Source organism: Anguilla anguilla, chromosome 2 (assembly GCF_013347855.1).
Source record: "Anguilla anguilla isolate fAngAng1 chromosome 2, fAngAng1.pri, whole genome shotgun sequence".
Taxonomy (NCBI): domain Eukaryota; kingdom Metazoa; phylum Chordata; class Actinopteri; order Anguilliformes; family Anguillidae; genus Anguilla; species Anguilla anguilla.
In genome coordinates, this window is record NC_049202.1 from 1,764,666 (window position 1) to 1,836,754 (window position 72,089).

The 72,089-nt window shown below is 41.9% G+C and overlaps 3 protein-coding genes across 3 annotated transcripts; 2 read left to right on the forward strand and 1 right to left on the reverse strand.

Moving 5' to 3' along the window:
• Positions 1–7,158: 7,158 nt before the first annotated feature.
• LOC118217025 (neuronal vesicle trafficking-associated protein 1-like) lies at positions 7,159–20,720 on the reverse strand. Its single transcript, XM_035398762.1, has 6 exons — positions 20,697–20,720; positions 19,962–20,150; positions 15,017–15,154; positions 14,584–14,703; positions 14,358–14,471; positions 7,159–9,593 (listed from the first exon to the last, which is right to left on the reverse strand). The coding sequence occupies exons 1-6, from the start codon at positions 20,703–20,705 to the stop codon at positions 9,390–9,392; spliced, it is 774 nt and encodes a 257-aa protein (XP_035254653.1). The 5' UTR covers positions 20,706–20,720; the 3' UTR covers positions 7,159–9,389.
• Positions 20,721–33,218: 12,498 nt separating this feature from the next.
• On the forward strand, positions 33,219–34,427 carry si:ch73-6k14.2 (protein DEPP). The gene is made up of 2 exons (XM_035406518.1): positions 33,219–33,448; positions 33,765–34,427. Exon 2 carries the CDS (start codon positions 33,810–33,812, stop codon positions 34,242–34,244), a length of 435 nt encoding a protein of 144 aa, XP_035262409.1. The 5' UTR covers positions 33,219–33,448; positions 33,765–33,809; the 3' UTR covers positions 34,245–34,427.
• Positions 34,428–46,111: 11,684 nt separating this feature from the next.
• On the forward strand, positions 46,112–50,871 carry cxcl18b (chemokine (C-X-C motif) ligand 18b). The gene is made up of 4 exons (XM_035398370.1): positions 46,112–46,254; positions 46,359–46,491; positions 47,136–47,216; positions 48,990–50,871. Exons 1-4 carry the CDS (start codon positions 46,191–46,193, stop codon positions 49,102–49,104), a joined length of 393 nt encoding a protein of 130 aa, XP_035254261.1. The 5' UTR covers positions 46,112–46,190; the 3' UTR covers positions 49,105–50,871.
• Positions 50,872–72,089: the final 21,218 nt, after the last annotated feature.

Genomic DNA, 72,089 nt, shown 5'->3' on the forward strand with positions numbered 1-72,089 from the left:
AGCTGTTCCTTAGCTTGGCCCGCGGCTGTACCATCGCCCTCAGGGAATCGTATGTGCAGGTTGGCGTCTTCTTTCCTGGCATTGTAACCGTCACCGGGGAAAAGATACATGCTGTGGCACCTTTACCACAAACTACAATATCAAAACTAGAATGTGAAGATTATGAGTAAACTTCAGTGCGGCTTGGTTCAGTGGTCGTTAGGATTAGGGTTGGGGTTACCAGATGAAAGAGTTAGAGAGCTGTAGCATCTTAAAACTTTACCAGTGTGACCGTATGACCATTACAACCTAATAGGATTTTGTAGACTATCAAATAGTGGCACTGGGTCCCCAAATTGTACAGTTTTTTTTTTTTACCACTTCCAAACATCCTGAAAAAGGAAAACAAATTAAATGTTGAACATCTCAGCCAATGATGGGTGTACTGAAATGGTAGACCATTCAAAAAAGCATCACAAATTACACAGCCAGCCTCTCAAGCAGTTTACATGGGCCCAAAAGGAAAAGTGTGTACACTCTTAGCTAAAATGCTCTTTCAGAGGTGATTTCATACTGAACACTTTGTTGTGCAGTCACACTGGAACGTTACTACCTTCCCTAAGGGGAAATGCCACATCTGCTGATATTTAATTAAGCATGCTTTAGGTTTCTGGCACGAGCGATTAAGAGGTAAGCCATGTCTCAGAAATCAATTAATCCCACCCGCTTTTTAAGAATCAGAACTGAATAAAACACAGTTTCGGAACCCACCAAATGATTACTGTAGTTCATAATTATTACAATATGGATTGAGTAATGTTCTTTCACGTCAGGGAATACGTTGTCTTCAGTGATTCCAACCCTGTTTTACTCAACACGTGTAGCATTTATGAACTATGTGTGATGGGAACATCGGAGGGGAACATCGGATTTGATAACACCAGAGCTCGTTACTGCGATTTGCGTCAACGAATCTGTACGCCCTGAACACATCTACTCCATCATGGAGCTCAGTCAAATATTTGTTTCAGTGGTTTTCCCCCATATAACTTAAATTGCTGCAAGCTGTAACACTTGGAGAAAGAAAAAAACTCCATGATCCCACTCTTCCCTGCATAAATCACAGCTAAATGTTGCATTTAGATAGTTACAGACAAACAATTTATTCTTGGCCCACTTACTCAAAAAATGCTGCCAATTGGCACGCTTCATGGTGTATTGCCAACTGCCATTATTCGCTGTCAGTTGTTAGTCATTTCTTTATTGTTCTTTTTAAAAATTCCCACTCTCTTGTGTTTCAGGCCCCACTATTGAATGAGTTATGGGTTAAATTATGCTTCCAAAAATGATCATGATGATTATCATTATTGTTATACATTTATTAAATGGTAAGATATGTGGCATTCATATTCTAACATACAGCTCTAAGCTACTTCTTAGAGCCTGAAGATCTGTTTCTACCATGTACAACTTCTTTTTTTTTAAAGCCCTCTTCGTATATCACTGATAATTTCGCATGATAAGCGGTTTCTGCTTGTGAGTCACGCTGAGAAGCGGGAATCTACCCCGTGACCCTGAAGTCTTGCGTTTAGGAGCCGGATTTTGGGGAGGCCCCCGTGTGTGCCGCCGGCTCTTCAGAGGGCCTCCGCGCGCCGTCTTCTCGCGGCGATAAGTATCGAACGTCTGGGGCCGTGCTGGAGCCGGCGGTCTCTGTCGTCCTCAGCGGGAACACAGACGCGCGTAATGAAAGCGGGAGCGGGAGCCGGCAGGACGTGGCAGGGGCTCCGCTCTTCAAAGAGGCGGGGGGAAATTCTCAAAGGCTGCTGAAATTATTTCATGAAAGGCTGGGTCAAGACAAAGTTGGAGCCCCCTTGTCCACCCAAACTCCCCTCCCAACCCCATCCTCCTCATCTCGCTTATGGCAAAAAAAATAAAGGGCTATCTTCAGCTTATGGATGTGGACCAACGGAATTGACCTTTGGTATATTTTGCGCATATGTGCGATGTTGCGTTCACAACCTTAAGCCACACTGATTACGCGTGCGCCATTTCCGCCAGGCAAGTCCGATAACAGCCTGATACCTGCATTACTGCGGAGTTTGCTGAGACTTGCGTTCGGCGCATAATCAGCACATTTCCACGCGCGCCGTCTCTCGTCTCCCTGAGCAGATCACTATCCTCGACAGGTTAGATTTCTTTCCATTTCAACCCCGCGAACTGGGAAAAAAAAATTGTGATTTAGTTCGAGGACCGATAATTGCCAAAGGAAAACAGAGATTAAAGTCACTTGCGGCCCTCGTAGCCTGAGATGTTACAGACGCGGCCTTATCCAAACAGGGGCTGGCTTTTATTTTCCTGCCGTCTGAACGTACATTAGAGCCCTCACAACCCAAATCAAAGCCGGTTGCGTCCAGCGTGCACGAGGGTGCCGCGGCTAATGGAACGCCGCGGCTCACTCATTCACAATCCATTTGCTTAATCAGCTTATTAACCTCGCGTTTAATTATCAGATGCCATTAGACGATTTGGGTTATGACTAAGGGCAATATTTATCCTCCGAAAGGTTATAAATTGGGTTTAACCCACCAATTATCTTTTTCTTCAGTGTCAATGTGTTATTTAGCTCAGACAAATTTCTGATCAGATGAACTTGAGCGAATAAAATGTTGGAGAAAGAGCACGATAAAGAACAGATTTACTTTATCTTCTAATCTTCCACAGGGGCTCTCCCTTAACAGCCAGTGATGTACCGGATTACTTTTAATGTCTCCAGTATTTGTCTATAGTTGTTAGGCCTCGTTCTTTGGAGCCGCTAATTGATATGAAGTGTAACCAGCAAACCGCTAAAATTAACGCACCAGAGAAATTAATTAAATGTGAAAACAGGCCTAAGATATGATTGGGGACTCCAAATTAAGTAGACAAGTACAATGATATAGAACTGGATTAAAAACGTAAAAAATTTCAGTGTTTTGTCTTTCAGAAACAGGCGTTACATCCCCTGGATTCAATGGATTATGCTGAAGGAAAGCAGTGGTTATTTATTTACTCATTTATTTGCGTTTAAATCCATGAATATTGGCATCCCCATCCCCAGTAAAGGCCTCACCTGTTATGTGTATTGCTGAGGTCATGATGGCTAACTGCTGTTGATCCCTTGACAAGTGCGTAGCTGACACATAATTTCTGTCTTATCCAAGTGATCACCATCAAAGCTATATCAGCTTCAGAAAAATCCCAGTGTTGGAGCTTAGTCGATATTCTAACAGACCGCAAGGTGATATAAAAAACCCTGCAGGACACAGTTTGATCCCATCGATCCAAGTCAAATCAAATCCAGTCTTGAAACCTCTTCTGTCGATGTCACTATGCACAATTCATTCCCATAATTGACACTCACTCTAAGCGCTCTAGCTCTTAATATTTAAATTTTTTAAATTGCTAAAAATGAATCGGAGGCCTTTTAAAGACCCAAATGAATGGGCCTGTATAATTTTACTAAAAGATAGTGGATGAATTCAAATGAATAGACACCTACTAAGTTGAAGCGTGTAATTTCTATGGTTTTTGAACAATTCATAATTATACTTGGAAATATCCAAGCTGAACACACACACACACACACACACAAGACATACCATGATGTTCCATCAGTGAGAAGCAGAACAAGGACAGTGAAGTAAAATCTTTTCTGCCATTATGTCAGAGTGCCTCTAGGTGGCGGTGTTGTTAACGCAGACGCTGCAGAGTGCTCAGTCACTGCCGGTGAATGCCTGACAGTGCTCACAGCCGAACCCATATGGATTTCATATTTCCGGGCCCAGATAGCTGCAGACGACGTGGAGCCATCCTTTGTAAGGAAGAGGAAGTGAGCGGTATGCCTGTCTGCCACCGTTTCCCTGTGTACGCCAGCGCAGGCCTGGAAGTCCACAGGCACAGCACTCACGCTGGAACTCAATCCCTGCTCATTTCGCAGAGGAATATTCAGAAGAATGTCTGAGGCACCCTCTACTCTATATAATACTTTAAATAATAAGATTCATAACATTCATACAATGATTTGGGAACTTGTTTTTCAACTTCACCTACCTCACCTTTTCTGCCTGAGCACGTTTAAGGAGCAGGCATAATTAAACATGTTGCTTTCTGCACTTTTCAGTACATTCTCATGTAGAGAAAGATCAATTTGCTGCACATGTTCAAATATGCATGAATTAATGACCTATTTATTTACCAAATTAAATATGTGACCCGACAAAATGAAATGCACTGCTACTTGAAAGGATCTAAGCTTTCCTCATGAAGTAATAATATACAGTTACATATGAAATGATTACAGAAAAGTAGAATTAAGACCACAGGCATCCTGGGAGTGGTTCATGTGAAAGCAGTTTCTGAAATTATATCACAGAATCGATCAATTTCTCTTTTTTTAAGATGTGTGTGCTAAATGACACTGTGATCTCTTTTGACAAGAAAGGGTTGCGCAGTTGAAACACGCATACCCCTTACAAATGATCCCAAGAAAAACTCCCCCCCTTGTGTCTCTGAAGTTGAGTGTGACTGAAAACCCACAATGTCACTATGATTTGCGTATGCTATTCGTCAATTAGGCGCTCTTTAATTTGAAACAGAGAGCTACTCAAAGCTAAGCTGTGATTTCCTAATTATTCTCTCCATTTCACAGGAAGGGGAGTGAAGATTTGATTTGGGACTGTGGTAATTTTTGCCCCATTTTTTCTCCCTCGTTAAAATGTCACCGACGAAACGACGGCCTCATTCTTGTTTGTTTATGGAATTCAGTCGGTGCACTTCAACCTGTCTTTTCCTTGCCCATAATTAGTTGACAGAGAAGCATTCATTTGAATGAAATACTGTTCAGACCGTTTTTTTAGTGACAGTTTCCAAATGCGTAAATACCTGTCTCAGTACTTCAAACACACAAAAAGGTTAAAAACCCAGAGCCCAGAAGTGCAAAGAATCCTGCAAATGACCAGTGAAACAAGCAGGAAATTCAAGAAAGAAAAAAAAGACAGTTGGTTTCAGCCTCCTGCTTTTGTGCTGAATTTGAATAATTTACAATGCAGTTAATCTGGAGGGTAAAAAAAAGAAGAAGCGAAATTGCACACATTCCATTCGATCAGTTCCACAGCAGGCGTTGTGAGAAACTTTTTTTTTTTAACGAAGAAAACCGAAAAAAAGTTTTATGTTTCTAAGTTACCCCTCTGCAGGCGTTACTTTTGGCCAGAGAGCAAAACAACACATGAGAGAATTTAGGGACAATTTAATTGCATGTGATGAAAGTTTCCTTACCCCCCCCCCCCGTACGCCCCCCCCCAACCCCTGTCTAGCCATGCTGCTTTCAACCCCCCCTCCCCGAAAGCACATAGCACAGGCCTACAGTAACTGAGGATTTATTAGCATACCAGCCTGGATAGCTGTGATGGAATGTGTAACAAGGCACCAATCACAAGTGATAATATTTTTTGTCTGTTTGATTCTTCGGCAGGGGGGGGGGAAACGTTAATAAAGGCTTTATTGCTTTCGAGTGTTGAATGAAGTCGAGGAGCAGCTCTGCAGCATCGAAGCAAAATGGCTTTGCCCGACATATCTGCGGTAGAACCGTTGGGGAGACAGGGGGTCAGGAGAAACCGTACTGATCAGATTCACTGAGGTTTTAAAAAGTGTTCACCTGCTACGGCACCTGTGTATTCCCGACCCCCGCAGACACCCCCAACCCCTCAACCCCCCCCCCCCGCCCTTACGTTTCACACGTCCGGGGTTCCTCAGTACTGAAAGTGTAATGAGATTCAGGAGCGGTGGAGGAGAATGAACGGTGGTCATGATGGCATGAGGGCAGCCATTCTTCAGAGAGCGGCCTTCAACCGCTGAGTAGTGTCTGTCCAATAAGTGCCCCCCCCCCTTCCCTCTGTTCCCCCCCCTTCCCTCTGTTCCCCCCCCCCCACCCCCCTGTGGATCTGCTTTGTGACACCTCCTCCAGCCTAACAGCTGGCAGAGCTCTCCTCGCATACATCAGTGTCCCTCAGCGTCCCTCCCAGCCGCTCGGCTTTGTGTGACATGCGAAAGCACACTGCCACCAGACAAAAATATAAATAAAAAAATACACCACAAAAGGTGAAAATTCATATCTCTCTCACTTCGCCTCAGATCTCCGTTCTCTGTCCCACAGGGAACGACACTGTGTAGGGTGTGTGTATGTGTATGTGTGTGTAGGGTGTGTGTGTGTGTGTGTGTAGGGGGTGGCAGTTGGGGGGAGGGGCACATTCAACATTCTTCAGCTGGCTGTGCAGACCCCCAGTCCCATTGTAGCTCACATTCTTTTTAAAGGCTGATTTTATGTAATTTTTCCCATACTAACCTATAAGCATTTTTTTGGCACAGTGCGAAGTGTACCGACCTAGCATGGGGTCCATAAAGACGCCCATAAATACTTTTAAGCACTTTTATTTAGTTCCATGCCCCAGGCCAATTGCTTCCAAAGTCTGTCACTCAGCGACTGCGGAGAGAAAAAAAAAAGAAGAAGAAAAAAAAAGGGAAACAAATGGCAATGTTGATTTAATTAACAAGCAGCAGCGAGGCATGGAGAGGCTAACTCGTGGATCTCGAAACCTGGAAGCAGAGCATGCTGGGAGTTAGGAGGCCCGGGAGGGAGACTGAGACGAAGAGCGTTTTGTGGCGGTAGCCGATTGGCTGAATAGGACGAAGAGCGCGGGAGGGGCATTCCTCGTCTTTCTCAGTTGCCCTGAGCGCTCGTCCAGACGCGGAGCGCGATCTGATACACCGTACGCGCCCACGGAATATTCCGGAAAAAAAGCGACTTAACGCATTAACGTGATAATACTGGGCTGAGCACAGCTGCAGTTCTCCAAAGTCATCACAAAAGTCATGAAGCGAAATTGAGACTGCGATCGAATTTCAATGTTATGACAGCATTGCACACCTCCGGTGCTGTGACATTCAGTCCTATTATTTCCATCATTCTGCATTAGCTGGGGAGCATTGCATTATGGGCAGTATTGGACTGAATTGATTGATGGAGAGGGCTTCATTAAAGCTGAATCAGTGCAGTCTCTTCTGGCTCTATTTAAGAAGCTGTGTGATTTGAAAACTCAGAAACGCATCTTACTAGGATTTAAAAAAAAACACGACAAGAGCATGTTCTTAATGTGAAAGGTGAACACCAAATAATTTATTGAATTTTTCGTCATGACCAAAGCAGATGATCACAGCATTCATTTTGGCACTTCCAGTACTTCACACAAGAGAGTGTACAGTATGCTACAGTACGATAAGATCACATTCGCTGAGAGAGAAAGCTACAAGGTGCTGTCGAGAGACTGAGAAATGGACATGGACTAAGAGCTGCAGTACAAATTTCAATGACACCTTTTTTAAAAATTGTTTTACAAATGTTTCCGAGCTACGTCTCATTGAGCATTATTTTCTAGCATCCTATCCGAATGCTCATACCTGTCAGAATATTAAGCTGCTTCCTACAGCAAACGACCAAAGAGATCAATCGATCCACAGAGTCTGGCACCTGTGACTAAATCTGAGATCGTCCGCTGCTCAATATCATATTGCAATTTACCCACGGTGGCACAGAAGATTCTTCACAAAACACCCAAAGTTCCATATCAAAATAAATAAAAACCTTCAGAGCAAACACTGTGACGATGTGAAAATACAGATATAAATACTATTCACAATAAATAAATATTTATGTGCAAAAAAAAAAAGAAAAACTATAACCGCATAAATGTGTGTACAAACCACATACTGCAACTAATAGCAGAAACTGTCGATGTACATGCACTCATACACACACACACACACACACACTCCCACATATAACACCCACAAGCACGCACAATCCTCGGGGTTATGAAGCTATTTTGGCGAACAGTGTCACACGACGCGGTACTCTAGAGCCTCTATCAGTTCAGACAGTTGAACAAAAGGTCAATGTTGTGCGTTCAAATGTTCTCCGTTTTCCCTTCATACCCATCCACGGCGAATCGTAGAAACACATTGTTTTAACTTAAGCTGTCGTACGCCGTCGTGCCCGAATTACGCACTTTCAGATTAACAGTCTCAATAGTGGACTCAAATACTCGCAATACGCTTTAATACTGCAGATGCACGTCATTGTAATTTGTGTTCTTTAACGAGTGCTGGTGAATGTGAGAACATTCATCACAAGTGAACTGATTCAGCCTGTTTAAGGCTGCAGTATGTGTTCGATGTTGAAAATGGTTGCCATACATATATTATTTGAAAGTGATTTTTTTTTTAACATGCTTATATACTCTTGAGAGAAAAAAGTGTTCCCTTTTAAGAATGTGTTCCCTTTAAGTTCTAAGGTATACAAATTTTTAGCAGACATTCACTAAAAACTACTCAAGTGGTATTAGCAGAGTAATCAAGGAACAAAAACTAAACGGCACTCCACGTAGCCAACAGTATACGTTACCTTGGACAAAAATACAATACACCCATTAATCCCTAAGAATATGTATAATCAATTGAAACAGTTTTATAAGGCTTTTGCAGTGTGTTCAGATAAGTTAACCTCTACAAAATAAGTCTTGATAATAGTGCACAGCAAAATTATTAGTGTTAAGTCAACTCTAATTGGGACAATATGCACTGTTATATTCGTTTTAAAGGTACTCTCAGAGCTGAGTTTACACATTTAAACATTTTGCTGCGTGAACTGGTTTCTGAATCCTCAAAGGAAATACTTATTTATCACTGATGTTTTCTTCTGATTTTAGCAAAACTGCAATGACAGCGTTTTTTTTTTGCACAATGAGGACCTCTTAGCGGCTTAAAGCCGATCCTTCTGTAATTTAAGTAGCCTATACCGTTATCTAGTGCTCCTAACGCACTGTACAGAATGAGAAGCACTATACTCAAGTTAACATCAAGCGAATGGGTTTAAGAAGAGCGTGTGTACTACAGGAACATTAAAAATCATCGCATCTTTTTTTTGAGATTTATTTTAACACATAAATACTGATCTGTCTCCAGGTGGAATCCTGATGAAAAGCTAGCTGGTGTTTGAATGTCTCTCTCCAACCTGCTCCTGAACCGAAAACCCAACACCTCTCCTCGCTTTTTACGATCGTTCCCCTACCACGTCACAGGGACGCGAGCCACAGAAGAGCCGTCCTCTCCTACCGGTGCTTCGAACATTCTGGGTAAAAGCATGAATCAGGCACATTCCTAAACTATATTGACGTTTGTGTTTTTACTTGATTTTTTTTGTTTGTTTTTTAAATAGACATTTTCGTAACTGTAACACTTTGATTAGGTTTTAATTAACCACCGACTCAAGCGTTTTTTTGTTTTAATTACGTTGTCTCTCCCGTCGCCTCCCGGACGCCCTACTGCTGGAGGTGGCTGCCCTCCTCTTTCGCTTTCTCCGCCTCGATCAGAGCGTTGGTGACGGGTAACCATAGCGACGGCAGTTCGGGGATGGTCTTCTTGGCCTGCTTCAAGTGGCTGATGGCGGTGTAGAGGCTCCCTCGCGAGCCTGTCTCCTGCTCAGAGTAATACATCTCCAGGGCTGCGGGGGTGCAGTGCTTGTGCTGGGGAGGGAGGGAGGGGGGGGAGACAGAGGGAGGGAGGGAGGGGGAGAGAATTATGATACACAAGCACTCACACAAACCACCAAAACTCTCGCCTGGATTCAGTCTGAATTCGTCCTTAGAGGAGAACTTCCCTCTCATGTAATGTTATTGTATTTGAGTGATCCCTTCACTGTCGGAAGGTAAAAAATTTATTATTATTTTTCTTAAGATGTGGTTGTCCAGATACGTAGTTCATTACCACATCTTTCATCCAAAATATGCCCCTGACTCTTTAAGAGGGTATGGTTTCCCCGGTGATGCAAAATAGATTGGTGCGCTGTAATCGTAAAAAAAACGATGTTGATTGGAAGTAACATTTTTTGCCATTACAGATCAATTTAACATCAAGAACAGGTATTAGGATGAAATCCCCTTTTAAGTCTGACCCTTGTTTAAATCCAAGGGTTTGTTTTCTTTTTCTTCACAAATGCAGTGCGGTAAGATTAGCGATCAACGACCGGAATTAACCTGTCAAACTCCGTTTGCGAAAAAACGAAGAAGAAACGAAGGAATTGAGTTTAAACGCGAGTCAAAGTTTAAGGACGAATGTTGATTGAAACCAGGCTCCCCCATTTCTTTTCCCTGGCTGGGTGCGATTAAAGGACATGGGGGGGGGTGGGGGGGGTGGGTGAAGAGAAATGGATCACACGCAAGAGAGCAAGAACCACAGCAGATTAGGCCCAACAGCCGCTCAAACTACCCATCTATCCACAGCCATTAGCCCAATGCAGTGGTGGCCACTGTTCGGTCCAGGACAGAGCTTCACTGCACTGAGGGCCCAACGGATGCCTTTCAACTCCACCAGCTGATTGGCTTCAGGGACAAGAGTTGATTCCAGTTCACGCACGGTGGAGAACGGCTAATACCGTCAGCTAATAGAGGCTTGAGCTGCCCTGAAGACCAGACACCTGTAGACCACCAGCAACCAGTGTGCTGCTCTGATTCGTACTGATAGAAAAACAAGAAGTCAAAATTGTGCAAAGACAACGCGCAAAACGTGTGGTGATGTCAGTGGGATTTAACAGGCCGGGCCTATGCTAGAGTCAGATATTTTCTCCAGAGATCACAGTGCATTGTGTCTTATTATTTTTCGCCGGTTTCTAAATGAACAAACGAATGTGACAAAGCACAGCCGCTCAAAGGGGCCCCCAAAAAACGCACGTTCCATTCCGAATTAGTCAGGCTGTCAAAAACGAGAGGAGCACTTAAGTGTATGTCACACCCAGTCGGAAAAAAAAAGCAAGGTATTCCCGGAGGGAACTTTTAACAGAGGATCTGTGACCTCCTTTAATTGAAAAGACGGCAGGTTTTTTCCTCTGTTGTTTTGTCGTAAGCCAGTTTAGCGCCGCGGAGATAATGGCCGCCATCTCCTCATTCCACGAGTGGCTCTTTCTTTTCATGTCTCCAGCGATTACGGCGGAATATGCTAACTGCCACCGTACCGCCAGCATCAAAGGCAGAGGCGGGAGCCCTGCAGGGCTTCGACTGCAGTTCAGTCACAGCGAGTCTAATTAAAGGCACCCGGATCTCACCAGCAACACTGTTTTTTTTAAAAAAATTTTGTTGCCAGGTTTGGAAAGTCGACCCTCTTGAGGAAAAATCGCCCACTCTCGTGCTTCAAGGGGCCAGAGAGACTCTCTACGCGGTTCCTCGTTTCTGGTGTCACGTCGAGATAATGAGCTCAGATCAAAAGACCGGGACCAGGAAGTGGGATGGCGGGAAGGCTCCCCCCCCCGAATTAACTCGCCGATACAAAAGTGCGTCTACAACAAAGAGAGAAACAACAGCGGGCGTTTAACGCTGGAACATCAAACTGCAGCGAGCGTACCGCTGCTATAATGTGTGGCTCGGAATTAGGCGGATGCTAAGCTAACACGAGGCTAGCGTGAGTCCGTCAGTTAACGAGGCTAATTAACTCCGGTTGCCCTGAGACGAGTTCCAAACTTGTCGGAGATCGGTTTAGACATCAGTTTGACATCAAGTATGATATCAAGTAGTGCCGGGGGATTTCTTTAGCATGGTGAAAAGGGACTGTGATTGGCTCCCACGATGGTAAACAACTCAACCACTCTCAAACCAAAAAAAAAACATCCTCACTAGGAATATCAAGAAAAGTTAAATCAAGTATTGTGAATCAACCGTGCTTTCGTTGTATTGAGGAGATGGCTTTTGATGTGGTATAAACAAATCGCATTAATATACAGCGTTATATCCCTGACAGGACTTTCACACGATGGCAACTGTTGCTTGGAAACAAAGGATCTCATCTGCCTTCTTGAAACACAGAACCCAGTAGAGGTGCCCTAGATATTCATTTCCCAGCAACGGAAGCCCCAGTTCTGTACTACAGAATAATATGGAGAAATACAACAGAAAAATAGCAAAGCTAATCTTTGTTGTCAGCTGCTCACAATGAAGTGAACAATGAACATGACAGAAATATAATTATGCTACACAGGTGTAAAGTCCACATGCGAGGGATCTATGAGCAACAATTAAAAAAACAAAAGAAATGTCACTGGTGTTTCCTGAAAAGCTTCTTAACAGTGTATGGTCCTGGTGTCTACAAATTCAGTCTAACTCTCAATACACTGGCAATGACATTGGCTGGGGCATGGTAAGGCTGTCATTGTATGACTCAAAGTAAGATCATGTGACAAAAAACGAGATAATGATGTAACACACGAATGATGAGAAACGTAAAATGCTTGCAATCGTCTCGCAAAGTGCGTAGTAAACAACCTGTGGCACAATCTGGATGTGTTGCTGCTATCAACAGCCACATGCTCATCCCTTCTGAACAAACGAGAAATTTAAACAACATCGCTTCTAATTCGATCTTGGCTTTATAAGAAGAACACAGGTTCCCCTGGCTTCTGACTGTAACCGCTGGAGTGGAGTGTTTAGGAAAAAAAAAAGGAGCCCTAAACCATTCTTTGTGTTTTTCACCAAATTTAGTGACTACCTGTGAAAACCCAGCGCTATTCACTCAGAGCGAGGCACTAAACACGACGAGTTAAAACTAGATAGGAAGACACACAGCCTATGCGAGGAATCCTATTAATGAAACCCTGTTGCAGGCATCTCAGCATCATCAGACTACAGTCAAACATCTGTCAAACAAGCCCCGACCAGCAAAGGACAAACAGCTTTGTTTGAAGAGGTCCCACGTCTCAGGTCGAACCTCAGAGAGATGCTCTTTAGCACCCTCCCATTCCGTTTAAAAAAAAAAAAAAAAAAAAGAGAAAACACACAGTAAAAGAAAGTAAACGCAGCCCTTTCACTTCCATAGTCCTCTGTTGTGAGGCAACCAAAGTTAAAAACCAAGTAAGTTGCTCCTTTTATAAAACAGTATTTTGGTGTCAGAAAACAGTTTAAATAAAAAAAAATTATAAAAGCCATCTTTTTTTTCCATGGCACCACGGAGTAGCAAATGATGGTCATAATAGCATGTTTTCTAGTAGTGCTCAATGCTGAAGTCTGCCTCCAAAAGATTTTATACTTAAGACTTTTCGATTAAGTCTTTAATTATATTTAAAAAAATTCTTTTATTTAAGACTTTAATTATATTTTGTAGGAAGCATCTGATGAGAGGCAATTACTGTGGCTGCACTGCAGATCCACTGTGAACGAAGTGTCATTACTGAGAACACCTGGTGTGCAGCTCTGTCCGCCCGCTCTGTGAAATCTTCAGCTCTTAATGCCTCTCAGCTTTCTTCACCCACAAATTTTCCCGCACACAGCCTGAACAAGAAATGTACATGCTGGTTGCAAAAAAAAAAAAAAAAAAAAAAAGCTATAAAGATGAGGTCAAATGTGTTATTGCAACACAGACAACCAGGGAATTCGAAGCCACTCCTCGGAATGCTATTTTGTCACACCGGAACATTTCGCGAAAATATGTTAAGTACAGAGCATCTTGCAACATCTGAGGTCTTCGGTGCCCTTAGAGAGGATTTTAAAGTAAGACGTAAGACATACACAGGTTGCAGTGTGATTTGGACTGCATACCTTCTGACAGGGCGAGTTACCAAAGTCATAATTAGCAATTCATCTCAGTGCGAGAGGGGCTTCAAAAACTCTATTCCACTCGACTGTTTCAAATCACTTAAAACAGGCGCCACTAATTTCAGGGGTTCGGAATGCGTCGCATTAACACCACCGCGTTCAGAAATAAACAGCAGTTATGGTAAGTAGTTGCAAGACACTGCAATAAAGGAGGAAATTACACAAAAAAGGAGGCTATGATCTCAAATTGAAGCTCTTAAATGACTGTAACTCTTCAGCTGAACAGGCTCTACAGATATAATGTCTTAAATATAGCATTCTGATAATTACTTCCTGCAAAGAAATGTGAAGTGCTCCTTAGATCGTGAACGCTAGGTTCGCCGATAAGTGTGAGGAGTTTTCATTGGACAGAACGTTCTCAATGACAGCCACATCCCAATTCGGTCCGGACCTACATCAGTGGTTTAAAAAGCTGAAACAGTATTACTGTGAATTTGTATAAGGAGCATGCTTAAGAGTCTTGCTAGCACAAACGTCTTGTAAAAAGCAAGTCCTCAGTTTGCTAATCGCTTATTTTTTCAAATGAATAAAAAGGTTTTGTAGCTTTTTGAAAAGCTATGAGTCATTGTTTATGTTGAGACATGTCTTGCATTAGTGAGATATCTGGCCAGTGGGCATCATCTGTGTCCACTGAGTCCGTACCACAGACGTTACCTTGAAGATGAAGCCCTCGGGGCAGCTGAGCTGGTCGTACCATAGAGCTTTGTACATGACCAAGAGCAGCAGGCAGGCCAGGAACACCATGGTAATCAGGATCAGTCCAGTGAGCTGAAACACACACACACACACACAGAACAGTATCAGGCTCTGAGTGGCTACTGGATGCATTGATATGACGTCAGAGTGAGGTCAATGCTAGAGTGGTCAGTGTCAACAGTACCTTGACCTTCTCAGACACCTCATCATACAGATTGATGTTCAGCTTCTTGATGCCGGGAACGTATAATTTTTTCTTCTTCTTCTGCTGAAGCTGGTATTCCGTCGTTGTTTTCACAATCACCTGAGGAAGAGCGCAGAGACTTATTCTCAAAACTAAAGTGCACTGGCCAAGAACGTGCCGTATAACCAGTACATACACAGCGAATGAGAAGTGCGTGAAATCTTTGGTCGTGCGAACAACTTGTGATGGCAGCGATGAGGCCAGGTTGGCGAACTCTTGGCCTACAGGTTGTGGGTTTTGGGGTCAGTCATCACCAAAGATACGAAAGCTCTCCATCAACTTACAACTTGTTAATTCGGTTGTGACAGACATAACGAGACTCCGTGCCTGGAGGAACAGGCGGTGGGCTTGTTGCTAACGGACTCCCTGTTACCTTGTCAGGAAACGGCTGCTGGAGCTGACTCACGTCCAGGGGTGAGATCAGCGGGATGTTGTCGAAGCCGTCCTCCGCGGCCTGCTGCTCCTTCTCCGGTTTCTCCGACAGATTGCTGCCCAACTTCACCATGTCGGCCTAGCGTGGGAAACGCCGGGGGAGAAGAAGGGAGGTGACTCGCCGACTCTGCTTCGACTGTGACACGCGGATGGGATGACTGTGACACATTCTAAAAATTACCCAGAGTGCAGTAGGAAGGTGAGAAAACGGGTTGAGGATGTTGTCACGCGGTTGAGGAAGACATGAAAATGACACGATTGGGAACCGGCTTTACACTAGAGATGTTTTTCTAGAGAACAGGGACATTAACGAGGACTGTCTGAAAGTCATCTGTTCGGTACTTGTGTAAAAGCCATAACATCAAATGCAAAACAGATACATCGGCTTTATTCACTTCCCAGTAATTTACGGTGCTGTATATTGTAAATAATAAAGATTATTAAAGTAGTACTCTACTAGTTTGTTTATGTGTCATCACAAGAAGCTGGCTTATTGGTACACAAACCAGTCTGAGCATTCAAATTCAGTCTTATCTCTCAGTGGTGAAAATTATGCACAGACATTTATTCGAAGCAATCTTCAGTACGGCAGCTTGAAATGCACAAATGTTTTTTTGACTGTTGTTGGCTTGGCAACCACAGAGGAGGCTTTTCGTTTTACTCATCTCTATTAACAGTTTAAAAAAAAAAAAACATGCAGTTCAAAGCCAAAGTCCCTCGACTATCGGCAAAGCCACTCCACCTTCATCTAACATGCGAAAACGCGGGTCATCGGAAATAGATATCTATTGTTGTTTATATAATCTCATTGGTATCCATCAATCACATATCAAACCCTGTAGAAATTCTATTTTTGGCGTTACATTTTTGAAAAAAATTATGCATAGAATGTGCATCAAGGTTGGTGTCAATTACATTTCAATTCAATTAGTGAGTTGAAAACATCTGCGAAATTCAAAGATGATTTTTTTTTTTTTTACAATTTATTGTCATTCCATTTCCTCAACTGAAATGAAATCGATCCCAACCCTAAATACACATTTTGTGCATAATTCCAAAAAAGTCAATGGCAAAAAGTCTGGTACCTTTACCTATGCGTGTACACATAAATCATAAAAACGTAAACCCAAAGTTGGGACGTAGATACATGTTAGGTTATATTTCTTGCATCAACCATTTGTGCATTTTTAGAGAATGCAAACTGTCTGCAACAGCAGCAGGTCTGTTCAAGCTGCTCAAGGTCAACCGTGTGTGACACAGCAGATACTGTCTGTCTATTTTTGTAACTGCTGCATATATTCAAATCTTGCAGCGAATTTTCCAACAGGAATACTCATATTTCTTCACTTTGGAAGTCCCCTGAATTAATTTCCATACGATTACATTCCCTTTGATCTTGAGTTACTCTACAAAAAAAAAAAAAACCCAAAAAAACCAAGTGCTCTGAACTCAAATGTATTTTAATATTTTCCAGGAGAGATGGGAGTCAGAATGACTGCATTATTTTACTTGCAGCAGAAACCCCTTTAAAAAAACCTTGATGTTTATAAAGAAAAAACAGCATAGCATCTATATCAGTGAAACGAAAGGTTTTAAATGTATGAATTCTTCACCCTGAGTCAAAGTCTAAGTGAAAGGGATAAAATAGGGAGAAGCAGATTAATTTTGTTACATGGATACATATTCCCTTATTGTACTGTTCACACTCTTTTGTGAAGTATTAAATTATTCAGCCGTCCACAGAGAGGAAGGACAGTCCTGGCTGCAGCCCCAGGCAGAAAAGACAGTTCAGCAAAAGAGGAACGTGACATGAAATACTGTTATATAACAAGAGCAAATCGATAAAATACGCTTTTATATTTCTTTTTAAAAAACGATTTGAAGGGTAGATATGCCAAATGAAAACCTCATTAGAATACCTGAAGTTTATTTTTCCTTGCCTGAATGTTTTGCTTTCATTACAGCTCATGCAGCCTAGCCAACAAGATTAACAAACAACACAACAACAACAACAACAAAAAATCACATCAGTAAATGTAATGTGGAACTAATGAAAACGATATCATCACATCTCCAACTGAAGCTCAGCGACAGATAACTTATCCAGGATTATCTTAATGAAAAATCTTACGCGTGGTAAATGGGGATTACATTCAGCACTACTCCGAAAACAGGCTCAGCAGCCAACTGAGAGCACACCTCTAACAGAAGATTCCTCTGTCCGCAGAACTCAGTCTGTCGATGAGCCGAATCACAGAGGTAGACAAAAGTAATTTTGCTCGTATAGCCACCTCGTTAGATACGACATAATTAATAACGTATCAGCAGCATCGCAGCTGGCTTCAATGCCAGCTCGGGCCCTAGGCCTCATTTACATTTAAATTATTTGTAATAACAGATACTGGCATTAATAATTACGACTGATGTAACGGGCTGCCAGTGCTGACCTTGTACAAGCACACGTTCTTTAATGGGGCACACGCTCTCTGCTCTTCTCCATTCTGTACACTTTGTCCATGAATGTATTTGAGAGCCTTTTTGGAGAAGGTCAACTGGTCAGTTTAAGTTTTGATTTAAATTAGTGTCAGACGGAAGACAGGGAGCCATTTCAATGGAGGTGAAAACATCTAAACTTTGACAAGAAGCATTATAATTGGGTTCCCTGGATTCTGTGCACAATTCCTGAGTACACAAAGCCCTGAATGTCCCTGTTTACATCTGTGAGAAACCGCAGAGTAATGGCTAGTTGTGCACATGCAAAACATTCTGCATCCAGAAAATATCAGCGTGGATACAGTGCTACTAAAACTTTGCTGTCATGCAACATCCGAAAACAACACCAGACAGTTCATTTTCCACTGTGTGGCTGCTGGACAGACTTAACTGCATTGACAGAACATGTGAGCTCCAAATCTTTAAACACGCTGCCCCCGAAATAAAAAAAAGTGCTCTTACGTGTTAAGATACGACAATTCATGCTCAAACGTGAAAAGATTTTTGTCAGATCCATATGAATGCATACATAACACACCTGTTCCACATGTTTTTTTGCTGGAAAAGGTTGACGTCTACTGATCAATCCTTTCACAGTAGACGATATGAGGGACCTGCGACCAGCAGACATCATAGAGCTGATTCATCTCATGGGACTAAAACAAACTGCACTGGGCACTTGCTCAGGGTGACCATACGGTCACGACTCACGCCCTCCGCTAGGTCAGGTCATCCAGCTCATTAGCTCAGCAGTGTCCTGTTATTGGGTCCCGTCTGGCTAATGAGCTGATCTGATTGGCTCAGAGATCAAATCAATCGTCTTGCCTTCAGTCCAGATCCTCCATTTACGCCCTTGTACGGACTGGGTGTGAGTGCAATTAGTCACTCCAAATTGGCAATGCAAAATAAACCCAGGGAGCCAACTGCCTACAACTGTTACACAGGCAGAAAAAAACAGACAATGGATGGATGTACATTTTATTGATGGATGTACATTCTCAGAAACTACAACAGGAAGTGTCCTGCTGTTCACTGAACCACCCCATCGTTTGGCATGGTGACAGACTCAGGCCCTGTCACCACGGTTACACCAATGCCACAATTCCCTCTCAAAATAAAATCACCCGCACCTCAATCATTGAGTGATACTTGGAAATGTCTCGTTTGTGCTTAAATGAGTTGTTACTCACAAATAAAATTGTGGATTAAAACATTTGAGTGTGAGTCACATACTACTCTGGTTATGATCTCATGGTTTCCCTGACTCTGCCATGTTTCATTCACCACGCGCGTCCGAAGTATTCACCCACACAGCAGGCTATCAGAGTGTGTAAGACAAACGGATAGACCATAACCGTTAATATTGAGCTAATCGTTTCACGCTGATGATAAAAAATATGGTTTGTGCTGAAAATGTAATGCGTCATTTCATAAAACGAAATAGCTCACCATACACTAGTTTTTTACACACAAGTCGAATAGGATACTGTATTAAATTTGGTTTGAGGATGTATACGCATAAGTTCTAATTAAACATTCCATATTAAAACCCCACTGCAGTGTTCGTGAACTAAGTAAGCTTGTGGCTTTCTATCGCAAAGATTGTTGCGATATTCCGCGCGATTATAATAGACGTCGGTCGCATTGTACGAGTCATTAATATTCGGAAACCGTGTTGAGCCTCGCTGTCATCGGGTGTCGGTCGCGGACAGTGCGCGCGTTTCGATGCATTCTGCAGATGCAGCTGCGGATCGCCACTGTATTCACGCAAAAGACCCGACAGATTTAGGAAAACAAACATGGCTGGTGCAAAAGCTCACCGGGCTATAGCAGAATTACTCGTGATACCCGAGCTAAAGCGTTCAGTTGTGCACCCAGTAGCCTGCACACAGCCTGTGACACCACATCGCTTTGTCTTACAAAGAAAATCCGCATGGGCGGGGGCTCTCAATAGATTTCTGGTAACCTTTCTCACCCGAAAGGCCAATAAATATAAGTTATTTAACGTTTCGGTGTACGCAGTATCAAATTTTCCACTAGAAGGTGTGTCGATTCATTTTTATGTGCAGATGGTTTTGAAAAATCTTTTATTCGGGGTTCGTTTCTGGTGAATCTTTCACCCCTATCACGGATCATTGTTAAAAACAATGGTTTTTTTTATTTAATAGAGGACAAGGAATACATTCGCTACACACATGCAATAAAAATCATGACAATTCCGTATTTATCCAGCACATGGTTTAACGTTTGCACCGCATACATTTCATTATTATATTTAACTTCAGTGTCGAACCAATGCTAATACACGCCGCAAATATTCACATTTAGCATTAAGAACGGACGTCTAATAATAAACGTTTTCAACGTTATCGAAGACGATAAACTGAACTTACTGTTTTTGCTGGTGGCGATGCTGGCACTGATGTCTCTCCGATGCTCTTCGGAAAAAACACAGAATCAGACTGGCCAAGGATCGTTGCCGTGGTGATGCTTTCTTCAATGGTAGAATTACAGAGAAGCGCGCGGGTACTCTCTGCATCCCAGGAAGTTGTCGCTATGGTGTCTGAATTACGCAGCAGAAACTGCAAACAGAAGGACGTTTATATTCCTACTACTTGTGAGACTTAAAATAATTGTTTTGGTTCAGTTTTAAAACGGGCATTTTATATCATTAATCAGTACTTTTTAAGCGGAGTTCTTAGGAATAAAATATGTTTTGGTACTATATAATATTCGCAATTTGCTCCCACGGTTCTTTCCACGGGTCATACCGTCATACCGAATATCATAAATGTTACTATTCGCGTTACAGAAAATTGCCTCACGGGTGTTCAGTGAAGATCAAATTAAGCCATTAACAGCTTCTGAACACCTTTAAGGAATTAACATATTGAATGTACCTGTGTACTTGCATGCACGCATACATACAGAGATTGACCCACACTCAACACTCACTTATATACTTACTAGTGAGGGGATGGTTTTTGTTCAGATTAAAATATTGGAATACATGCATACATATTACTTATTGAATGCTATTAATTGTAATCTTCATAATATTATTGGAAATACTGTGTCTGAATTACTCAGCAGAAACAGCTATACATAGAGATGGAGATTTTTCCCACCCGGATCATCTGGCCTCTTCAAAAGGTTTAATTTGGAAACTGCTAGAAATAAAAATCTACCCCACTGAATGACAGCTGGATTTATATGAGTAAAGTGCTGGGTTTTGAAAACCGTAGGAATGGTCTGTTCGCGTCTTTCAAGTGGTAAACCCGGCACAGTGGCAAGTACAGTGTATGTCGGTTGATGTGTCACGTGATATGTTCGGAAGACCGCTCTTGCATTCACACAGTCAAACCACTGTAATCCCACAGTCAGCCAACGGGCCTCGGCGGGATTTGAGTGACATGTTGCATACTGTGCGCATTTCAGGCCGCTTATAGGTCTAGGTCAGCGGTCCCCAATCTTATCCGAACAAGGGCCGGTGTGGGTGCGGGTTTTCGTTTTGGCCCAGCACTACAACACCCGATTCAACTAATTAAGTAATCGTGGACTTCAGTCGAGACCCGGATAATTAGAATGAAGTGTCTTATTGTTGGGCTGAAACAAATACCTGCACCCACACCGGCCCTTTTTGGATAAGATAGGGGACCCCTGGTGTAGGTGTTCAACGAAGAGGCCAGAACTACCTGTACTCTTCCTCAGATACAGTAGATGATCTCTGCCTCCCCCCCATCACTCCCAAAATGGTTTCATCCATCCTGAGGCAGACAGAAGTGTTACCTTCAGGGGCTGCTTAAGAAAACATTCAATCTAATCAGCGCACAGTAAAATTTCAGTGTTGTGTCAACTCCAATACAGCACATGATGGAGTACCGTGCATGCGATCCACATTGGACTCATAAAAACTCTGTTCGAGTTGACTTAGCACTGGGCACTTTATTGTATCAAACAGCTTTTGAGGCAGTCATGCTAAATGAATTAATACTGGCTTTTAATGTATTGTTCAGAACTTTTGTTATGGTGCTTAACGCAGAAAAATGAGCAACATATTCATTTAAACAACGGGGAAGGAGGAGGCTTCTAAGTATGAGTCTTTTAAAATGAAAAACATAAACCCAAGTCAGCTCATATCTAAATGTATAGCCTTCAAATGACTAATCGTAAACCAGCTAGTGTACAGTTTATCCAAAGCTTCTGCTGTGCTGTAAGCCCAACCCTGGCCTTGCTTGCATATTAGTCAGCATTAATGTGTGCTTCCCTCTAGTGGCAATACTGAGGAATGCACAATTCTAAGAAGCTGTTTGGAAGCTAGTTTACTTCGTGCGTTTCTGCTGCATGCTTATGTTGAAAATTAGTATAGCTTTTATGCTTTTTTCCCTCATGCATATTTTATGCATCCATTCGGTATTTTTTTCATACAAAGATAAAAGAAGTTATTTTATATTAATTTATTTATTTTGACCATTTGACATGTTGAATAACCATCCTGCTACAGCATATTATTTGCAAATGTGCACACCAACACGACTGACAAAAGACAATTAGGTTTCATAGGTAGCATTTATTTGTGATTGGAATCTCATACAGTGCTTTACAGACCGTAGATTGTGTTGTCTAGGTCCTACCTACAGCATTAGTGCATTATTACCGAATAAGAAAACTATTATTTTATATGATTCTATTTGACTTGTATAAAAAAATTATAAGTTTTAGTATTATCAAATAAGGCTAACAAGTTTTTAAAATTTGAATCTTGACTAACTGTATAGCAGAAGGAAGAGGCAACATAAAACTGCAGTGTTTTCTAATAACATTCCTTAATTCATGTTAAGCTTATTCACTTCAGGAAACTGTAAAAAATAATTTGTAAATTAATAATTTCATCGTATAGGTCACTTAGCGTGTCATTCACGGGCTAGATGACCAATATGCAAAATTATATTACACAGTATAATAGCAGTGTTGGCTACCTATACGACTGCTATTGAAAGGTTCAACAATAGCTTCATTTCAACGGTTGGGAATATCAGGTGATGTACAGTAGAGTTGTGAGCCTATCAATCGTGCTTTCGACTCTGCTGACAGAGACGCAAACCACGCGACCCTTTCCACCGCAGCGTAGCTTCAGTGCCTGTTCAGTGAACAACAGCTCACTTCCAGACGCACTGAAATGCACAACAGCTCAGCAAGTTAGCCGTTTTACCTACACGCCGTAAATATGATCAGCTATGATTCAAATGAATATAAACTAAAACCGTAATTTAACGAAGAAACAACACTGAGAAAGGCTTGTTATTATCTCACAGTCTTCATCTCGTCAGGACCATCTGATAATTTGCCTAAAATAGCACAACAAACAAAAAAAACTTGTCCCAGACTTTCCTGAAAGCTGGCAAAGACAAAGTCGCTATCTATAAACAGACAAACAGACACCTTCTGCCTGAGCGGTGTGGACGGAATGACGCGGCTAGCTATGCCTGGGTTTACTCACTTGATGACCTTTTAAAGTTTTTGTAGAGGGACCAAAACAATTAAAAACGACAAGTGGCGACTCATGCCATTATCTGCTTACTAATCCTGACCCCTTCACTCATTCTTCTACACCAAAGCAACAAAACAATTACAATTTTAGGCACACCAGTCAAATAGATTTTACTTAAAATAAAAAAATGTTTTTTTAAATGGAAAGGCTGCTACAGTATAGGGTACATGAAGCTACAAACTTTGTAAAGCATAAATTGTTTTTTTAAATTTGGAAATTCTGGATACATGTAACCTCGTGTCATGCTATGAGAAATAAAAATTAAATGAATGTTTTTGTTAGAAACTCTAGAAGCGTTGCTAATACATTCTGTCATATGATGACCATTCTCTTCATATGAACGTGGTTTTTCCAGGAAAACATTATTTTATGTTCCAAATAGATATGCATACTACTAACTTATTTTAAAGCTAAACTTATTCACTATTTTTTCAGAGAACAAACATTGTTGTCATGCATCCACTTATATCACGTGAAACAATAATGAATTATTACCAAAAAAACAAAACAAAAACAAAACATTTTTTAAGAAAGATTAAAAAACATTTGCAAATTTTTTATGCAAAAATCAAACTTAAGAACTTACAACCCTAACAAGTTGTTTATTGTTGTATTGACAAGCAAATACAATTGGGTCATTATTTATCTGAAAGAATTCCCTTATTGCGGTGACTTAACAGTACTTCAATATCTCTGCTTGAGAATAATTTTAATAATTATTCGCCCAATTTGTTGTTAAGATGTTTCATTATCTTCTGGAACGGGATCCCTCTGTTAGGACGGATCAACAGGGTCCACGGGGTTCCGTTTTTATTCTTACTTAATATTTTTATTTGATTATTTATTTGGTGTGTTCTATTTATCTTCGACGTTAAATTTTGATAATCTGTCGTGGCGTTTTAAAAAAGCGGACGGTCCCTTCGAAATCACTCGCTTTAGTTGCCGGATCAGATGAAATCCAAAAGAAAGTTGTGAATACCCGACATTTAATAACTTCATATCGTTTCAAGAAAAAAAATAAAAATAAATAAAATCTTCATTTTAATGTGAAACTACCCGCAGACGCGTAAAAATTCGTAATCCAAAATGGGAGTCTGAGCTATTAATAATATTCTAAATTAATATCTACATTTTCGATCCTGTAGAAAGCAAGTATATAACTAATACCATAATTATGATATGAAATATTTTAACGCACGCAGCTACACAACACACTAGAAGTTAGGATAGAGTTCAAAGAGCTATCTTCATATCTGAAGCGAGAAATTGGAGATTGTTAAAATATGTATCAGATCAAAACCATAACCCCCTGTCGGTTTAATCTGGATCGCTGCAGCACCCTAACTTTTTAAATAGGAAAAAAAGACCGCGAGAAAGCAACCTAGTAGGCTAGCCTACGTACCGTGAACTTTCGGTTGCATTTAAATTCTATGAAAGCATTCGCGATCTGCATAAAAATAGGTCGAGGAAGCCAAATCAAGTTATATCAATAAAAGGCAGCGCCTCGGTCAGAATAATACCCAGAACGTGCAGCTGTTGCTAATGAAAGGTGACTTGTTCTCCCCTTGATGAGGTTGTAATTTAGAGGAAATTCTTATTTTGCCCCCTTGAATGGAAAGTGTGGAGGCGCCGCAGCTGCAATATGCGGAGGAGAGTGGAGAGAGAGAAGAGAAGAGAGGGGTTGAAGGGAGGAAGAAAGGAGGAGAAGAGGAGCGCAGGAGCCAGGACTGTCTGATCAGTTGAAAGCTCTTTTCTTTATTTGGGGACCCATGCTGACCCCCCTTTGGTTATGCTTTTTTAAATGAGTTTATCACGCCATGAGGGACTGCCTCTGCCAAAATGTAACGTTTTGCCTCTTTTGTCCCGGCTGAACGCTTCAATTGGGTCTACATTTATTATTTTGACCTTTCGTTAGCAGGGGATAGACTTCAAAGAGGAACCCCTGTATTTTTCCACTTTAAGAGAACCTTTGTGCCGTCTCTTCGGTGTGAGAAGTTGAGTTTTTTTTCTCTCTCTCTCTTTCTCCCCCCCTCCTCCAGTTTTGTCCCAGGAGCTGAAAAGAAAGCCGACTCTCGCTGAAAATTGAATGAAAATAAAAATCAATTAGGCTACGGGCCTGTGAAGACCTGGGTTCCCCGTGTGAAGAAACACTGAGATCACAGAAAACAAAACGCCTTTGGGTAAAGACTGTGTGCAAATAAAAGGGCCTTCTATAATAATCAAATTTCCTTTTTTATTTGTAATGTGGACGTTTTGCAATCTTCAAATGCGCATTGCTCCATCAGTGACTATATATTGCTCCTGTGATATGTGAATATTCATTTAAAAGCAAGTAACGCCTTTGTGAAAAGTTGAAAACGGTCAGAACATATGAACAATGTTCTGAATACTATTGCTAGTTCCTACACATTATTATTATTATTATTATTATTATTATTATTATTACCATGGGATGTAATTATATTAAATCCACTTGTACTTGTACTTTTTTTTTCTTTCAGTTTTTAAGTAGTACCATCACGAAAAGAATCACCAACAGTTCGTTAAAGTTCGTTAAACAGTTCATCCACGATAGAACAGGGGTGACCACGAGCCAACTTGTTCAGACGGACTTTGATCCACTGCCCAATTAAATTGTTTGTGTTTTTTTCTTTCTTTCTGTAGAACGATTCTTTTTATCATTTGGGTTTAAAGAAAAAAACAAGTTCAATAAACTGGACGAAAAAGTAAACAAACATTTAAACGTGTATGGGTACAGACCCAAGAGTACAATGTCTAAGGTTCAAAATATCTTTAACGCATGTCTAAACAGGAATTCTGCATCGGGAAAGACCAGGCCACAACGAAAAGACAAAAGACCTATGCATTTACAATCGTGTCATGCTCTTCTCCTATTCTTTTATTCAGGTAGCCTCGGTATTTATGACGCAATGCAGACCTGTCAAATTAGAACCCGTAGGCCTACTGCGCTCGTTCCGATTTACTTTGGATTCTCTTCAATCTGCCCGCTAGATACGGAATTAGACATGTATGTGGTTTTGTGTTCACAATAAATAACTGCATGGGTGCTACTTCAGACTAGGAGGTTGCTGCGCACATCCACAGTAGGCAACTCATCGGTAAACACTTGTTGATCCTGGGATTTTCTATTCAGACGTAGACACCTCAGTTTAAGCCTTATGATATGCAGGCATAGACCTACACGGAGAAAATGCTGAACATGTTTGGAAATTCAAAACGAGAATTTACCAAACGTACAGTGTGGTAAATTGTGCCTTAGTCTAGAATATTAACTTTTTGTGGTTCACGATGACAAACAATGGATTATTTGTTTAATAAAAAACTGCAATACTGTATGTAGTCCTTTATTCAAAATGCTAGAAAATGCCATTAAAATCAATTTGTCATGCCTACGCTAATGTGCTGTAGTTTTTCCGACGGCATATTAGGCCAATAATTAGCATATGCCACCACCACTAGTAAAACAACAAACAACAGTTACTACTAGCTACTACTACTTTTGTAGAGAAAGATAGACCTATTATCGAATCAGATCTAGGCAAAGACGAAATCAAGAAAAGAGAACCACAATGGCAGGATACCGTTCACTTTTTATCTCAGTATAGGTCATAAAAAGAAACCATAGCCCTGATCGTAACATGAACAGCTACACGAGATAATTATAAATAATAATCAAACATTAACGACTAGATTTTTATAATGATCGCGTTTCGCAGGGAGGAGGATTTTGATGAGTTCGTAGAATTTATTACACTAGATCTGCCGTGACTCGACATTTACCAGTTGTGCCGACGAATATTCTGTGCAATACTGCCATCTAGAGGCAAACAAGCAAATTAGGTCCACTACCACCTGAATGCACCACCCATCCATTCATCTATCAACTCATCTATTATCTATACCTGCTTATTCCTGGTCAGGCCATGTCTGACACACACACACACACACACACAAACACACACGACTGCCCCCAGCAGCCCCTTTGATTCGCTTCACTTACCTGAGTAATCCAGCTTTACTGGAATTCACTGCTGAGAAAACACAGTAGAAAATGTTCGGAGTTAAAATATTCAGCAATTCCGCTGTCAGCAATGACACTGAACTGGTGAGCATCAGCAAGAGGATTATACTGTCATGAAACAATACAAAAATGATACTCCCAAATTGAGGCCATTTTTGAAAGTGGTTTGAATCATCCTCCTGACATACTGAGAGAGAGAACAGTTGACCTGACTAAATTGACCCTCTGTGCTGTCTCCAATGAGTGCACCCTCCTTCACCCTGGACTTCCTTACAGGCCCTGTTAAACATGGTCCCCAACCCTCAAGACGCAAGAGCACAACTGCGTAAACATATTGGATGATAAACATACTGCTGGCTACTTAATTTACGACTGATGAATAAATGTACTGCAGTTCAAGCTCAAGCGATTCAATCTGCTTGACCCCTGCCCAACAGTGACGTTCTGGCTCCATCTAGTGGCAATTCTTATGTCTTTCACTTGAGTTTGGCGTTACAATGTGGCACAGATGACGTATACAAACGGGGACTGATTGAAAATAAAAGTGCCACGAAAAAAAACAAAAACCGTTAATTCCCTTTCACACCTGCTGCACGGGGCTTCAGTTCTTCCGCTCCAACATTCAACGCGCAGAAGGCGCGAACGGCAGAGCACGAGGTAGGCTTACATTACATGCCTTAAATTGATTACGATCGTGAACACTGATTTCATTTTTGCATTTGAAAATTTGTGCTTTTGCATTGTATTAGAAACTGACGGAAGGAATTAATCACATTTTAATGAGAAAGATGCTGGAGGATCTAATTCAGACAGGTGGTGACTACGATTTTCTATTCCGTTTAAAGTTATGAACAATAGAAAGCGACAAAAGTCAATAAAACGCTTAGCCTACATATTGAAATGAAATAACTGGTTTTGTGACGCGTGAAAGTTGCATGAACACTGAATTCTTTCATTTTTATTTATTTATTTTTATTCAAGCTTTTTATTTATGCAGTGAGGTCATACTGAGTCAAAGTCCCTTTTTCAGAGAAACGCTGCCTAAACTAGATTTAGAAGCTATAAGACATAGTGCCTGTGTAGATATTTTACTTATTTATTTATACAGGGTAGGTTGACAGAGCACACATGCCGTTTTACAGCAATGCCCTGTTAAAACCCCCAGGTCTGTTGTACATATTTGATTTCCTCCACTACACCTCTGTGTTTCCCTACAGTATAATATTGGGACTTCAACCTCAAGAGGGTCATTTGTCTGTTTAAAAGTGAGGTAGAAATGCAATTTTCATCCAAACAGGAGTTCTCCAGGCAAGAGACTTGACATAAATCGGACCATACAGGGTGAGAGGTTAGTCACTATGGTCTTCTGGGACTTGGGATTTGAAGGTATAAGTGCAACCAAACCATAGATCATGTTCTTGTACTTTGGGTCTTGATGCTGAGTCATCTGACCAGCAGGGGGCATCATTGTGCAGGTAATGGCCAGTTAATCACAAAAGAAGAAACTTTAGCAAACTGATGAATCGTTACAGACCTTAACCAGCCATTGCTTTATTATACTGCCATGTATTTACTCGCTGTTTCATTCAAACCTTCCAACAGAGGGCTTTCCCCTCTGCCTTAAAGGGTTGAGAGAAATTGTGATCTTTGATGCTCGTATACCTGTCCAAGAAGGCTCATTTTTTTTCCACTCCCAGCAAATCAACCTGGGGTTCGCTCATGGGAACGAGGGTCAAGGGTCACGGGCCTGTACAATACAAGAGCTGTCGTTTCAGGCCAAACTAGGAAATTCAGGATATAATAAACGGCTGTGGTTTGTGCTTACATGCTGATCCAGAACAATATGATGTTAGGTGGTGGCATGCAGTAGCAGGGCAAACACTTTCCTGGAGAAAAGTAATTGGTTGCTACTCATATATTATTTAGTGGAATATAATGCATTTGAATACACAAGCTAAACTGCTGAAAGGTAATCATGGCACAGACTTTTAGCTGTTATTAGCCTGGCCAATACAGCTGGTAGTCCCTGTCTGCACAACCAGACAGCTATTTCCCAGCTCCAAACCAAAAAAAAATAGTGATTCAAGAGAATGGCAAAAGTCTAGAAATAAAAGGTAAAAAATAGTAATTTAATAAAACATCCTCTCTAGTATGGATAGATGATAGATGATAGATGATAGATAGATAGATGATAGATAGATAGATAGATAATATTTTTCCCGATTTAAAAAAGAACAAAGGGCACTCCTAACAGCAAACGCACGTGTGGGCTCTTTTGATCTCTGCCTAATGAGCCTGAAATGTCCCTCAGGTGAGCTCAACGAGTGGGCGTCGCCTGCAGTTAGCAAAAGGTGCAGCCAACGGTGTGGAAAAATGTCTGCCCTTCAGCTCCATTCTCCTCTGTGACACAGTATTTTATGTGTGTGTGTGTATGAATATCTCTGGACTGCAGATATGCCCAAATATCACTGTTAATGTGTGTATCGCATGGAGGGTTTTCATCAAGGGACTGAAGTTTAAAAAAAAAAAATTTTTTGTAATTCATTAGATTTTTTGGGGTTTATGGTTTAACCATATTGTATGAGCGCCAGTGGCAGCAGAGTTCGGCCGAAGTTCCTCTTCTGGGATTAAGCCGGAGAGGAAGTGTGTCAGCAGGCTTTACGGCCCTGGTCCAGACGGGTCCACAAATAACATCCGAGATTAAAGTCGTAAAACACCGTACTCAGATGTGCGCTTAAAATAACAGATCGTGCCGTGCTGCAGGGCTGGCTGAGTTTTCAGTACGGTTTTATCGCTTAGGGAAAAAGGGTGCGTTTTAGGTTTTTGGGGACTGCGATGATGATGGTGGTCGTAACGCTAATGCCTGACGTAGGGCCTCGTATAAACAGTGTGTGTGTGTGTGTCTTACGAGGCTGCTGGCTGAATACTGATTTCGAAGGACCTGACAAGGACATCCCAGTGAAAGCTGCTGCAAGATTACAGCACAGTTTTCATAAGTCATATTTATACATCTTTGAAGTTTCAGAGTTTATAACTCGCAAATGTTTAGCGAGCAGTCAAAGCTGTTTCTTGCTCAGTAACCGCGGCGACCTTAGGCCTGGTGTGCCTGCCCCCCCCCCCCAGGATTTTAGAGGGGTTTTAATACATAAGTGAGCATATCTTTCATATCATATGGAGCAGGGCTGTCCGATCCTATCTGAAAACAGGGCTGGTGTGGGTGCAGGTGTTTGTTGCAGCCCAGCGCTAGGACACCTGATTCTGCTTGTCAACCGCTTGACTGAAGACAGCGATTGGTTAAATAGTTAAATCGGGCGCTGTATTGCTGGGCTAAAATACAAACCTGCACACGCATCACCGCCTGTGTGGAGCAGGCAGTTGTCGCACTTATTTTGTCAAGATCTTCGCCATAACACCTCCGCAGTTTCACTTCGGAGCTGCAACTCCCAAAGTGTACTTGCAGTGCACAATGCTCCAGAGTTATCTGCTATAAAAAACATAACCTGAACATAAATCAGCTTGTGCTCGTACTGCATGACAAGCGTATCACTCCCACATAGCTTCCAGCACAGCTTTAACAACGTAGATGGGAAACAGAGATATGGACTGGAAAGGCACAGGAATGGCTAACAACTGGTTCTTCAAACATTTTGTTTTGTTGAAAATGCCATCTGACCCAAATATGAACTTTTGTACGTCTATTTTTTCAGACGGCATGGAAAAACACAGAACCGTACTAAAACATTGCACTGGGGAGAAACAGACCAATTAACCCCACGTTAGCTTGTCATATTTTTATATATGAAGCATTAAGATCACAGGTTCCCAGCTGACCAGAGAAATTACCGTAGTATGATATGGTGGGATAAAGCATGCTGACTGGATCACTCAGTCCCTGCTGGGTGCTTTGGGTAATAACACACAGGAACTGTCTGCAGTGTCCCATTCACTTTATCACTCATGCAGCTAGATTCAGGTTCACTTCCGGGTTCGTGCACTGTGACCCTATGACCCTGAAAACTTGAGAGGAGTGAATAACAGCTATCGACAGTGCACACACACACACACACACACACACACACACACACACACATACAAACTACACACTGCACAGACATGCATGCAAGCACACACACACGTACACACACACACTGCACAGACACAACGCACAGGCACAAACACATACACAGTCACACACACACACACACACACACACACACACACACACACACTCACATACACTCAAACACACACACGCAGAAAATCATCTTAGCATCCCTGGTGAAAACATCTGCCTGGAAACATTGACGGATTAATTTAACTCAGTCATGCTGTGCTACAAATCATAATTAACCTAGGGCGGTTTATTTGCAGGTCAGACACATTACAGGTCTCCATGTGCAAAAGCACTTTCATTCTGGAGACAATAGAGTTATAAATATCTGGGCATGGTTCATTCTTCTCAAAACAAATGTCATGAGGTAATGTCCGGGACTAAAATAATCTGGGCCCAAAGTAGTCAGTACGAAAGTTTGAAATCAGGTCACAAACATACACTGATTGGTAGAATTAGAACAAAAAATCAGATTTATTTGATTCTGTCTGGAATTGACAGGGTCCTAGTGTAGAATTGGGAAAAAATAAATCAACTGTAGGTCTCTAACAGAGCAAACCCCAAGTAAATTTTATTTTTGAATCTGGATGAACTGCATAGATCATAACGTACATACAGTATATTTTGCCTTTAGCTAAGAGTGGATTTGTTCTGAACGTGTGGCAGATGTTGCATAATAAATCTCCTGCACCCTAGCCTTTGTTCTCCCTAATTCCCCCTTAATTTAGGCGCTGACCCTCCAATCCACTGAACTTTTAAAACCTCTACATGCCCTGACTAACCTGCCTGAGACCATCGGCAAAGCAGGCTTGAAGAGCCAGGTGCCACCCTGTCAATCACTGAGATGAAAATAGCGTCCTGGGTCAGAAACTCAGACAGCAGCAGGTTTCTCTGGGTCAGAATGCACGCTCCCACCCTCCCTGTCCAACGTCCAGGCTCAATCCAATTAGCAATTTAACGAGGACTAATAAATCGGTTCCTTCCTTTTCCAGGGCAAGTAGCTCTGGACAATCTACTTCTGAGGGATAAACACGGAGCACCCTAAGTCCAAGACCGAACACAAAAGAACCAAAATAACTCGGTGACTGACCCTATTGGTTTTTAGCCTATTAGCCATTAGTGCGGACTCAACTCACAAGACAGTGTTGTGTATTAGTACTGCTGTTGGAATCCCATACCCGCCATTTTGTTCACTCTGTGTCTCCGAATTTAACTGACGGGGGCATTTACATCCTGGCATGACCAGGATGGTACTTCAGATGAGGGACAGAGGGACGCTATATATTTTTTGAGTGTGTTTGGGGTGAGGGGGGGGGGGGGGCATAGTACAAATTATACAGCATATCCAGCAAAGAATACCACACTCATAAAACAGAAACAAACAAAAACAAAGTTTCAGAGGTGCTTACCCTAGTGCTCCAATAACCTGCGCCCCTCTTTCCTACCCCCTGGCTGCTCCCCCCAGCTTGCAAGTGGTATTGGTAAACAGAAAGCTCCCTTATGTGCGCACTGGGAGCCATGCCAACTCCCCTCCCAAAACACACAGGAGCTATTCAGCCCTTTCTTGTACTGGTCAGGAAATAGGCTAATGGGTCTAAGATTAGAGTCTAGTGTTTTGCTCTGAAAATGCACAGCCTACTTCAGGATCTTACTTGAAACATTAAAAAAAACCAAAAAAAAAACCACTTTGATTAGGAATTAAGATGAAAGAAACTCACAGTTATGGGTCTGGAACAGATTAAAAATGGAAATCTTAATTTTAGCGAGGTAAACAATAGGAGACTGGTGTGAAGTTCCTTGGCCATACTAGCAGGGTCTCTCACACACACACACACACACACCCACAGACCCACACACACACACACACACACACCCATAGACCCCCATACACACACACACACACAGACCCACAGACCCACACACACGCACTTCCTGCAGAGCTAAGCAGGGTCAGTGCTGCGCTATGTTTAGCGCTGTTAGCCATGGCTTATGCTCCTCTAATAGGGTTTGGGTATAAAACCCCTCCCACCTCTTCCTCGGGTTGTGATTTAACACAACAGCCTCCAGTGAGCAACACTCCCCTGCACACACTGTCCGAGGCTCCGAGATACACACAGAACCCACTCCACCGTATTTCTGAACAGCCCAACTAGACCGGACAATACAGCACATACAGGTGAGTGTCTTTACATTATTTACATACATATAAACATATTATTATGAGCATGAAATTGAATTCAATTAGCACTCCTTCTCAAAGGAAAGGTTAGTGAAAATAGGCAGAAGAGCCCCTATCGATGGTGTTTTTCTGTGCGGCGTTTGTAAACATGCGATTCTGTAATTTTTTTGGAGGCTGTACTCGTGCGAAGCAGCAACGTTAGTTTCCCACGCGGGTGTTGTGGCGGTGATGCGTGGCGCTGAGGTGTGATGCTGAAGCGCCTTGCGCGCGCGTGCGAAGGCGCTGACATTCTCCCCGTCGCGTGTTTCCCCAGGGGGCTTCGGCCCGAATGCTGATTGGCTGACCGCACCCGCTCAGCATGAAGCCTCGCAGGCGGCTGCTGTCCGTGGATCTGCTGCCCACCATCAGCGAGACGCAGGAGGACGCCGCCCACGCGTGGCACCCCGGGCACGCCGGGCACCCCTCCGCCTCCCTGGAGGACTACGTGGCGTCCATTAAGGAGCTGGCGCAGCCTGCCGCCTTCTCCGCCTGCGCCACGCTCCGGGTGCCAGGGCGCCGGAAACACGCCCTCCCCGCGGCCCCGCCCCCCGGCGCCGCGGCGGCAGCCTGCAAGCCCCGCCTCCCCGTCGCCCTGGACGACATCGCGCTGGTCTTCGGCGCGGGCGCTAAGGGAGAGTGCGGCGGCTCGTGCGCGGCCGCGAGGGACCCGCTGGACTGGCTGTTCGCTCGGGCGGAGGAGTGCGACGGCCTGTCGCTTCCGGAGACTTCCGCGGCCGCTCTGTGTCTGCTGTGATGCGAGCGGCTCGCCGAACGTGACTGAGCGGAGCTCGATCATCCCTTTCTCAGGACGGATAACGAGACTGGAGTCGTATGATTTATACGATATACGTCACATATGGACCACTGTGGATGTGTTTAGCGTTGCACCCCTGGCACTGTCGAACTGTCGTTTTGCAATAAAACTTTGATTATGATACTTAGTGTGGTTTTCTATCAACGGTTCATTCGTTTGGAGCAAAATAATCAATCAAAACTGTGGTTAATTGAGCGTGGCAAAAAGGGAGTTTTATTAATTATCGTTGGGCGAAATTGCATGCTGCGGTACTGTAATGTAACTATTACACAATAGGTTATATGATGATCAAAACGATGCAGAAGTGGTGTGTTTTTAGCAGAGGAAGTTTTTTTTTTTTTTAGCAGAGACAGTACACTCGTGATTCTCGCTGAATCTCCACTCCCCCCTCCCCCCTCCCCCTCAATTAAGAAGCAGCTGCTCTCTGCCCCATTGTTCTCCCCCCCCCCCCCCCCCCCCCCCCCACCAGGCAGGATTTCCTGACCCTGAAACCAGCACATAATCGCTCTCTTATCATCCGCGACCACCCGCACCTTTAGCAGTCCGCGCCTCTGCTGAAATGTGACCGGTGCGCTGACAGCGTGGGCACATCGGACAGCGTTTCTTTTCTGCGAGGCACACTGTGTTTTTTAGCCCAGCGGAAACGTGCGACCGACAAGAGGACAGAGGGAGAACGTAAACATCGCGTCAGATGCTAACACCGCAATAGCGCGATTAGCCCTTTGTCATTGATGAATACATAATTGTGGAAAAAAGGACAAGCTGTACTGACTTTTACATTACATTACAGGCATTTAGCAGACGCTCTTATCCAGAACGACTTACACAACTTTTTTGCATAGCATTTTTACATTGTATCCATTTATACAGCTGGATATATATACTGAAGCAATTCTGGTTAAGTACCTCGCTCAAGGGTACAACGGCAGTGTCCTCACCCGGGAATCGAACCTGCGACCTTTCGGTTACAAGCCCAGCTCCTTACCCACTGTGCTACACTCCGTCCACGGTTCACTCACGATCGTAGCTTTGGTCCGCATAACGTGCCGTTTTTAATACACCTCCATGTCTAGTCAAGGACAACACACATCAGAATGTTAAATATATAAGTTAATTATATATTATTTGTAACGCAAAAGCAGTGGCGGTGACACAAAATGCGTTGAAGGTAACACAGAAAGTGCCAACACAAAACATGTGTTGGATATTAACACATCCTTTCTGAGAGAGTGTTGCTGACACGGTGCTTCCTATTTTTGGCACTTCTGTACAATTAGTCTGACAACAGAGCCAACGCACAAAGTTATGATACTCCATTTGCAAAGGTGCACTGTTTTACAAAAAGAAAAGAAAGGAAAAAACATGTTATTGTGCTAGCAGGTTGTGCCATCTTTTGAAGATCATCCCTCACCCGTGGTATGTCGCTTGGCTCACCATAACAAGCACTGAATATAATAAATTCAGAGCTCATTGTGTCACAGTATCTAAAACGGCATTATCCTTATTATTCTGCTGCATGTGACTACAGCCTCAGAACTTCCAAAAATGACAAATGATTTGTTTTTATAGCAAAGCATACAGTATAAATAATGAAATGAGTGCAAACCAAGAAGAAAGCAATGTTGGCTAGTAAAGTAGGTAGCCATAAATATGTATTTACATGATTAATTGCAACGTAAATACTGGTTGACGGAATCATAATTACATGCATTATAAGGCTATGCAATCGCAGAATGCGTGCTCAATGACAACTGGCGAGTTAGCAAATCAACGCATCCCTCCAAAAATTTAATAAAATGGGTGGGGCTCTATTTTTATACGGTCTATGGTGGGGCTGCACTAAAATTTCATATTCAGTTACAATAATAAAGTTGACACCGTGCTTTTAGTCGTCTCTTTCTCATTCATCTCATCACTGCCGTACTCCTGCAGCACTGAAACAGCCGTTCCTTCGGCTAATGACTTCCTGCGTGTTTTACTGGGGCCTGTGGATTAAATATCTGCCAGAGGAAACCATAAAAGAGACTTTGGAACAGCGCCCTGTGCTCTGAACAGCCTTTAATTTATGAGCGCTCTGTTCTTTTTTTTGTTTCTATGAAGGCTCCCCCTTTGGAAGAGGTATCTGTGACTCTGGGCCGCTGTGCGCGAGGGAAAAGGAGAACGCTTTCTGCAACCGCAGCCTAAGTCTCAGCCACAAGGTGGCGCCAAAACTAAGCATCACGCTCCCACTGGCGTAACCTTCTCAAATGCTCCCCATCAGCGGCAATCTCTGAGAGATAGCGCGCGGCCAGTCAAGCTCACTGAGGCATGAACAACAAGACAAAAAGAGCAGGGTCAAATGTGACTCGGAGCAGTTAAGCATTTGTAAACACTTTCTGAAATGTGTGCAAGCGTTGCTTAGTTTTTCATGTACTGAGCTGTGAACCATTTCACAGAAGTACAGGAGGTCTGTTTTGCACAAAAAAAGGAAAAAAAAAACCCTTTTTTTTCAGCTGACGTCATTTACAAGAATTGCTGTCCTTACTGAGTGCTTCTGAACCCAATGAGTTAGTTAAAAGGGTTCCTTTGGAGAAAGTACAATGAAAACATAAACAACATTGATCAAGGCTAATCTCTAAAAAACATCCATTAGACTTAAAAAACAGGAACTTTCCAGTAATTGGCATGAACAGATTTACTGCAGCTGAACAACCAGTTTCTCCCTCTGAAGACTGTGTCACAGAGGACACAGACCTCTCAGCTGAACAGAAACAGAAAGTATCTGCACATCTGGAATGTTTTTTATGAGGAGGGAGGCCTGGAATGAGACACAGAAATCCCCCTCGTCCTCCGTTTCACCAGTCCCAGATTCGACCACCTACGAGAGCCGAAGCACAAGAGTAAGACAGAGAACAAAGAGGGAACAGGAAGCATCTGGCACCGGTGTTGCTCTCTGGCTTTAGAATCTATCGACCGCGTGACAACAACAACGACAAAAAAAAAACATGGCAATGCCAGGCTGTTCAGCAAAGCACAACCATACGAAGGGAAATCACACCGCAAATCACACTGCAAATCACACTGGAAATCACAAATAAAGAGAATATTTTATAGAGAGGTTCCGCTGCACGTAACGTCACCGCGAGTGAGCCACCAGAGATGCGAACACACCCACATCTGCAGACCAGGAGAACTGAAGGCCTTCTCTGTGATATACCTGCTGGCTACCCCACATCCCCCTGGAGGACTGTCCCAGCACAGGGACCCTGTGGGCAGCAGTGTAGTGTAACGGGTGAGGAGCTGGTCTTGTAACCTAAAGGTCACAGGTTCGATTCCCAGGTGGGACACTGCCGTTGTACCCTTGAGCAAGGTGCTTAACCTGCTTTGCTGAAGTATACATCCAGCTGTATAAAGGGATGCAGTGTAAATGCTGTGTGGAAACTTGTGTAAGACGCTCTGGATAAGAGCGTCGGTTAAATGCCTGTACTATAAATGCAATGAATCGACAACAAATGTCACCCACATTAACAAGCCCAGTAACGAATGTGATTATAATATCTGAATGAGTGCTTGGTGGTTTTATATGTACATTAAGAGAATGACAAAATACAAAAAATATAATAAAATTAATAACCAGTTGGGTTATTCATAATAACCTTGTGGCTGTGCTTACTTATTCTTACACGTTGCTGCATTGGGGGTTGATGAGGTTGATATGTTGTTTTAAAACGTATAAAGCTGAATGGCTGAAGTCCCATGGATTATGGAAAATTTTGTCTATACGTGTCATGCTTTTCCATGAATGAAACTAAAACCCACTGCCGCAATTTCCCCACTTTTCTAAGAATTCAGAAGAATGTCTGAACCCTGGAGCGTATTGTGCAGAAAGTGCAATGTCTGAACCCTGGAGCGTATCGTGCAGAAAGTGCTTATTGCGTGCACGGTGTGACCTCCCCCCTAGATGTTCCCCCTCTCGCTGATTTCGCAATACGGGAAATTCCCATGTCTTGACTCGAGTTAGAAAGTGAAAATTTCTGTATTGTACCGGGAGTATGTATTTGTTTTAGACTAATGATCCTGGGAAACTCCAGAACCTCCAGCCAGATCCTGACATTGCAAGAGCCAAAGCCGCCGTCTTCTTGAGGTAATTTTTATTATCTGGAATTTTGCTGTTGTCTTCAAAGTTAGGCACAGAACCCCAGAAATGTCCATGTGCTGGTAGCTTAAATGCAGGTATCAGGTAAAATGTAAAGGGCAGAAGGTACATTACAATTTACATTATGTAGCTAATGGACCAAAGTACTTTAAATAGCAGGCAATGACCAATGCAATGTTTTGTTGTTAAAATACAATACGTTGTCTTTAAGTAAAAAAAAATTTTTTTTGATCTGAATAGATAAAATGTTTCTGTACATTTCAGAATTCACCTGGCTGTTGCCGTCAGCAGTGACATCATCAGTGAAGACAGGTGAGCCATTTCCAGGGGCAGCCACACAGGCCCAAAGCCATAGCACTACCTCCACCATGTTTCACAGATGAGGTGGTACGGGTTGGATCATGAGCCTTTCCCACACTTTCCTCTTTACATCACTCTCATACAGGTAAATTCCCATTCATCTCATCTGTCCATAAAACTTAGTTAACACAACACAACACAATACAACATAGCATAATGATGAGAACAGGCCATTCAGCCCAACAATGCCCTTTGAGTTTTTGCTGGTGTGGTCTTCTCTTCAGTCTTTGATACATCTATGCCTACATCCTAGAGAGTGTTCTTGATCTATGTGACCATTGAAAAGGGTATTTCATTTACCATTCAAGTATTCATAGGTCATCCACTATAGTGGTCTTCCTCCGTGGTCAACCAGGTCATTTGCTGCTGCTGAGCTCACTTGTGCATTCTTGCTTCTTAACGATGTACCAAACGGTTGAATTAGACACACCCAATGTTTTGGCTATGTCCCTGATTCAGGCTTCTGACTCATTCCGATTCTTCAGCCTCACACAATAGACTCCACATGCAAAAGCCAAACCTAGAACTATAACCTTTGGACCCTTTGTTCGCTGTTCTTTTACATTAAGTGATGATGCAGTGACACAGTGCTGTCCAAGAAACAGCCAATTATACACATGCTTTTGGTGTCCTTAAGTGGGGAGGAAACTGTATGTATAAAAAGGGCTCTAATTCCTTCACCATTCATCTGACAATCTGCATTTTAACCTCATATTCATTGTTTTTCTTCAAATGAAAATATGCCAAAACAACAAAAATTCTGTCACTGTTCAAATACTTACTGACTGTACTATGTATTAGCCTATAGGAGAGCATCCTTGTCAACATTTTGACAACTGAAATTGGACAGTGCATGCTCTGTCTCCAGGGGAATGGACTAGCGGTTGCAACTGACGTTCCTCTCTCTGTCCCCTGGGGAATGGTTTAGTGGTTGCACCTGACATTACTGTCTCTGTCCCCTGGGTTATGGTTTAGTGGTTGCACCTGACATTACTGCCTCTGTCCCCTGGGGAATGGTTTAGTGGTTGCACCTGACATTACTGTCTCTGTCCCCTGGGTTATGGTTTAGTGGTTGCACCTGACATTACTGTTTCTGTCCCCAGGGGAATGGTTTAGTGGTTGCACCTGATGTTCCTGTCCCTGTCCCCTGGGGAATGGTTTAGTGGTTGCACCTGATGTTCCTGTCCCTGTCCCCTGGGGAATGGTTTAGTGGTTGCACCTGATGTTCCTGTCCCTGTCCCCTGGGGAATGGTTTAGTGGTTGCACCTGATGTTATTCTGATGACATGAGGCCTCAGAAAGAAGGATACTGCTCCTCTGCTCTGTCAGGTCATATTTTTCTGAGACACTTTTGAAAAAAAAAAAAACTATAAGGCTTCCTTCTGCTGAAATATTCAGTAGCGTAGCTTCTCCTCTGAAACCGCGAGGCCAATGACTCGGACAAGAATGAAAAAATATTGTGTCTGTAAACAGTGAGGGTGGGCTGGGAGGAATCAGGCAGGGCTTCGGAACGGCGCCAGGGAATACCGACGGGCCTGGAATTAATCGTGGAATGAATGCGCACCGTAGGGCTGAGAGAAAAACTGTGTCCCAGCGATGAGTCAGCCTGTTAGCGAAATGCACAGAGCGAGTTCACTTTCACTCTAATTCACACTCATCCGCCCCCCCCCCCCCCCCCCCCACCCACAACCCCGGCTTCCACCTGTTGTTTGGATTTGCTTGTGGCTACTGCGGAAGCGTGGGGGCTGGGGTGGGGTGGGGTGGGGGGGGGGGTGATAGGGTTTGGGATTTCTCCCGTTAAGCTGAGGAAATGTATCGTGATCCTTGTGTGATGGGGTTAGCGCATGCTGGTGCTTACACAGACGTACCTAAAGCAGATCTATTCAGTGCCAAACCAAAACGTACTACTTTCTACAGATTCATTCATTTATTTATTCTGCATACATGTTTTCCTGAATAGTAAATAACGTGACACTTAACCCGGATGGAATTGCAGCCTGTGCTGTCGCAGAAAAGGACACACTGTTTTCCCTGCATCTTGGGTTTATGAGTCGGACACCAACAGTGACCAAAGTCAGGCACCAACAGCAAACAAAATCAGACACCAACAGCGACCAAAATCAGACACCAACAGCAAACAAAATCAAACACCAACAGCGACCAAAATCAGACACCAACAGCGACCAAAATTAGACACCAACAGCGACCAAAGTTAGACACCAACAGTCACCAAATCAGACAGCAACAGCGAACAAAATCAGACACCAGCAGTGACCACCAACAGTGCCCAAATTCAGACTCCAACAATGACCAAAATCAGACACCAACAGTGCCAAAAATCTGATTCCAACAGTGACCAAAATGAGACATCAACAGTGACCAAAGTCAAACACCAACAGCGACCAAAATCAGACACCAACAGTGCCCAAAATCAGATTCCAACAGTGACCAAAATGAGACACCAACAGTGACCAAAGTCAAACACCAACAGCGACCAAAATCAGACACCAACAGTGACCAAAGTCAGACACCAACAGTGACCAAAGTCAGACACCAACAGCGACCAAGGTCAGACACCAACAGCGACCAAAACCCCCAAAGTTCATTGGTCACTTTGTTCATATCCAGTATGCAGGATTCTATATTATCTGCGGGAGATGGTTAAGAGGGGAAGGAGAGCCATTAACGGGAATTAAAGGCGAAAGAGGGGGTTGACTGCATGACTACAACCTTGGATTAATAGTGAAACCCTCCCCCCCCCAAAAAAAAATTAACCCCAGGAAGTGGAAAAGTGAGTAAATGAAGAGATATGGTGAGAAAGACAAAAATATGCAAGGTTTTAATGCATTAGAGTCCAGAAAAGTTCAATTATCTAATCAGAATGAAGAAATAGAAAGAAATGCCAGGGTCCATATTCATAATTATATTTAAAATATTCTAATATGTTTATTGCACGGACATGTGGGTTAGTCTGCCATTGCCATAACTTAACATGTAATAACACGTTTTAAAATATGAAATCCCTGCATATATTCCAAGGAAAACATTAATAAATAGCACAAATAGTGTTAAAAGAATTCAATAAATATTTTCATTGTTTAAAAAATTATTTTCCAATATATTCTGCTATATACTTTAAATTATTATTTGGCAGTGAAATAAATGATGCACTAATCACTGGGTATTAGTATTATCTGCTCATATGTGTTGAAATATAAAATTTAAAACTTTTTAAAACACAAGTGGTGTTTCACAAGCCTTTCAGGATTTTTCAAGACCAGCGCTTGATCATGACAGTGCTTCTGAAAAATGATCTCGACATGGTTCAACTGGGATTCTGCGCACTGTAATGTCAGGATTAAGAGCGTTTCCCACACAGTGTATGACACATTTCACATGTATTTATAAAACGCATACCGAAAAAGACTGGATTTATACACTTACAGTAAGATTGAGCAATTAAGATTAAGAAGCAACAAGTAAACAGTTAGCCAAACAGCAGTACAAATTAATCAATAATGACACCCTTCAAACGTCTTTCTTGGGCTTTCCACTGTACTTGAGAAACTTGTTTTTCAAGATTATTTGAATTGGCACAGGACGCTCTTGGCTGTGGGAAGCTGGATTTCCCCCCAAGATTTTGTCACTGAATTCCAGGCGAGGATCCAGATGTCTCAGGCCGAAGTCAGCTGACTGCCGGGAAGCGAGCATTCAGCCCTGGGGGTGCCTGGAAATTCCTCAACGAGCCTGTATAAAAGCGCCCGGAGAAAGTGTTCCTCTCTCAGTACTCGCTTCACCATGGCTCTCATACTTAAAACACTGGGCTTCTTCCTGACCGTCGTGCTCTGCTTTCTGCTGAACAACGGTAAGAGCCCCCCCCTCCTCCCCCTCTTTCAGCAACGGACCGCACTGGCAGATCCAATGCAAGGCATTTGCAGAAGGATATTGCACACATACACTGCTTATTACTACAGCTGATACCGCAACTCTTTGTTTTGGCGCAGTGGTGTTTTATGATTGTCAGAGCATGGACATGGACACATTTTGACTGCATTATTATACAAAAACAGGATGGAATGGAAAGCACTGTGCGAATGGTTGGCCTGTTCCAAAACGCATAACTACATGTATTTAACTCACATGCTCTGTCTGTGTATACCTATACAATTGTTAAAGTGGTTTAAAATGTGGGCTTGGGACCATTTGTAACGACGTGAATGTGTTTCTGTGTCTCTCCTCACAGCTCAGTTTGGAGAAAGTGCGTACATACCTCCTGTGCGATGCCTGTGCCCACAGGCCGAGCCCTCCGTCCCAGAACGGCTCATAGCTAATTTTTCCATCACAGAGAAAGGGGCGCACTGCCAAACCGACACGATCATGTAAGTATGTGACACACGCCGACGCACGCGTTTTAATCTTTAAACACACGAAACAGAATAAATATCACGCAGGTCCACTGACCCAGTATGAGCAACAGGAAAATAATAATTTGCGTTTTTCGTGCGTTCATTTATTCATTCATTTATTCTGTGCTTTCAGAGTGGTGACGCCGAAGAAGATTGAAATTTGTTTGAGTGCTGAGGGAAAACAGGGAAAAGAACTCATCGAGTGTTGGAACAGGTACGAACCCCCCCCCCCCCCTCCCACTTACCACAACTATACAATGCTATGTGCAGGACCACAGTTTAGAAGAGAGAGTATATCCGCACGCTGTTTTTTTCTGCTCCCAAAGTGATTTATTGGTACAACGTTTCGACCTCAAAGGTCTTCGTCAGGTACATCGACCAGAACATGTGACTGGGTGGAGGTAGACCAGGATGTGGGCAGGTCCATAACAGGGCCATAGTCAAAAGAGACTAAATGTCAGCTGAACAATTAAAAAGTGATGTTGACATTCTAATTAGAAATCATAATATTCATAATACTGCAATAGGAACACCATCTGCAACCATAATACATAAGTACATACTACAGAGATGAATATTCATCCTATATAAATTTTATCAAAAAGTATGTAATTGATAGGTGTGTGTAGAGTAGATTGCACATCAAATATTGTCACTTTACAGAGCCCTATGCAGCAGTGCTCACACCTTACTGAACTCACGTGTCCGGAAGTACAAGTGTAATTTAAAAAATAACCAGGAAACATGCAGGTAAATATGGTACATAGTACAGATCACAAGAACACACTATGGTAGAAAAAGAATTATAAGAAAGGTTTGATATCAGATTCTTCATTTAAACCAGAAGGAGCCGTTGTGTTGAGAGCATACATGTGGTATGTCTCACGCTGCAGAAGCAAAAGTTCATGGTTGCCACCACTAGGGGGCTTCTCCACTTTTTCAATGCCGACATGTCTAAGGGCACTGATGTTGTGACCGACTTTTTTGAAATGCGCTGCCGCAGGGTTTCGCTCATCCCCACACTTATATACTAACTAATTTTTTTTATCCTGCACCTGTTGTAATATTTCGGATGTGCGTGCAGTCCCCCAAACTGCATCAGGACCACAGTTTAACCTAAAGCAGTTGCTAAAGAAATCTGATGCTGTTTTTGTATATTCAACATGATGGCCACTAATCGAGAAAATAAAACAAATATTTTGTAATGGTTTATTTGACAATGTAAATCCTTGAAGAGGTAGTTAATTCCAAGTATCCTGTGCGAAATATAGAAGGATTTAAATGTCAATGTTTTATTACAAACATTACAAACGTGCGCAACTGTACATCTCTCCAAACATAAAATGTGCCTGCTGGTAGATATATTGCAAAAAGAAATGCATTTTTTATGAACTGAATGTCACATAAAATGTATCACAACATTTTCACGAGGGTAGATTGATTCAGAGATGTTTTATTTGCATGCTTTACCCTATGGCTATTAAATATTAATTTATTTTATTTTCTTTTGTACAGAATAAACAAAGATGAAAACAAAAAGAGAACATGTCTGCGAAGGAGAAAGCCTCAAAATAAGTAACGCTGGAGGGGAAGAAGGGCTCCTGGACATCCCAGTGACTTCAAAGACAGAGAGAATGTTGGGGGCGACCCACTAATCCTTCCCCCAGGGAACAGAACACAGGCTGGCCTGTTCCACACACGTCAAGATGCTCCCGAGACAGGCTGCCCACGGGCTTCGCTCAAGAGCATTAATCACTGGACTCAGGGCTTGACTGTGCTTAAAGTTTGCCGCTGACTTTCAGCTGAAAAAGTCAACCGGTGAATTTCAGATTAGACAAATGTCAAGCCTGGATGGGCTGGATGGCCTGTTCTTATCATCATGGAATGTATTTGTGAGTTTTTTTGTATGTGCTGTTCAAGACCAGATGATACTGTGATGATTTACATTTTCAAGTTCATGAATGAAGCTGCATCGAAACCATTTGTATGAATGAATACTGTGTTTGTATGTATTCTATTTATTGTATTGTTATTATTTTATATTATATTTGATAAAACTTTGTAATAAAATTATTCACAAAAAAGTATGAATCTTCGTCTGAATGACACATACAGGTCAGAAATGTTTGATAGTGAAAATCGAAAAAACAAAAAACAAAACAAGCATTGCTATATTAAAAGAAAAGGTGTGGCGAAAAATCAAACTAATATTAACTACTCAATTAAAAATTGAATTTCCCCAAGAAGTCCGAAGTCCTCTCACCTCTAAAATGAGATCAGCTTAAGCACGAGTGACAGTCTGTGGGAAAAATACAAATGCAGAATCTTTTCACAGTTGGTGCATTAGGTTCAATAAAACATTACTCTCTGACCTAACCTATGCGAAGTCAAGCTAAGAGGTATGATAAGCCACATCCATGAAGATAATGACACAAAGGATACAAAGTACAATATGGAGTGCTGGATGGAGGTTTTAACAGGGCGCTATTTATTTCTTCTTCGAAAACGGTCAGTCACCTATGGCCCAGTTCTCTGAAAGCCCCAAACTGCACAAAAAGAGATATAAAATAAAATGGTGTGATGAACTATTTCAAAAAATCCCAATTTTCTTTTTTCCCTCACACTCTCAGTACAGCCTGCAGCTGTTTATCCAGAATGACAGTGCACTTACTGATAAAGATAAACTGCTAATTAAGGAAAAGATTCTTCTTAAATCTCCGGAGAGACAATCGTTCTCATTCAGACCCCGTTAGTGAGCTTGTTTAAATATTCAGAATAAAAACCCCTTACATTCTGAAACTCTACTGGTCCAGAGCCAGTACCAGTTTTTTTTTTTTTTTTTTTTCCAAATGTTTTTCTTTACAACCTGACTTACTCTAAACCATGTGACAAGGACAGCTCTGTATATGGGAAATCAGGAAGTGAAGAAATAGATCAGCCCTGGAGTCCACTCCTCAAAAGACACAGAGGCACAAAGAGCAAACACATGGCGTTACATATTTCAAGGATTTTTACCGTGCTACTCCTGTGCGGCATGATCTTCGCTGCAGGTAGGAACAGCAAATCGGGAAGGGATAACTGTAATGGACACTCTGTGTGTGTGTGTGTGTGTGTGTTTTAGAAGATTGCTGCTGATTTAGGTTTTCTGCTTCAGAGCACACGGCTGAAGCCACCTCCGTTCGAGAGAGATGTGAGTGTGTGCAGACCGTGGACTCTGTGCGCTGGAGACGGATCGCGGATTTCATCGTCACCCGCGAGGGCCCTCTCTGCAAATACACTCAGATCGTGTAAGTTCAAATTTGCCTCATTCACATTTAACACGCGTACTGGATAATTTAACCCTGAAATTAAAGCATCAAGATTGCATTCATTATAAGACTAAGATGTTTTTTTTAAATTTATTTACAACTATTATACATATCGTGATAAATCTCAGAATTTCCACATTAAAATGCCCGAAAGCTCAACTATTTCTATTAGAAAATAGACTTAATGAGAACATATTCAACTCTCCTGAAAGTGTATTGTTGGGAAACAAAGTCTGCTTTCTCTGGTCCTCTTGTAGAAAAGTATTTGGCATCGAGTGTTGTGCGTTCAGTAATTTCCTGTCAGGACTTGATTATCTGCAAAAGTGCCGTTACTGCGGCTTTTTGGACGCGGTTTTGCCTGAACAGCTGCAGAGGTTGACTGAACAACGGCAGAAAGACTGAAATCGCACACACACAGCGACATGCAATCCGCTCTTTCTGGAACGGAGAGTTCCCAGCATGCCCATGCCAAGACAAAAAGCTAAAAGAGAGGGAGAAAACTGTTCCAGATCTGTTTTGGGGCACAAGAACTCTTAAGATTTATTTCATGACACTTTCCTTACCAGCACCGTGTGCTTCTGCATCCTTTGTACTTTAAAAAATTTTTTTCATTCTGTCCCCAGCCTCACTCTGAAGAATAAGAAAGAAGCCTGCCTAAATCCGGACGCGAAGCAAGGGAAGAGGCTGCAGACATGCTGGAAGAGGTAAACACACACAGCACGGAGAGTAAACAGCTCACAATGGGCTCATGTAAGACATCTGGGCCCATGCTAAGGAGGCTGTCCTCCACTGGTAATAGCAAAAGAACAACGGGCAGTTTGTCTCACATTTTAGAAATCCGGTCATGAATCGCTTTTCAGGCTCAAGTGTTTGTGTAACAGCAAAAAAAAAAAAGAAGAAAAAAAAAAAGAAAAAAGAGACTTCATGGGAACTCTGTGAGAGAACACTTAACACTTAATTGTTGAATATTACTGCTGCATGTCTGGACAAGGATCCTCAACTTTGACAGGAATATAAACAAAAAAAAACCAAAAAACTTTTGTGCATTTTTTTTGACTGAGAGGGAATCAGTGATGAGATATGAGACAGGCATTTCATTTGTAACAGATTTTGGACGTTCTGACATTGCCTCCTGAATTTAAGGTTTATGACAGCTCTCAATTGCAGTGCATTGAGAAAGATCAAACTGTGCACAGTGACGATTTATGATTACATTTTTAACACACTACGGTGGCGTGCCAGATGGCAAAGCCATGCACTGTGCATGCTATAAGAGCGAGACAAAATCGAATTCTAACCCGTGAAAATAACAGACTCCGTACAGTTCATTCGCAAAATAATTTATTCAGTACAGTGACTAAGCTTCTATTCCAATGGGAAATCTATTAGTCTACCATTTAAAATTTGAAAAAAAAGAAAGAAAAAGAAATAAAGGCCTACAATTGGTGAGTATTTGCAAGCTGTTTTGCATAGCGGCAGCTGATTGGGTGGACTGGCTTCTGGGAAAAGGTGGATGTACAAATTGTCAACAAGTGAGATTTCATCATGACAGGGACATGATCAAATTTAATTAGCTAGGAATAATTTAATTGGCTATATCGCTGAGCTCAGAAGCAGTGTGGACCAGCTGACTTGTTCAGGAACTATATAGTTGTATAAAAAAGGAAGAGCCCTGACAGGGATTGACAAATACACAAATCCAATAAATCCATGTGGTAGGCCTCTGGGCTATTGGCTGCTTGGTAGTTCAGCCATATTTGTGCTAAAAACGTGCTGCCAATGAATATTGTTATGCTAGCAAAATATAGCATAACTTTGCTTGAATACTGCATGAATCTCTATGAATGGGAGCCTGCTAGTGTTTTGTCAACATGCACTGAAGCATTGTGAGTTGAACACATGTGCTTTTATTCATTCACATATTGTGGAGTCCAACAATCATAAAAGTCAATGAACCATGAACATTTCTGAATTGAAAAAAAAGAATGCATTTTCATGTTTTGGACAAACGTCAATTGTGTCCAGTGCTTTATTTTAATTTTTGATTTACAAACATTGCCATCTAAAGGCAAGGCAGTGTACTACATTACAATGCTGACTCCAGCCAGATCGAGTCTCTCTCAAATCCCCCGGTTTCCCTTCTGAGCATTTTTACGCAAGGCGTTTACGTAACCACACCACTGCCCTCGCAATGTCACTTAACTTTAGGAATTAGTCCAGCTAATGGTGCAAACGATGGTTTTGTATTTGTGACAGTTATAGCGGTTGAAGGTATATGCCAGGATTTAACGCACGATACAGGCCCGTGCTTGAGACTGCCGGACTGTCTGGTAGGGTTACGCCACTCTCCTCTCTTCTCCTCTCCTCTCCTCTCCTCTCCTCATCTCAGTGCCACAGTGCTCAGTGAACATACACACACACACACACACACGCTGTTCAGTCCCTTATACGGTCCTGTCCTCCTTTTCATTTCCCAGAATCCGCGGAAACCCGGCGGGAAAGAAAGGGTGCTTGCGCCTGAAACGCCGCGGAGCCAAGAGGAGATCGCGGACGTTCGGACCTGCGGGGAACGCACATCGCCTGCATACATAGCAGCGTGTTACTACTTTTTTCTTCACAACCACTGTTTGCTAAGTTCAGCCCTCAGCAAAATAATCTTTTCAAACTGTGCTCCTGAAGAAAACAAAGATTTGCATTTAATCAAGAGTCACAGTTAAGGGCAAAAATATTGATTGCACCAAGGCCACCGATTTATATTTCTTCTTTTTTTGCAATTTGCATTTTTCTTTATGTGGCACAAATTATGGATATTTTTTCAGTCAAACTGAAAATCAGAGCAATGTAACTCCCTCCCACCCAGAAATCATTCACAAACAATTTCATTAATTCACATAAAAGAAGACTTTTATATTCATGTAATTAACAAGCATCTGCATCTTCTTACAGTGTGAGTGTCAGGAGCCACCTGAAGACATGTTGTGTTCTTCAATGTCTCTTTTTATTTCCTGGCCGTCTCTCAAGGTTTAAACATAAGGGACTGTCACAGTCAAGGTCACACCGAGTGAGAGATTTGACCCTGGGAATTAAAATTGCTGAGTTTTTTTTTTTTTTTTTTGGAATACATAACGATGCCCCCTTGAGGGTAACCCCTCTTTGACGAATGGACCTTTTGTTCTCGTATCGATTTGGTCCTTTTGATCCCGTTGGGGCCAGAGTGACTTGCGTCTGCCTCTTAAAAGCGATGAGCGGGGCCATTGTGATGCAGAGCCACGAGAGCATCGCTCCCCAGCTGCGGAGCTGTGTGGAAGGAACCGGGAACACACAGGTTGGGCTATTATCATCCCCCCCCCCCATCACTCTCTTCAACGAAACTGTACATTTTTGTGATTAGATATCTCTTCATTCTCATTCTCTTAGTGCCCGCCTGCAGATTCAGTACAATGGTCCTTGAAAATCAGCTATTGAGGAATAGTTCAGGGTACATTACATTACAATACATCACAGGCATTTGGCAATTGCTCTTGTCCAACTTTCGCATAGTATCCATTTATACAGCTGGAAAAATGTTGAAGGGATTCAGAATAGGTACCTTGCTCAAGGGCACAATGACAGTGCCCTTCCTGGGCATCGAACCTGCAAACCCTCAGATTACTCAGGCTTCACAGGCGAATGCAGGCACAGACCCAATCACATATTGACTCCCCATGTTAGCTACAGTAGGTCATTGGTTTGAAGCCTGGAGTAAAGTGCCCGTGTTGGATTGTAAGAGGGCTGTAACTGTACATAAGTTTCACATGAACAAAAATTGTATTTTATATTTAGCAGTTTGTGTGTGTATACTGTGATGAATAATATTTTTGACTATTTTAGTCTGATATTTGTCACTACGAATGTATGAATGTATAAAAAGTGCTATAATTTTTACATGGTGAAACCAAAGTGCTTAGCCAAATCATGAAAAAATATTTCTTGGTCTCAAACATTATGGACCTCACTGTATAATCAAGTCATTCCCTTTTAGCAACTGCTCATTGTTACAAATATGAATTGGCCTTGTTATATTTAGCGCTAGTTATTTTTGTATTAGACTGCGTTCCGTTGTCTTTTAATGTGCTTAAAATAAATAATAAATTTCTTTTTTATATTAGCACAATGTGGGCAAAAGTAGCAAATTGACTCTGGTGATTGCTGATCAGCAGCCTGTGTGTAAAGCAAAAAAAAAAGAACCATAATTTTTAGGAGCAAGGGCTGACCGAACGCAGGCCTGTGTATTCAAATGTATCGCCTTTTTCCCAAAGAAAATTCATCTTGAAATGCTACGCTTGTGTGTGCACGAATAAAGTTTTTTATTTTATTTTATTTTTGGAAAGCGCACAGAGAGCGCTCTGTGGGAATTCTCTTAAACCCTCACACTCAGAAGAACATGAAGAGAAATGGGCTTTATTCAGCCGTTCCTTGTACTCGGCCCTTGTACCATTAAAATACTGCTTGTTTTCTATCCCCCCAGAGCATGTTAGGAACACTGGACGAGATTATGATCCAAAAATGGTGATTTTGGCATGTTCCTCTTATTTTTTTCTCCAGACAAGCCCTTCTGTTCTGTGGGAACAGATAATGGGAGAAATAATGTTGAAGTGTTCAGTGAGCAGGCATTTCAAGCATACAAATAGTCCTATTACGGATAAAACATTGAGGTTTATTATTTGTTTCCACGTTGGAGGTAATGCCCTCGAAATTCTCCTGGACATATTCACCTGTACAGGACAGATCATGTTTAGATGATCGTTATACTTCTCCCAAGCAAATAACTTACAATTTGTGTTCTGCTTCTGGCGGTTGGTTGTGAGTTTAAATGAGCGGCCATGTTGTTTCGTGTTGCTTTGGGTATCCTTTAAATATAACTGCCACGGGACGAGGGGAGATTGCACAGCAATCAGCATCGACCCTTTCAGACAGCTAATGGATGGTCTAAGCACATTTCAGGGACTGTTCTGGAACAGAAAACAGACTGAGAATAGCATACTAAACGGACAAAATAAAACCCTTTTTTTTTTTTTTACATTTACGCTTTATTTAACCAGGAGGCCACGCTGAGATAAAAGTTATTTTCCAGGAAGCTGAGACAGGTAATGTTTATTTAGGATTACAGATGTGTAAAATGGGAATGCCATTAAAGAGGTATTATGTTCCAATTATTGTCCTGAATGCACATTTGAAGGGACACTGGAATCACATAAAATACTGCGAAACAGCGCCCTCTTGTGGAACTTAACTTCTCCCTGTCTGGATAAAGTGCAATAGCACACTAGGCCAACTGTACAGTTTACCTGAATGATGCACTTCTGTGGATATTATTAGGGCAAGAGATATGATACATTTAAAAATATGCTGGCAGACTTCCATTTAAATTAGATGTAATTTCTTTCCCAAATTGTCACTCTTTCAAATCTTTCAGTTTAGCTAGCACTCCGATTTGTGACAAAATATTCATAGACACAACACCAGGAGCTTTTAAATAATATGTATTATTGAATTAATCATCTTGGAGAATTGTGACATCATTCCTTATTTTACAATTTAGCAAGTACGCATAACTGTAAACTGTAAAGCAGAGGACACAGTACAATAATATTCTGCAGACTGCATGAATCACATCAATCATAAGTACTGAAATTTTGTGCACACACTCAATGGATCCCATGGCTCAACGGTGAGTCATAAAGCTTCAGGTCTCCCTACTTCTGTCCAAAATGCATTTGCAGACTGTGCCTGCTATTGATTATATGCAACGCGTTCATTTTGTGTACCACAGCCTCCCCGCCAAAAAAAGATAATCGCTTGTTTTTTTGTGATTGAATCATTTCCACCACTATTTTCAGTCCTCAGCCTCAAATGAAATTCACCATCATCCATCAAGCCACAATCCCATTGCAGTTTACAATCAGAATTACAATGAGGAGATATTCCATGTTTTCGTAGTTATTGTAGTCACACAGAGTAATGATTCTGTCATGTGGCCTATAGCCCGTAATGACACGATCAATTACAACGTGTAATCAAGGAGGTTTTATAGACACCAAACCTCCAGTTAGTATACACATTACAATCATAATTATGTTCTTGGATATCTTGAAATTTGGCTGCGTTTCTAGCTCTTGTGATGTGTTGCCAAGCAGTAATGGTTTTAAATGATGCTTCTGAGACGACAAAATATAATAATTTTTAATTTCAGTTTCAAACCGAAATTATTAGTCCCAATATTTTTCCTTCACTGCTTTCTCTTTCACAGAGGCTGACTGCATCGAAACGCCTATTGAAGAGGATTCAATTTCTGTTTCTACCAAGTTTGTCTTTTTTTTACAGTAAACTTTAGAACACATTCACACATGGGCTTCTGAGATACGTTACTGCCTGATGAATCTTGCTAGTTTACTACGCACAAGCCAAGCTCGGGGTAAACTCAAATTTAGTATAAGATGTCCAATCGAATTGTCAAATAGAGCCCCTGGAGATGTTTTTTTCACCAACAGAACCCCTAATTACATGCAGAAGTTGGACTCATTGTTCATGTAGGTACAGTCTGTGCAGGTGATCATGTGGCCTGAGAAGCATTTGGAGACTCAGCAAGATTCAATCTTAAAAAAAAAAAGACACACACACACACACACACAAAAAAACTTTATTTTAAAACTCTAGGTACAGTAGCCTACTCTGGAAATAACAAAGGAGCATAATAATGAAACTTGTAAGCTCATAGCATAATTCTGGCACAGAAACACTGCCTTTAATCTGCATTTCAAACAGAATACACTGGCATGAACCCCACGCATCCCACAGGTCATTGCCCACGCTATTTTGTCATCTTCGCTCAGTTGTTTTTCAACAATAATTATTAATAATTTATTGATAGGAGCTCATATTATAAATACACATTTTCCCTTCTGATTTGCTTGGGTTTGGTCCAGACTTTGAAGAGAAAAAGAAGTTTTTCCAGGGAACAGATCGTCTGTGCTCCACTCATGGGAAATCAAATCAAAAATCTGAGCTTCGCCTTCATTCTAGTTGTCTGTCCAATGTTTTTTTTATTTTTATTTTTTAGATGGAACTATCATTTTAACTTGTTTAAAGTTACTTTAATTTATGTGCCTGGGATAGCCAGCTAAATGGACAACTGGGATAATACAAGCAAGAACATGCTAATCTGATTATACGTACAGAGGTGATAAATCCGGGTTCAGAAAAGTAAAAGTCCGCCCCAGTATTTTGTTACAATCCCTAATTAAATGAAATAAGCTGGCCGAGTACATGGATAAAAGAAAAACATGGAAAGACTTTTACTTGCTGACCCCTGAGCGTTACACCTCTGTGTTTAGATTATAAAATATGCTGTTATACGCCAGGGATGCCCAAGTCTCCTCTGGGAGCGCGGTCCTGTAAAAGCCTAATTTCAACCCTAATTTGGCACACCTGGTTCTACTAATTAGCCACTCAGCAAGATGTTGAATGAAGTGCGCTTTGTTAGGGTTGGAATAAAAACCTACTGGACTGTAGATTTTACAAACAGATTGTTTAAAACAGTGGTAACCAACCCCGTTCCTGGAAATCTACCATCCTGTAGGTTTTTATTCCAACCCTAACAAAGCGCACCTCATTCAACAGCTAGAGATCTTTGTCGTGCAGCTAATTAGTAGAGTCAGGTGTGCCAAATTAGGGTTGAAATGAAAACCTACAGGATGGAAAAAAAACGAAACATTTTTAAACCCTGCCTCACCCCACCCCCCTCCCTCCAAGTGGAAAGTGTGAGCTCGTAGGCGTTTTTTCCCTTCCTCCTATGCTGACTGGGAACCATCCACACCTGTGCTACCTGGGGGAATACCTGCACCTGTTGGTAATTTGGAACCACCATCACTATGCCTTCTGGAGCCCATATATACCCTCCTCCCCACTGATCTGTTGGTCTCCTGGCCATACTGCTGCTGATCTGTGGCAGGGGGGATCCACACCATTTTATCTATTACGCTGAAATTTTTTATTTTATTTATTTTTTCTGTTTTCGGGCTTGTTTTGGTTTGTGTTTTAGCTGATTGTAGGCAGGCTGGGAATGTTTCAGGTCCGCCTTCCCATTGCGGGGAGGCCTGAACTTCTCCCAATTTTATTTTATTTTATTTTATTTTTTTAAATGTGAAATGTCCATATAAAGCCACTTTGAGGAAAAGACCTTGTACAAAATCTGTACTTTACACAACAGCAATAAAATGAGAAACACTGCATGAATGAGGGTCCTATTATCCAGGGATAAAGAAAGCCACAGCCAGGTCATTAAGGACTGCATGGGGCTGAAGTATTGTGTACCTCTCTGGCTTAACTGCAGAACTGTGAGGTTCAAGATGGCTGCTCGATGCTTGCCGCCATCTCCCGGAAACTGACCACTGCATTCAGGCGACTGTAATGGAAGTATATTGGCTACTGAAGGCAAGTCATTACCAAGTTGATGACTTGAGTAGTACCATAAAACGGGAAATGTAGAATTAAATGGGGAAAGCTTCTTAATCAGGCTCTCACTGAAGGAAATTCACTTCCATCCCCTCCCCCTTGCATAAAATTATGGGTTCCAAGATTTTGTGAATTGGTACCCACAATCAACCATGACACCAATGTATATACGACCTGTTTATTGCATGTTTGCTGCCCACAGCCCATTGTAATCTTATCAACTAAAAGGCTAACGGTCGATGCATGCTGGATACAGACTCCATCATGCACAGGCAGACCCATTTTTGTGCACCTGCTGGAACAGCCGTACTGTAATTTCATTTTATGCCCTTTTCAAGGGGTTTCACCCATAATAATAATAAAGCTAAATTAGCCTAGCTGGCTTTAAAATCCAATTACAAAACAAAGAGAACATTGCTGGAAGGGATCTGGATGTTAAATAACACATGAGGCATGGCACAGGCTGAGGGGGAAGAGGAAGGGGAAAGAGGAAGGGGGGTGGAGGACCATTGAGCAGCGTGGGCCAATGCGGAAGCTTCTAGAACTTACGATCTTTGCCATATTTAACTTTCCCGACTGCATTTTGCATAACAATGACTTGGATCACGGAATTGAATCATTCAAACTGATCCATGGGGAATACACTGGGAGGTGGATGGGATGCTAATAAAAAAATAACAATAACCATAAATGATTCTTGCGTTTAGCAAGACTTATCCTGGGCAACTTGCATTTTTACATGCGCTCTATACAGTTGGCAATTCACTGACGAAAGTTTAAACATACTGAGTAGGTTTCTCAATGTTACAGCAGACATTGATCCATGTGGGACTCGAACCTGCAACCTTAGAGCCATGCTGCAAGTCAAGTTCCCTGAACACTGGAGGCTGCTATGCTGCCAGCCTGAGTGATTCACCATTAAGGTGTTTTCCCTAATGCAAAATGTGAACGTATCACAAACCCACTATTCAGATGAGCAATGGTCAAACCTGGCCATTGAACGTCATTAGTCCAGATTTGTTAATTCTTTAATCAGACCGTTGAGTTACACCTTGAATACTGCGAACGTTCTTTTAAGGAATTCATATTTTTTTGCAGCAATTTTCCCTGGCTGCTCTGGCATCCAGAGAGAGAGACTGAACGAGGAAGGAAAATGTCAATAATTCATCCATATTTTACGTCCTGCACATATGGCATAAGCCATTATTTTAAAGATTTTTCATTTCTGAAACCCTCATACAAGTGTTTTTTAAAACATTCTGCAGCTAATAAAATTCCCTGGAGAAATGCTTGCACTTTATTTCCATTATATTTATGTCTCATTTAAGTCTCTGCTTTGAAGTTTATATATAGATTATGAAAGCGTGCTGTCTCCCCTGCACTAATGCGCTCTCACACATGCTACGTAGCATCAAAGCTGCTGGAGGACTGCCGTCGCCTTCTGTGCAGTCCGATGAACTCACGCTGTTCGTGTGATGTGCAGGAACTTTTCAAACAATTGATGTGATATTTTATTTATGAATGCGGCATATGCCCAACTGCTTGTTGATGCGGCTGTCAGAGATGGGGGGGTAGTAGAGTGTAAGTTGCCTTAATAAATTCATGCTATGTAATATTTATGCTGATCAATATTACAACACTCTCGTGCTCTCTGTAATAAAAGGGAAACTGCGCTTCAATTAAACAAAATTCGATGTGGGGGTCCATGCTGTCGGTGAACAGCTGTGGATGGAGAACAACAACGTTAGCGGACCGTTCATTTCGCACGCGCTATAAATAGCTTTGCCAGTCCTTTGCCCTCCAGGTGTAGGAATGTTCGTTTTTTTTTTTTTTTTTTTTTTTTTCGGAAAAGTTCCCGCACCATTCTCGTCCGGCTTAATTTGGGAGGGAATTTAGTGTCCCGCATTGTCAATCACGAGGCTGCGAATCATAAATGCGGGAGGAAGGAACCCCCCCCCCCCCGAGCCGCGGGGATTCATCGCTCGCCATTTTCGGAGCGAGGAGAGGCGATCTGGAAGAGGGGAAATGGTGACGAGGGATAAGCTTTGCCGTTACTGTTGCTGACTTTTCAAAGGTGCTTCTGCTCCACTATATTTCAGTCAAAATCCTCAATACGTAGCATTTGAGAAGGCATGGGAGGCATCTCTTTATTTTTTTAATTTTTTTTCACTGCTTGAATGAATGTATCGGTGGTCAATCGATTATGACGCCATGTTCCACAAATCCAATGTACTTTTTTTTTCTCATTTAAAATCGAGACTGGTCTGCTACAGACAAGAAAAAAGACATCTAGTTCTGGACTTCTGTGAAAAATTGTCTGACTCAAATACAGAATTTTGCACTCAGATGATTTTCACAGAAACGCAGCCATGTTTGAGATGCTGAAAATCTTCACGCCTCAGACTACTGTTGCATTACTTATGATAATGTACAGTGCATTCCAGTGGATGAGATTTTACTTTCTTCTGCCTTGTAGTGTATGAACACCTTATGTTATTGGGTTGTGCTCTGCCATCGAAAGGAATTAGATTTCTGACTATTTTTTGGGGGGCCCAAAGACAACTTAATTGTATTACCGAACTTCATCCATTGATAGAATGTTTATCTCCATGAATTAACTTGACTGCAGTTTAACAACACTGTGAACCTCCCAAAAAAAGACATGTCCAATGAATACCGTTTTGTTCTGGATATGCCGTAGACGTCTTTACATTGCTTTCCAAATGGAATGTTCATCTAAACGAACATTCTTTTGTTCATGAGCACCTCTCGCAGTCTGGAATAGAATCTTTACTGTGCCGTTGCTAGGTGTCGTGGCAAAGCACTACTGGACGATGCACAGTGTATAGTTTTTCCCAGGGAGTGTGTGTGGAGGGATTCATTCAGCCGGGTTTGTGTATCATATGTCATTCAGAGCCTCTCGCAGAAGCTTCATCGCTGAACTGAAAACGATCTGGAATGTGTACCCCGGTCAGAGTTTAAATTTTTAGATGGCTGTCGTCCATTAAGGTCAATGCAGAAAGCTTCCTGATGCTGCATGAATTTCAGAGAACAACTGTCATAAGATGTTCTGTCACTGCCAAGTTTCCCAGCAGAGTTTAATTACTGATAGTAATACTGACCCAAATACGGTTCTAGGACAGCAAACCTGGAGGTTTTAATGGATGCTGTGAGGGGAGATGCCAGTGACTGATAAATCATTAAGACTGTTAAATGATAACATCCAACTGATCAATTAAGAGCAGTTTTCTGATTTGATTGCTCACTCAGACAAAACCACCTTTGACTGATTTCCCAAAGACAGACACGTTGCCAAGTTTCCAGGTTAAGTTGGAATTGTGTGAATAACAGCATAGAATCAACCATTGATAAACCCGGCACCAAAAATGTTGACATTTTGTGCTCAATCGTCTATTCTGTTCAAAATTCGAACAGGAGCAATGACATTGAAATAAGTGAAACTACTTTACCACCCTTGGGAAGGCGATGTTTCCGGTACCACATTCCTTGGTGGTAGCGACACAGGTAATCAGAATCAGCCCACTCTTTACCTTGCTGAAGGCAGAGATGAGAGAAGAGGGACTGGAACTGAAAATGTTCAACAGCAATTCAACAATGAAGTGACAAGCGCACGCGACAGCAATACGTAGGCTACGCGGCAAAAAAAAATGCCACTCAATCAAAAACTGTGGAGCGAGACGCATGTGTTTTAATAGTGTCTGTGGTGAAGAGACGGCGTTCTCACACCTTTCAACCGAAACCTTCAAATAGTCAAACCAAGATGAAAATACCTCTTGTTTAGCAGAAAAACCGGGCGGATTCTGCAGGTTCTAATGCTCTGTGCCTCGTTGGGGCATTCAGTCTTACAAATAACTGATCTCCGACTTGTTATCCATTGAAAATGGGGAAGTTAATGGGTATACTCCTAACCTTGTAATAAAAAATGGATAAATAGTTTTTTAACAACCCAATGACTGTAGTAACTGCATGAGTGTTGGCAGATTGTTTTTAAAGCGGAGTGATAAAGGCCTCCAAAGTGCTCTTTCCTGAGTGAAGCTGATGTTTAATGAACTACAAACTCTTCAGTGGCATGGCGCACATCTCCGCTAACCAGCTAGAAAATTATGACTACTTCGCTCGGGATGAAACGACGTGAATAAACGAATACCGCACAGGAGAGAAAGAAAGGGTTACTGGAGGAGGGGAGGGGAGCGTCAGGGAGCAAAGAGACTCTTCGGGTGAAGACACGGGCCTCGTCTAAAGGGCAGATTTCTCCACGCTGCTGGATGCTTAGAATGAAGAAAATGGCAGAGACCCGTGCAGTCCTGGATGATGATTGATAGATTTGTCGATTTGTGAACGCAACCCCCGAAACTACGGGCATTGAGTTCGCTAACTATATAATTCTTGAACGATACTCTCCTAAGTCATTTAGGCGGATGCGACGCAGGGCTCTCTGCTTGTGGAATAACGGCTACGCGTCGTCACGTCCGCTTAAGCATCGCACACTTTCCCTCTCTCTATTCCACGCTATCCTCAAACAAACAAACAAGGGAGCGTTTCACGTGTCAGAACCTATCCCTGGGTGTTGTTTACCGGCAGCCAGAGGCTGTGATGGATGGGAAAACAGTCATCTGTCATTGCGACAGCCAGGCAGGCGGGGGTATCTGACATCTGTACGTCTGATGCGATGCACGCCAATTGAAGAATGATAAGGCACATGCACAGTTGCCCCCCTGCCCCCCCCTTGGGAATGACTGGGGAAGTCCAGCGGTGTATAACTTTCCTATGCCTTTGCTCAATAGAATTTTATCACTTAATTTACCAACTTGAAATGGCTGCAAAGGAAGTACATAGGTTAATACTACAATGGGAAGCAAGAGAGATGTTTTTCTGTACATTGCCAATAAATGAGAGATGTAAAAATGTATGTGCAGTACAAACCTGTTTTCTGTGCACGCTGTTCTAGCGACTTTATATGTGGTCCTTTTTATAGGATATACTCAGACTGCAAAGTGTTGCACAAATGGGAGTTTTTGTAAGCTGACGTGTCCCTGTTGGCTGTCTCTCTTTCCAGAAAGTTTCATATATAACTGTTTAAACTGGCTGGTTTTTATCACCCCGATATAGTAACGGCCCATAAATAAGGTTAATTTGTTTAATTTCCGGGCGATAAACACCTTTTTAAAGTTTCGAAATGCAGTGACTACTACAGCTTTTTAATGCTCGGGCAGAAAGCGGCTCTTGATAAATGAAACATTTGCTCATCTTGGGCTCTGTAATTTGGTATGACAGTAATGGGGGGAACTTCTGGGAAAGGTCTCTGTGGAAAGGCCCCCACCCCCAAAGGCAACCGCAGAAGAGGAGGAACACGGCTTCTTCAGAAATATCTCCGACAGGCCGCCCGTGGTAAGAGAGGAGCGTTACCGGGTGGATGGGGCCTCCTTCACACTGGCGTCTACAGGTTTTGGGGGGAAAATCAGCCATCCCCCGACGGTTTACAATTAAAAAGTACACCGTTCGGCACTCGAAACGAAACCGAGCGAATCGGAAAAATCAGTCTCTCCCCGCGTTACCCCAGGGGGCATAACCCACGAGGCGGGCATCCACGGTGAAATATTTAGATCCCGTCATCCAGCTCCGAACCGAGCGGGTTTTTGATTACGACGTTTCCACGCTGAAACTTTGACGTTGCAAAGGAACGGTGTGCGCTTTGACTGCAAATGGTGTTGCGGTTCTTTTTTTTTTTTTTTTTAAACAGAGAAATACATCTGAACAAATTGCATGCAAGTGGAACAACCTGAGTTCGGCATGCCAATCCAGTTCTGGCATCCTGTTTATATCGAATTGTTTTTATTTGTCCCGAGTATATAGTTTTCAATCTTTTTTTGTGATGGGGGGGGGGGGGGGGGGGGGGATGGCAGAGAACCTCCTATATCAAGTAAACAAATGATTGATTGGTTGCTCTGTGCTTTGATCTTTCTACCATGGAGCTCATTTTAGAGTCCTGAACAAATTTCTGGTCCAGTCTTCAGAAAAAAACCACAGGTGTTGTAATACAAGGCATTTTAGCACACCTTCAAGGACATGTTATACTGAATGGAGAAAGCAAAGTTTGGTGTCTTTAAAAAACTTCCATAAACAAAGGGAAGAGTTGTTTGTTTTTCTGGCTATAATGACTGAGTCATATTTGCGCTGCCGATGAACAGTTAGTCATGAACCTGGTAAATAAAATAAGAAATAAAAAAAAAAAGCAGGTGTGGCTTGAACCAAATGTAACTTGGACCACATTCGGTTTCTGGTATAAAACAAATGCATGCATGATGGTAAATTTAAAATTGTGATACTCAGTGACCGCTGAGCAAGGCAAAGTCAATTCACAAAAAGTGACGTGCAAAAGTATTGGTCGTCTGAATTTGACTCCATCGTGTGTGTGAAGCATTAATCCCTGCATCAAGGCTCTTGGCAGATGCTTCATTATCTTAACGCATTTAGCAGATGCTGTAATCCAGAGCAACTTGCACAGTTTACTGGGGCATTAGATTGCATGACTCAATTTCAGTATTGGGGGATTATACTTAATTATACCTATTAGTAACATACTGTGCATTGCAGAACGCATTCAACTCAAAACATTTTCTTTTTTTTTTTTTAGCAGATGCCAGACTGGTTGAGGGGGGGAAAAAATGTTGTGAACAAAATAACAAGACTTGTAATTTCTAATTCTGTCCCATAGGGGGCAGAAGAGCCACTTGCCTGCTTTATGGTTCATTATTGGCAAGTTGTGCCTGTAGACCTCTGCTGTGTACACTAACAGTATTGAGTTTATTACCCTTTTCTGCTCTCTGCTGAAAACACAAAACCCAATTGGATATAATCCTCTGCCGCGATAAACAGTTCAGTGAAAGGGGGCATAGATTTAAGGGGAAGGTCTAGCCCCTATTTGTTCTTATCCGAAATGTGTCATTTCACATCAGCCTGTTGGTTATTCAGAAGTCCGCTGTACGGTGACACCGACGGTGCGTCGCCGCAAACACACCTCCTCTTGATTTGCCGCCGTCAGACAAGCGACAAATTGCGCGGAACTTACCTGTCGGAAAATAATTCCCGAAACCGTAGATGCGCTGATGGGGTTTTCTTTTGGCCTGTAAGTTCATCTATGGCAAGCACTTGTGTCAAGTTAACCAGTGTAGCACCATCATCCGGCGTTGTTTGCGTAGTTTTGGAGCCTTTTTCCCTGTTGCTCAGAAATTTCAGCACGGATGCAATAAACGCATGAGCTGACCGTTTCTGCAGTCTTATTCCGTCCCCAGTAATGCATTCCTCTTGAGATTAAAATGTAAATGTGTGAGAAAATAATCAATGACAGTCTTGCTGTCCAACAACGAGGATTAAAAAAAAAAAAAAAAAGGGACAAGTTTATCTGAAAGCAGTGGGTTGTGGGAACTCGGCTGGGCTCGGCCTAATAAATCCCCATCGCCACGGCGACCGTCTCCTTGGAATGCAAGAGATGGAGAGCCACGAGAGAGTCCTGGCGGGGTTTTCCTTCCTGTCATACCCATTTCCAGGTCTTGACCAATGGACTGTGTTTTATTTGTACAGATTGCCTCTAGTTGTGTCTGCATTGTTTTATACTCTGTCTGTGCAAAACCTTCTTTCCAGAGAAGGCCACCAGTGCAGAAAGCTTAAAGGTGTGCGATTCGTTTTTTTTTTTTTCTTTTCACCACTGCATTTGAAATAAAACTGTCACAGGGATTTCACTTTTATAAGCCCTTCGAGACAGAGACCCTTATTCAATCACTTGAATAACTTCAAACACAGCTAAGCTGCTTAGTGCAGCATGGATGCCGGATATCCGGGTAAAAGATATTTTGATAGCTTGGGCTAGGTCAGGCCTCTGTTGTATTTTCAAAAAGAAACTATTAGTTGCTTCGGCCTATGACAAATTAAATGCAATTATTTCCACATGCAGCTTCTCTGAATATTCTTTTACCTTTTTTAAACCACTAAATTTATGTGAGCACATGTGCAATGCAAGTACCACCAGGGCTTTTCAGACAAAAACTTGAGAGCTTTGCAAACTTCTTATGCCACTGCATAGCAGCACAGACGAGCCAAACGCTCCTTGGCTGCCGTTTGAGAAACGGTGCCTATGGTGTTTCTCACAAGTGCATCTCGTCTCAAAAACAAGACATAGCACAACGCGCGCTGCTTGTTTATTTCAGTCATGCAAGACAGTGTTAAATTGGACGACCGAAACGCCTATGGTAAAAGACTCGGAGAACTGAAAATGGAAGCATTAAAGTTATATCCTCAGCCTGAGGGCGGCAGGTTTCTCTACGCACATCGTTCACATCGTCATGAGGCCACAGGCATCAGGACTCCTTAAGCCCGTTTGAATTGTCTGGGCTGTGGAAAACGTCTATTTTTGCCCATTCCATTAACACGCAGTTCCGAAGTGCCTTTGTTGGTGCTCTATGCTGGAATTTTTCTTCACTAACTTGCATCTAATATCAAATTGTCTCTTGCTGCCACGCAGGAGAACTCAGTAAGGGAGCTTGGTACCATAGGTTAAGTATGCTGGTGTCAGAGACAAGGCAGTCTGCCTGTTCCCAAAATGTTTTTCAGTGCCTGATTATTTATACCTTATTGTTCCCAGCAATGAAAAAACGATCTTGTTACAGATTAGCTTCTATCAGTATTAGTGTACATTAAGCATCTATGCTATAAAATGGTTTCACAAAATGCTAAATCTGTGCTATCTGACTAGCTGATGGTACTACTCTTTAAAATGTGCCTTTGTTGCAAACTACTGTTCCTACATAACTGACTGTTAAAACACAGTAAGTTAAAATGTATGTTTTCAATATTGATGCTGACGGTGTCAAACAGGCTGTGATCAGTCTTAAATTTCAGAGCCAAACAAAACTTATTGCAGCATTGGAGCGCATCCCAGACATTTTCCCCATGGAGAAATATCAGGATGATAATATCTACGACATCCTTTGCCTTTATATACAATGCTATCAATCTAACAGACCCCTTGTCGAGCTGAGAAGGGAACATTGTTCCCCCCATATCCATAAATTTACTCTGAAAGCAACAGAGTCAATCTGTCAACATCATAATCAGAAGTTTGAGAGAGGTGAGGTTTTTAATCCCAGAATGCACCGGGTGCCATCTCATCTGCGAATAACAACACTGGCTGTTTTTGAGTTTTAGCCAGCTGAAGGTCAGTGGGATAGATGCAGCTACCTGAAGTAGAGGTAATCAGATGGGGGGGGAGGCAGGCAAAGTTATGATACTCTTATGCATATTGTATAACAGGTTTGCAGGTATGCAAATCTGCAGATATCAACAATGAAAACGGAGACCGGGGAAGGGAGTGAAAATATTTGTCATGCAAAAGGTGAGAACAGCAGGATGGAGAGCTGACTGCATGCAGTAACAGGCTGACAGGAGAGGACGGCGATCCGGAAGAGGAGAGTTTGGGTCGAAGAAGGAAGCTCAGCGTCCCGTTTCAGAAAGCAGGATTATGGAGTCAGCTGGATAACTGTGTAAAACTGAGTAAAACCCGGAACCCTCCCCAAATCTGGAACATGGACTGAAGTAGAGAGCTGTTCCAGGTTTTACTCTGCGCCATTATCCAGCTAATCAGTAATTCTGCATCGTGATACAGACCCCAGGTTATTATATAAATAGAGCAACTAAAATACACCCTCTACTTTATAGAAGCTCTGGGGTGTTGAGAACAATTGTAGGTTCTCTAATTTTGTGCACTTGCAAACACTCACTGTATGACTAAACTATACAATATGACTTGGATGAACCCCTGAATTGAGTGATTCAACATGCACAGCACATGCGGTGGCACTATCTGGTAATTATCATTTCAAGCAGGAAGAAGAGTGTATATTTATACACAACATCACACGTTTCAGAGCTGACAGGATGCATTTTTATGTTAATATTTGACTTTTTAAATTGCAAATTAAGAGGATGTTTTTTTTTTTTTTTTTTTTTAAATCTGTACTGATGGAAAAACATTTAAGTCAAATTAATGTTTCCATTACCACAAAGTTTGAAACATTTTTAATGTGCCGTCCATAGTTCTGACTCTGTCAGATATTTCAGATTAGGTTTCCTAATGCGCACTATATAATTATGGCTTTGGATGCAATGCCAAAGTGATGTGGTATGATTAATAAAGCGGAACCGTTTTATTCGGCTGCATTATAAATCTGATGACGCGCACATGGGCACTCAGCTCCCACACACAGCGCTCCTCTTGTGCTTTCAGAAGTCAAGCTGTTGATGTAGAACGCTGATCGCTGATGCAATGTACAAAATTATGTTCTGTTCCGCCAAACGCTCGTTCAAACTAAAAATAATTGCATTATTCATAAATAGCACTAGTGCGCAAAGTAGCGAATGCGGGTGGAGTATGCATTTTGCTGCCTGCTGCCCAGAAACAGGTTGGCCAACAGCGTGAGAGAAAGCAGCATCTCCCCCCGACCTTTGACCCCCACCTCATAAAATAATTTTAATGTAGAAATAAATTGCATTATTCATAAATTCCACTTGTGAGCAGAGTAGCGAGCACCAGTAGGGTACATCTCCAATTCGCCCGCAACCCCCACCCTTCACCCTAAAACCCCCACCCTACCCCACCGCACCCCACCTCAACATCCAGAGGAGCTTTTACCCAGCCTTCCTGCGCTCACGCTCCTCAGCGACGGTCTGCCTGCCTCTCCCTCGGGGACAGACTGCAGTAGCATGCGTTTCCATGGCGAATGAGTCTATTTAATGCAGCGGCCCCTGTCTCTAACAGCCTTGAACCAATTCAGCTTTCCTTGTTTTAGTTCCATGTAAACAAAATAAGATTTTTAAAAAAATGCTGAACTGAACAAACTAATAAACAAATTAAATAAACCACTTCTGGGGGGAAAAGTGGTGAGACAGAAAAGCTGTTTTTCCTTTATGTTTATAAAAGATCATGATACATACTCATAAGGCCTTTTCCCCCCCCCCCCTCATGTTCCCCGGACTACTGCATTCTAAATACACTAGAGTAAAGCTTAATTTTAATTTGAATTATATATTTCTATTGACTTTGTTCCAAAGACGTATAAGCATCTATTTAGCGGCAAATAAATCCCTTTTGTAAACATTAACCAGAGAAACCGCCTCTGGTCGTCCGAATGTTAAACACAGGATGTTACAGCAAAACCCACTTTTTGATTCATAAAGCCATACGAACACTGGAAAGAGCTGGATTAAAGCCTACACAGTCAACAGTCTCATCACTTGCTTCCCTGCAAGGGCGTTCCCTATTAATACCACTGAACAGCAGTGTGAGTAGCACACTGGGATATTTTGCAAGGCATTACAAAAAATAAATAAAAAACTTACTGAAAGTTAGTGTTCATGTGGAATTCTTATATAAAGCCTATACTGAAGCATGTTAATAATAACAAGCTGTTACTACTACAATAATAACAAGAATAAAAACAATAAAAACTGTTAACACGAACACGACCTGACTGGGTTATACACACAACGGGGCCATTTGCTGAATGTGTGAATTTATCTGTGTGCACAGTGTGCTGACTGTTTGTCTCTGTCATATTTAAATATTCAGTATCATACTTGTAAGGGCATTCAAAGGCATCAACATTGAGGTCCTTTATGTTTGTGTAACTTGCACTAACAATAATAATAAAGTTACTGAACTTGCAAATTAGTCCTTTTTATGAATGTGTGGGTATTCCTCATTTGAATGTGGTGCTTTGTGTTTCATTGCTGCTTTGGAAATCTAATTTATTTGAGAAGTAATCTGTTAAGAAAATACATGCATCAGTTAGCAACTGGATGCTACATCCATTTACCAAATATTTTATTTACACAAGCAGCAAATAAGCTAACAGTGATTGAAATAAGCATTTACCATTTGGCATTACCACAAGTATGAAACGTGCGCTGAAATATTTTACTTTCAAAAATAAACTATGCACACCTTATTGGGCATTCGCTGCAGTAAATGTCACATAACTGAAATGTATTAAAAAATGCAACAGATCGGAAAAAGAATAATGACCAGCCAGCGAATGGGAGGCGTCCCTGGGTAGGATGCCAGTCCATTGCAGAGCATGCGCGCGCTCACACAAGGGACCCAATTTCGAGGTACCAATTATCCCAGAGAGAACGACTTTGGGGCGTGTGTGCTGAGACCGGGGTACTGCGGTGAAACTGGGGTACCCCCAGGAAAACTACGGACGCGACCGGGAGGATAGGAGCTCATCGCAGTCAGAGAAATTCAAACCTTTATCCATTTCTCTGCAAGACGACAAAAAGCAACGATAATCGTACACGGTAATTTAATGCGAAGTTGCAGTGATTTAAACGAATCGGTGCCGATTGATGACAGACTGGAAGCGGCGGAATCGCTGAACGCGGTCTCATTCTACGAATCCGTCTCGTTCTTTTGGGGGTAGACGGTCGTAAACGGAGCTCTGGAAAAAAAAAAAAGTAGTTATTTGACGCAAGCTTTCAGGTTCAGACTACTGATGGTCATCAAAGAGTTAGCGGTCGTATGTGCGCCGTCTTAAAACAGTAAAGGGAGACGAGAAGTGTTGCCTGGTCTAAAGCAGGCAAGAGATATTTCACAGATAATTGGCTGTGTAGCCAGAGGAATGGACTTTCTCAAATTTTACACATGGAGTCAATGAGAAGTAGAGACCTTTTTTGGCCTCTTCCAATTAAATTTCCCAGTGTTCCTGCAACTGTGAAATTAATGTATCGTTTTAAAAAGATTCAAGAAAGTATATGAGCATATGGCTGCTGCTAATGTTTGTGGGAGGTTTTGAGAATAACTTTGGGTTCCTAAATCTTTTCTCATGCCAGAACAGCTTGTTTTTCCTGGTTGGAAAAAAATAAATAAAACATCTGTGATCCATCCAAAAGAACAGCAAGCATTGTTTATACCAAGGCAAAAAAAGTCCAATAGCCAATCATTAATGTGAGCGGAAACCAAGAGGGAAAATAACACATTTTTAATTATGAAGCATCTCTGTTTATACCTTATCCGAGAGACACACACACACACCATTCTTATCTCATTAGGCCCCACATTGCTTTCATTTTGAATCGTGTTAGTTCTGTGTACAGCAACAGATTGTTGTTGGCTTCATTAATGATTGAGTGGTTTTAAGGCCGACCTGAGGACACGACCCTGGCAACAATAGAAGAGCCAAGAGCCTTTGGCTTCTGTTGACATTAAAGAATAAAATGTATTTAGAGCTGCTTCAATACTTAATGGCCAACATGTACAGAAATACTGTTCAAAACTTTACACACACACACACACACACACACACACGCGCACGCATGCACATGCACACACTCACACACGCACTATACACAGAGCCTGTTAGACATTTCAATGTCTGTTGTTTAAATCACACTCGTTGTCATGAATTTCAGATCCTGCTGGCCAGCTATTTTGTTTTTAAGACTCAAGACTGCCTTGCCTTGCTTTGCCTTTCTATGTTCTTCATTAGGCATTGGCCAGCACAACACATTAAGGACAGATATGGTAACCATTTCAATATTTGCAAGGCTAATGCAATAAGAGTCGGCTTTATGAAAAAACATTCAGTATTCTCACACCGGCTCAGCGAGCCAACATCAATTAGACCGACGGCCAGCCCTGCAAACAAAGGAATCAATTCAGAGTATTTTATTACTTTTAATTAAGCCACTCTAGGTTCACCGGAAGAGATTTATAAGATGGGAGATGGATTTACTTTGTTTGTTTGTTTTTGGAACATTTCCACTGAATGTATTTTTGCATCTTTTTTTTCCCCCCTCCCCCCCCAAAGTGAAAGGGTTGGTAACCTGTGCCAAAGTTCAGTTTGTGCCACAGAACTTGTCAGGCTTGTTTTTCACGAGGGGGAAAAAATCCATTTTTACTATTCAGGTTTCAGAAAGAAATCCCTTCAGCTTTTACGCTTCTGCGCCTAAACAGGCAAAAATGTGAATATTATTTTATTTATAAACCCCAAAAAGCGCCACTCCCCTCTCTCTCACTCACTCTCCTTCAAAAACTGTTGGTTAACCATTCATGAAAAATGTAGCTATTGTCTGAGAAGACTTGCTGTCATTTCAGTTTTTACCCTTTAAACCTTTTTTTTTTTTTTTGCAGCACTCATCCAAAATTTGTGAATGTATCCTTCACTTTAAAGTAGTTTTTTGCCACTGTACAAAAGTAGCACTGAAGCTCTTTTTGGCAAAAGTCATCATAACAAAACTATAACATGTTACCCTTTACCCACTGTGCAGCTCTTCACTGTGAAGTGGAACAACAAGGATGAGGGGACTTTTTTTTTTGAGGACACAACAGACTGTTCTCAATGGAGCTGTTGGCAGGATCGGAGTCACAATGTTGATGCATTAAAAAATTCAGAATATTTTTACTTGGTGGAAATGTTTTTCAGATATAATGGGTACAGTGTAATAGAAACTATAAAAGTGCAATGGAATTTTACCCACCCAATGTAACAAGCACCTGCCTGTGTGTTGTATTTGTATCTACCTAGAATTAGTAAGAATGAATAATTAAACGGTCCTGTTCTTCTATGTCAGTTTATTTAGAATTCAAAAAAAACATCATTTTTGATGGAAAATGTATTGGTTTTGTAAAAGTTTGAATCACAAATTAACCATAACTTTAATGATCTAAGTTGGTGTTCACATTTTGAAACATTCATTCCTCTCCCAAAGAAACTCTTCTATTGTATCATTCATTTTTAAAGCAGTCTAGTGTTTGTGTACATGCCAAAGGAAGAATTTTCAGAATGTGTGTTTCTGCAGACCTAAGCATTTTCCTGGGACACCAATTTTCACACCAACCAATTTTCATCATATGACGATAGTTTTTATTTACATACGCTTCTCTTCGAGGTAGAGTTGAGCATCACATGCTGTTGTGCCTAAAAGGTTCTGAGAAGTAATGGTTTTAAATCACAGGAGAGAACTCCCTGAAGTTACATGTAGCCCCAAGACATTTTTATAACAGTGCTGAGAATCTTAACAGAAAAACAATTAATGCTAGAACTTCAATAAAGATAATATATATTTTTTATTTTTTTTATTTTTTATTTTCTTTGCCAATTGGAATTACTCTCTTGGCTGCATGAAGCCTGACAAATAGCCTTCTGTCAGACAATGTTGACTTCCAGAGTTTGTAGAGGGCCAAAAAGTATATAGTAAACTCCAATTGCCCTGGAGTAAAAAAAGAGTGCATTAATCTCTTTGGGATGTGACGCACATTTATTCTTTTGGAAACATTCACAGGACATTGTGCCCTGTCTGTGTGTCAGGTCAGCGCAGCGTGCGGATGCATCGGCCCGAGCGTCAACATCGAGGGTGAGCTGTGGGGCGGGGAGAAGGAATGACTTGTCAGGAGCAGTGACATCATTGAGCACCTGTAGACCTGTGGGATGAGGGGGAAGGAGAGATGATTAAATGTGAGGGAGGTGCAATCTTCCTAACCGGATAAGGACCGACTTAATTCTGCTCCCGTGGCCAGGAGAACATAACACTGATGTGCTTCGCTCGGACAGCCGCTTACCCCGGTCCGATCCGGGCCGGCGTGGACCTGTGAAGAGGACGTTAACTGGTGCGAGCAGGTGTTTACAGTGGGGACGATCCTAGAAAATAAAAGCAAGGGCAACAAAACTGCATTATCTTGGGAGCAAGCTCTCAGTCAGCGTTGGGCCACCAGCCTGACCCTTCAGTAATCTGTGAGTAGAAAAGAATGTTGGACAACTATACCCAGCCATTAACTTTGTTAATTGACAAGGATTGATGCAAAGGTTCGAGGTTGTCCTTCATGAAGTCGTCTCCAATGTGCTGATGTACTCCGGCAGTCTGACGCGTACCAGCACCTCAACCGCACATCCGTCCGAAATCATCTTGTCAAGCCACTTGTTCCCTCGTCCCCTGAAGGTATATTTCCGCAGAGCACAGTATGGGCTTGAATGGGATTCTTGATTAAAATGACAATGTAAGGGGCCGTGTTTTTAATAAAGATTCATTTATTCAACCAGCATTCACAGTTGAGACTTTAATGAAAGTGGCTTCACTTATTTTTTTTCATATGTGCAAGATCATGTTCAATTTGCAGTTGGTCTGTCAGCTACTACTGCCTCCCTTTAGACACATTTATATTTAATATTTGATCGTTTGTGAAGGGAAATTAATTGCATTATCTTTTTTTGCTCTCTCCACACATGGAATTAGACAATTACGTGCAACAATGGTTATCTGAAGCAGCTTGTTCGGCTTCAACAGGCCCATAATATCTTCAATTCCAGCTACTATTCCAATAGCTTGGGACATCTGGAACACAATACATCATTTAATTTAAGAATATTATTAAGTCAGTTCAAAATGGTGTGACTTAAGATTTCAATTAGAGGGAAAGAAACTACACAAGAGGAATCAGAGTCACTCAATAGCTCAGCTGCCTGCACTGACTGGCCAGGAAGTTGTCACATGTTCGCACTGCAATATCCATCAAAACCCCTTTTGAATACCTAGCCCCTGAAACATTTTAATAATGAGATCTGATGCCCGATGGCTTGATGATCTTATGTATAATTTAAACACATCGCCACCGTGATCACAGGAGGTTGAGATATAAAAGGTCCCAGCTCCTTAAGAGGTGGAGATGGACTTAAGGATGCTGAGCAAAACCTGGAGTCGACATTGAAGTCTTTCAAACTTGAAACACGGCAAAAGGTCATTAAGGTACATCTCCGAGAGATTAATTCAAGACTTTTTTTTTTTTTTTTTGGGTGGAGACCACATGCATTAAAAGCATTTGCTTTTAAGCTCCCCCCCCCCCCCGTTGGTAGACATTTTTTAATTTATTAAGACCTGGAAGTGCACCAAAACTTTATTTCCCACTTTTTTTCTTTTGCTTTCATCAGCAGATCTGCAGAATTTTGGAATCGTATTTCTCACAGGTTCTAGTACACATTGTTCGACAGAACTGGTTTGTCAAAGGGTAGAATTCATGT

Coding starts and splice junctions, on each gene's coding strand:
- LOC118217025 (XM_035398762.1), bottom strand. Junction 14,472..14,583: donor AGGTGTCTGAGAAGGTCAAG/GTACTGTTGACA, acceptor TGTGTGTTTCAG/CTCACTGGACTGATCCTGAT. Junction 9,594..14,357: donor CCGAGGGCTTCATCTTCAAG/GTAACGTCTGTG, acceptor CTCCCTCCCCAG/CACAAGCACTGCACCCCCGC.
- cxcl18b (XM_035398370.1), top strand. CDS start 46,191: ATGGCGTTACATATTTCAAGGATTTTTACCGTGCTACTCCTGTGCGGC. Junction 46,255..46,358: donor CGGCATGATCTTCGCTGCAG/GTAGGAACAGCA, acceptor TTTCTGCTTCAG/AGCACACGGCTGAAGCCACC. Junction 47,217..48,989: donor CTGCAGACATGCTGGAAGAG/GTAAACACACAC, acceptor TTCATTTCCCAG/AATCCGCGGAAACCCGGCGG.
- si:ch73-6k14.2 (XM_035406518.1), top strand. CDS start 33,810: ATGAAGCCTCGCAGGCGGCTGCTGTCCGTGGATCTGCTGCCCACCATC.